Source organism: Leptodactylus fuscus, chromosome 1 (genome assembly GCF_031893055.1).
Source record: "Leptodactylus fuscus isolate aLepFus1 chromosome 1, aLepFus1.hap2, whole genome shotgun sequence".
Classification (NCBI taxonomy): Eukaryota; Metazoa; Chordata; class Amphibia; order Anura; family Leptodactylidae; genus Leptodactylus; species Leptodactylus fuscus.
This window is the reverse complement of record NC_134265.1, coordinates 196782460-196854548: the sequence shown is the minus strand read 5'-3', so window position 1 is coordinate 196854548 and position 72089 is coordinate 196782460. Positions and strand designations below refer to the sequence as shown.

At 42.7% G+C, this 72089-nt stretch overlaps 1 protein-coding gene across 1 annotated transcript; it reads left to right on the top strand.

Annotated features, from left to right (window-relative positions):
- The first annotated feature begins 21628 nt into the window (after nucleotides 1–21628).
- On the top strand, nucleotides 21629–53806 carry GNA11 (G protein subunit alpha 11). The gene is made up of 7 exons (XM_075281641.1): nucleotides 21629–21996; nucleotides 40783–40967; nucleotides 46749–46903; nucleotides 48539–48667; nucleotides 51412–51541; nucleotides 52603–52756; nucleotides 53533–53806. Exons 1-7 carry the CDS (start codon nucleotides 21861–21863, stop codon nucleotides 53721–53723), a joined length of 1080 nt encoding a protein of 359 aa, XP_075137742.1. The 5' UTR covers nucleotides 21629–21860; the 3' UTR covers nucleotides 53724–53806.
- The last annotated feature ends 18283 nt before the right edge of the window (nucleotides 53807–72089 follow it).

Here is a 72089-nt window from a genome sequence, read left to right as displayed (position 1 = left end):
TGGCTCTCCGAGTAATATTATAAGGCTGGCAACACAAGGGCCAGTGCAAAGGCTTCGAGTTTATGTAGTATTATCAGGGAATGTCTTAACAGTATCCTCCCTACATGTATACCATATCTTCAACCCGGTAGAATAGAAGAGTATGAATTCAAGTAATAGCAGATGCCACTCAGTTGCTTTTACTTTGTATCTGCCAATGAATGTAGCTACTAGAAGGATTCTCTTACTTTTAAGAGCACAAGTCCCCCTCCAAGAATTGTATCCGAGTGAAGAATGTCTCAATTGTGCCTGCTTTTTAATTAAACTGTGGCATCTGTTCTGCAAATGCACAAGAATATGGAAGCCAGTATATAGTGGCATGCAAAAGTTTGGACAGCCCTGATCAAAATGAGAACAGTTAAAGAGGACCTTTCATCACTCGGGGCACAGGCAGTTTTATATACCGCTAGAAAGCCAGCAATGTGCTTTCACGATCTGTGCCCCCGGTGAAGAGCTATCAGTGCCGGTACCGTAGCTCTTCACCATCAGAAGGGCGTTCCTGACAGTCAGTCAGGAAAGCCCTTCCTCACAGCAGCGCCCATAGCGCTGTACTGTGAGAGCGGGGAGGAATGCCCCCTACCTCTCCTGATAGTACTCGTCCATAGACTGACTGTGAGGAATGCCCTTCTGACGGTGTAGAGCTACGGTATCGGCACCAATAGCTCTTCACCGGGAGCACAGAATGGGAAAGCCGATAGTGTGCTGAATTCAGCGCACTGTTGGCTTTCTAGCGGTATATAAAACCGCATGTGCCCCAAGTGATGAAAGGTCCTCTTTAAGCAAGTTGAGCATGAAATTATCTTTAAAAGGCATAAAGTTAAAGATTTACACCACAGCTGAGTGTGAAGAAGAGCCTGAACAAGCAGATAGAACAAACAGGAGCAGCAGCAGCAGAATGAACATGAGCTGCTGAGCTCACACCTCTAAACTTTGTAATGAACCAACTGGAGAACAAACCATAGATAGACTAAAATATCCCAATGAAGAAATACAGACAAGAAGGGAAACACATCATGGAGAAGCTGAACTAAACTCTAGAGCCACCACCACAACAAACAGAACATCTGAGCAAGGTAAGGCCATCTGGCTACACACAAAACAACCAGCTCACCAGACAACAGATTAAGGAATAAGGAATACACATAGAACTAGTATCAAGGAATACATACAGATCCTAGAAATCCACAAAAATGGACCACCAAAATACTGAGCAAGATGGAGGGATTGAGGAGATAGATGCTGGAACCAGCTACACAACAGTCTCTGTGCACAGCGGGGGGGGGCAGGAAATAATAGAGATAACTTTTGCCTGTAACCTAAGCCAAGGTGACAGAAGAAAGAGGAAGCATCTGCATCTCAAAGACCACCCTGAGACCCTGTTTGCTGATTACACTTCAAAAGGGCTAATTAAGAAAATGACCAATCTAATCATGTATACAGAACAGACACAAAGCAGAATATATGAAGCAAGCTGGCACTACTTGGATGAGCAATAGCCTGGATAGGGGCGATGAAAAACGTTGTATAGGGGTGGTGCTCTAAGTGAAAAAAAGTTCAAATAGTATTGAAAAAATAGAAAAAACTTGGCACTCACCCTATGCGTTAAAGGGGCTCTATCAGCAAAATCATGGACAATCCTTCTATGCACCGTGAATAAGATGCTTATCGCCCTCCGTTGGAAGGCCCCCCTTCCTGCTTGGACCTTATTGCTCGAGTAAAGGATGTGCGTAGCCTGGAGAATCTGACAGCCTCACTTAATCATACCGTTGAGGCTTTCAAGGCTGTATGGTCACTCTGGGACACTTATTGTGCTTTGAATGGTCCCCTTCCTCTTACTTCCACATTCATAGTTTTGTTGTTTGTACTTTATCCCCATCGCTGAACTGATCTAGTGCTATTTGCTACTTTCTACCATACGTTCCTGTTTTCTATATATATATTTGCCCCTTGTTTTTGTAATGTTTTGTAACATTTAAAACTCTTTCAATAAAAATTACAGTTTAAAAAAAAAAAAAAAGTAGGACATAAAATATGCAACACTGAATGTAAAAAAATAAATAAATAAAAGTAATACTTAATTTTCTATATATGAATAAAAAGCAATACTTAATATTTAACTTTCTATATAAATGGTCACTAAAGAATTGTTTTTACGGAGGTTTATCTTCTATGTTAATTGTTATTATAGCAATGAAAGAGTTAATAATCAGTGTGTTTAAATCTACTGCTGTGTGACTTGCTATAAGTAGAAGTAGCATGCCTTGAGGAATCATACAGAGCTTGATAAAGTGCTGAACAGCATGAAACAGCTGTCGCTCTTCCTCACTGAGCGTGCCTCCTCCCGTGTATGTGTTTTTACCTGGACATCTACAATAAAGTATGGACTTTTTAAAGGGGCTCTATCAGCAAAATCATGCTGATAGAGCCCCACATATGCGTGAATAGCCTTTAAAAAGGCTATTCAGGCACCGTAAATGTTATATTAAACTACCCCCCCCCCCCCCGTTTTAAAATAAAACCCTAAAACAGAATGTGATCTACTTACGCATCGTGCACGGGGGGGGCGGGCATTCAGGGTCTGATGTCTTCTTCATCCACACCTCCTCTTCCTCCGATGTCCTCGGGTCCCGTCCTCCTCCGGCGCTCGCGAACTGACTTTGCTAAAAAAAAAATGGCCTGGGCGCATGCGCAGTAGCATGCTGCTTCTACTACGGCTACTGCGCATGCGCCCAGGCCATTTTTTTAAGCAAATGTCAGTTCGCGAGCGCCGGAGGAGGACGGGACCCGAGGACATCGGAGGAAGAGGAGGCGTGGATGAAGAAGACGTTGGTCCCTGAATGCCCACCCAGCGTGCATTTTCGGTAAGTTTATCACATTCTGTTTTAGGGTTTTATTTTAAAACGGGGGGCGTAGTTTAATATAACATTTACGGTGCCTGAATAGCCTTTTTAAAGGCTATTCACGCATATGTGGGGCTCTATCAGCATGATTTTGCTGATAGAGCCCCTTTAAAAAGTCCATACTTTATTGTAGATGTCCAGGTAAAAACACATACACGGGAGGAGGCACGCTCAGTGAGGAAGAGCGACAGCTGTTTCATGCTGTTCAGCACTTTATCAAGCTCTGTATGATTCCTCAAGGCATGCTACTTCTACTTATAGCAAGTCACACAGCAGTAGATTTAAACACACTGATTATTAACTCTTTCATTGCTATAATAACAATTAACATAGAAGATAAACCTCCGTAAAAACAATTCTTTAGTGACCATTTATATAGAAAGTTAAATATTAAGTATTGCTTTTTATTCATATATAGAAAATTAAGTATTACTTTTATTTATTTATTTTTTTACATTCAGTGTTGCATATTTTATGTCCTACTTTTTTTTTTTTTTTAAACTGTAATTTTTATTGAAAGAGTTTTAAATGTTACAAAACATTACAAAAACAAGGGGCAAATATATATATAGAAAACAGGAACGTATGGTAGAAAGTAGCAAATAGCACTAAATCAGTTCAGCGATGGGGATAAAGTACAAACAACAAAACTATGAATGTGGAAGTAAGAGGAAGGGGACCATTCAAAGCACAATAAGTGTCCCAGAGTGACCATACAGCCTTGAAAGCCTCAACGGTATGATTAAGTGAGGCTGTCAGATTCTCCAGGCTACGCACATCCTTTACTCGAGCAATAAGGTCCAAGCAGGAAGGGGGGCCTTCCAACGGAGGGCGATAAGCATCTTATTCACGGTGCATAGAAGGAGGAACAACTTGGAAGACTGTTTGCTAAGATGTACAGGTGGGAGGTTCAGAAGGTATATGAGGGGATCAAGCGGGACCCCACGGATAAACAAATTGTCCGTAAGGGACTCAACCTCTGACCAAAAGAGGCGAATTCCCGGGCATTGCAGAAAATGTGATACAAGGTGCCCACCCCCGCCCCACATCGCCAGCATTGAGGAGAGATATTGGGATTGAGAGAATGAAGCAAGGAGGGGGTATGATACCAATGCATCAACAATTTGTATTGGGTCTCACGGAACGTAATACAGGTGGAGGACTTGACTGCACGAGACCAGATAATTTGCCATTGGGAGGGAGAGATCTGCCTATTCAATGCCCTAGACCACCTCTTCATATATTTATGAGAGACCAAACTCCACTCCTCAGAAGACGTGCGGATGCAAACGATACTGGAGATGAGACCAGCTGTGGAAGTACCCGCACGACACAGTCTCTCAAAGGATGTCGGTCGTGAGACCTTCAAGGAGCCAAATTGGGTATGGGCAAAATGAACTATCTGTCGATAGTGTAGCCACTCGGAGGCGGGTAGGTGCAGGTCAGTTACAAAATAGTCGAAAGGTCTGATCTCCAAGGACAACGGGTCAACAAGGTCAGCAATACGGAAAAGACCCAGTTTGCTCCAGGGTTTTACCAGAGCCGAAGTGATTAAGTATTACTTTTTATTGGTATATCACTTAATAAATTCAAAACTACTATAATTTATTCAAAAAAAGAGTGTAAAATCCTTGAGTATTAATTTTTTGTTCAAAGAACCATTAAACCAATCGGCATGAAGCTGGCATTAGACTCCTCCTACAGTAGGAGTATATGAAGTAGCGGACCAGAATGAAAACCGCAAAACATTACGTTCATTAGACAGAAAATATCTCATGAATGGTCTCATGCCAGCCAATCAGCTTACTGCCAACCTCTGAAACATGTAAACGAAATATACCAGCCAATCATAGAGGAGCCTACTCGTGACTCCTCCTATTCTTACTATATTGTAGAGCGGACCTGAATGGAAACCGTATATCATACATGTGACCCAAAGTTGGCCAATCAAAAGAGCGCCTACTAGGTCCATTATATCAAATGGGGAAGAAGTTTTTCCTTATCGTTATGGAAGCATAAGAAAAGAAAGAGACGGGGCCACACGGTGGCTCAGTGGTTAGCACTGCAGCCTTGCAGCGCTGAAGTCCTGGTGTTCAAATCCCGCCAAGGGCATAAAACCATCTGCAAGGAGTTTGTATGTTCTCCCCGTGTTTGCATGGATTTCCATCCCATATTCCAAAGACATACTGATAGGGAAAAATGTACATCGTGAGCTCTATGTGGGGCTCACAATCTACATTAAAAAAAAAAAAGAAAAAAAAAAGAAAAAGAAAGAGATGTACTAATGTGACATACAAAAAGGAAGAAATAAAATACATAATCCACTAAGGAAAGATGGTATATATACTAGGACATTAAATTATATAGATTATATGAAAAATTACTTTTACAAGAAGATGCTCATATCGAGCTTATCGTTAAGCCCCAAGGGGCACCTGTTGATATGATAAGTTTAGCTTCTTGTTGTAAGAGGTATTGATTTAAATCGCCTCCTTTAACTGATGGTTCTAATTTTAAGCTTGCAAATGTTAGGCTACTAATGTCGCCTCCGTGTACATCATTGATATGATTGATGAACCTTTGGGATCCTTTTTTGGTCTCAACGGATTTAAAGTGTTCTCTAATCCTTATGAATAGATTTCTTATAGTTTTTCTTATATAAAAAAGCCGCAGGGGCAAAAAATCGCATAGACTACATACTTACTGCGGCAATTAATAAACTGTTTAACTAAGATCTCTTGTCCTCCTAATTTACAATATTTCATCTCAGAATTATAGCTACAGAATGAACAAGATTGGTATCTATAGTTGCCTTTAGTAAGATTTTTGTTCAGCCAATTATCAGTTGCAGAAGAATAAGTACTTGATACTAAACAGTCGCCAATAGTTTTACATTTCTTGAAACTTATTATAGGGTGGTTTTTGCCTATAGTGGTTAATACAGGGACATTTTCTATAAGATGCCAATTTTTTCTAATGGCCGTTTTCATAGCGTTAGCCATGGAGCTATGTCGAAAAGAAAAACAGAATCGAGTGTTATCTGTTCTTTTTTTCCCTACAGCTAATACGTTTTTTCTATCTAGACTTTTTGTTCTGTCAAAAGCTTCATCAACAATTCTTTTAGGATATTTTCTTTCTTCAAAACGTTTTTTTTTTTTTCAAATCATTGGCTTGTTTTTCATATGTACTTTCTTTACTATTAATGCATTTTAAACGCAAAAATTGATTATACGGTAAAGCAGATTTCACATGGGACGGATGGTAACTGTCAAAATGTAAGTGTATTTTTAGCAGTAGGTTTTCTTAAAACTTCAGTGTGTATTTCATTAGGTTCGGTAAAGAAGTACATCCAAAAATTCCAATTTATCTTCACTGATTTTAGAAGTGAATGTCATGTTGAAGTCATTTCTATTTAGATATTCAGCAAAGCTTTCAAACTCAGTAAGGGTACCTGACCAAATTATAAACACGTCATCTATATAACGATAATATGACTGAATAGTCTTAGAAAAATAATTATTTAGATTAAATATATATTTATCCTCATACATCGCTAAAAAGATGTTTGCAAAAGTACATGATACTGCGTTCCCATGGCTGTTCCGGTCTTTTGACTGTACCACTTATTATTGAATGTGAAAGCATTGTTTGTGAGGACTAAGTTCAAGCCCTCTAAAATAAACTCGATTAAGTTTTTATCTTTTTTGGCATGTTCTAAAACGGTTTTGACCACTAGTATTCCTTTATCGTGTGGTATTCTTGAATACAGCGATTCAACATCTATTGAAGCCAATTTATAGTTCTTATCCCATTTAACATCTTTGATGGCTAAGAGGAAATCTTTTGTATCCTTAATATAAGAGGGAATACTGGGAAGTAAGGGTCTAAGAAGCCAATCGAGGTACTGTGAAAGCGGTTCTGTTGCAGAATTAATGCTGGCAATTATAGGGCGACAGGTGGATTTTTTAAAGACTTATGTGTTTTTGGTAAGAAGTACCAATCAGGTTTTTTAGGATGTTCAATAAGTAATTTTTCGGCCAATAGTTTTGATATAATGTTTTTTTTCTACATATTTACGAAGAAATGTTCTAATCTTATTATTATTAATAGAAATAATTGGTGACTTTTCTAGTTTAACATACAGTATGTAATTGAATCACTTAATTGACGGTTAGCTTCTGCTAGATAGTATGTTCGTGACATGACCACTGTACTCCCTCCTTTATCTGCCCTTTTAATTGTAAGGTGCTTATTATTTTTTAACCATTTTAAAGTTTTCATTTCTTGAGGTGTTAAATTAGGATTATCTTTTCTGTATATTAAGGCTTTTGTATCCTGTAGGACTTGTTTATGAAAAATGTAAATACTACTTCCTGCTGGAACAGGGGAATTAAATTAAATCTGGAGGGAACTCCTCCTTTGAAATAAGTATTACAGGCAGTTGAACAAGTATTAAAGTCCACAGTTTCCTGAGGATCGCTCAACTCAGTCAAGTCAAGTATAGCCTGTTTTTCTTGCACTTAGAAGGTGTTAGAACAAAAAAATCCTCATGGACCTATCTCATATTGTTGCTCACCTATCAGGTATGTTTGATCATTACCAGAACTATTTGATGCAGCATTTTTTTGTGGGTAGTATTTCTTTAAATTAAGACTTCTAACACATTTAAATAAATCAATTTCGAATTCAACAGGATTAAAGTCTTCTACAATACCAAAATTAAGCCCCTTTGAAAGGAGTGAAATGCAACTGTCATTTAATTGAATATCAGTCAAGTTTATAACATTATTTTTTGTGTCATCTGTGTAATTCTGAGTAATTCTGAGTATGAGACTTGCTTTCTTTTTGTGCCAGTTCTTAATTCCTCCTCTTCCTCGCCGGACATGTTTTTGAATAAAGGGAGTTTCCTAATTTCTGAATTTCTTTCTAGCCCCCTCAAACAAAAGTGCTTGAATCGTCTGAATTGCTAGATTTGGTATCCGTGGTCCAGTAATCTTTACTGAGATTCTTTGTATAACCTGCAGTATTATTGCGTTTTTTTCTGGACTTCTTTTTAGTATCAAAACTTCTTTTTCTGTTTGTAGCACTATTTTCAGACCAATCGAATGCTCGGCCTTCTTCAAAGATTTTGCACTCTTTCTTTGAATAAATTATAGTAGTTTTGAATTTATTAAGTGATATACCAATAAAAAGTAATACTTAATTTTCTATACATGAATAAAAAGCAATACTTAATATTTAACTTTCTATATAAATGGTCACTAAAGAATTGCTTTTACAGAGGTGTATCTTCTATGTTAATTGTTATTATAGCAATGAAAGAGTTAATAATCAGTGTTTTTAAATCTACTGCTGTGTAACTTGCTATAAGTAGAAGGTAGCACGCCTTGAGGAATCATACAGAGCTTGATAAAGTGCTGAGCAGCACGAAACAGCTGTTGCTCTTCCTCACTGAGCGTGCCTCCTCCCGTGTATGTATTTTTACCTGGACATCTACAATAAAGTTAGGATTTTTTAGCGCATAGGGTGAATGCCAAGTTTTTTCTATATTTTCAGAACAGACACAAACCTGACACAGAGCTATATGTGACTGCTACATACAGTACACGACTGAAGATACCGATAACAGCAAAACAATCAAAATAAAAAATACAGAAGAGTTGGGTGAAGTGTCGCTCACCGTACCGCTATGATACCGGGACAGTAATGATCCAAGGAAAGGAAACCAAGCTCCAGGAATTTAGACATTTTCTCTAAGATCAAAAAACTAGCTCAGACAAACAAAACAGAGACAGACACAGAACCATCCTCCAACCCTGGAGAATCTCCTACAACCGCCCCCAATACAGGAAAGACATTTACCTGCACACAGACACAAACCAACAATCCCACCCCCTCACACCTCTCACTGGAGTCCATTGCAGAGATTGTATCACGGCTGGAGATTGACTTCACTATGCTTAAACAGGACTATGAGAGAAATTCCAATGGCAACAACACACATAGCCATACAGTCACAGAACTCCCCAGCATAAACGGAGACACAATAGAAGAAACCATTCACAAACTTCACCAGGCAAATGCAAATCTGAAAGAAAAGATAACAGCCTGCCACAAGGAGAACACGAAACTGTGGGGAAATATGACACTCTGCCTCCAGGAAATTGCAGATTTGAAGAAAGAGTTAACAGTTCTGAAACTACAGACACAACACCCCAAACAAGAGATAAGATCTAAGAAAGAGGGGGAGGGAAACAACACAACAGACTGTGGTCAAGATACCAATAAACCAGAAGAGTCTGACACAACACAAGAAAGATCAGAACTGTCCAACACCCCAGAAATAGAGCAAGGGCAAACCCAAACAATGAAAATCTCAAACCCAGATATAGTCCTGATCATAGACTCCAATGGCAAATACATTCACAAGCTAATTAGAAAGCTATTCCCATGGCAAAGAGTCAAGAAAATCCACTGCCCAACAATTGAGAAAACAACAGCCATCATCAACAAACCTTTCTTTACCACCCCCAAGCACATCGTCATACACACAGGCACAGAAGGTCTCCCTAACCAACACCAACAGATAGCGGGCCAACTGGTCCAGGACTTCTCCCAAGTTGCGCCACTTCTCTGGAATGCTCTACCCCAGACAATCAGAGTAACTCCCAAGTTCTACAGCTTCATGTGTAAACTAAAGACACATCTTTTCAGACATGCCTATCACGATTCCATCAGATCAACATCAGGCATCACCCTGGAACAACACTCCTCCATAGAAAAGTGTCACCTATATAATAACAAACACCTCAACAAACATGGAGTTAGCCTATTAGCGAAGGAATTCAAAGACTTAGTGCTCAATAGGGACCCTGGGCCTAGACACCAAACAAGACAAAGACTTATGGAAACAACAACCAACAACCGCCAATATACAAGACAAAACCCCCCCAAAGAGGTCACCTAGCAAGAAAAAGCCAAAACCAACCAGAACAGCTCAGAACACTGACATAGAGACAATAAAGAGAATAGAGCATGAGGCCACTACAATGGCCACAACAGTAGTGCACATAAACCAATCTGTCACCTACCTGGCCACACTGCTACCTGGCCACGCTGCTACCAACCAAGAATCCAGCGTGCCCTCTGCAGGACAGCAGTACAAGGTTTACCAACCAAAAATGACACCACTAACTATCAGTAGTTGGAACATACAAGGGCTAAAAGCCTCAGCCTTTGGATCTAAACCAAAAGATCCAGACTTCATAGACAGAATAAAAAATATAGACATCCAAATCCTCCCAGAGACATGGACCCGGGCAGAAGACGAGTCCCTAACGCCAAAGGGCTACAAGGAATTCTCTGTGCCCGCCCAGAAAAATAAGACCACCAAACAAGGCCGCCACTCAGGAAGCATACTAATATGGTTCAAGGAGGAGCTCAAAGAACACGTAAAAGCTACCGAACGTGGAACCAATCACATATGGATAAAAATAAGCAGCTCCATCCTCAGCAGCCAACAAGACATCTATCTTTGCGCAGTATATATCCCCCCACCAGGGTCCCCCTACCACGACCCCGACATCTACGAGGTCCTACAAAGGAAAGCCGCCCAATTCCAACCCAAAGGCAGAGTACTGATATGCAGAGACCTCAACGCAAGAACAGGCACAGAGATAGACTACCTCCTCCCCGATGACAACCCACATACCCACGGAAGTTAGATCTACCACCCAGAACCCACACAGACAAGAAGAAACAGCCAGGACAGAATTGTCAACAAGAGCGGGAGATAACTGCTGAACATGTGCCGGAGCCTAGGTCTATACATAATGAATGGACGTATCAGAGGCGACTCCATAGGACGTTTCACACTAAACTCCCAATTGGGCAACAGTGTGGTGGACTACACCATTACAGACGCAGACCTGTCAGAAATTGAAGACTTCACAATCGCTCCTGACTCTCACCTATCAGATCATAACCAGATCCTACTCTACATGAGAGACACAAACAAAACACCCCCACAGGAGCCCCAACAGACCGGCCTCTACAACCTACCAAGACATTTCAAATGGGCCAACCACCAGGCCATGAAATATACCAACGCAACCAACCGACCCGAAATCAAGACACTGCTCACAAACTTCCATACAAACACCTATCAGCCAGACCAACAGGGAGTCACCAGAGCTGTGAAGGATCTCAAATACATCCTTCAGACCACAGAAGAACTAGCAGGCCTGAAACGAACCAAACCCATAAGACAAACCAATAAACAGTCCCACAAATGGTTCGACAGCGACTGCAGAGCATTACGCCATTCCCTAAGAGCAGCCTCCAACCAAAAACACAGAGACCCCAACAACAAGGAGGCAAGGGAAACCTATGACAATCTGAGCAAGCGATACAAAGGCACCCTCAGAGAGAAGAAACACAGGTACCTCTCCCACAAAATAGAACAACTAGAGGACTCCCTCAAAGACAGCTCATTCTGGGAGACCTGGCACCATATGGGCACAAAGCCCAAGAAAATCTCCCTCCACATCCAAAACGGCAACATCTGGCTCAACTATTTCAGAGGTCTCTACAAAAATATCCCTGAAGAAGACCTAACCCCAGAACAGCAACAGATAATCACCAAACTGAGGGATATGGAGAAAGTCATCAAGGACTTCCAGAACCCTCTGGACTCACCAATCACCATAAAAGACATACAAGTAAGAATCGCCCTGATGAAAAGCAGAAAGGCCAGCGGCCCTGACAGCATCCTTCCAGAGATGATCAAATACAGCCCTCCAGCAATACACACGGCACTGGCAAAACTATTCACCCTCATCCTCAATGCAGGGCACCTCCCCCAAGACTGGAACACAGGCCTCATAACCCCCATCTACAAGAATGGAGACAAATACGACCCCAACAACTACAGAGGGATCTGCGTCAGCAGCACGCTGGGGAAACTACTCAACAGCATAATCAACCACAGAATCCTCACCTTCCTCACACAACACAGGGTCCTCAGCAAGAGCCAAGCAGGGTTCATGCCAAACCACCGCACCACGGACCATATCTACACCCTGCACAGTCTCATCAAGACCCACGTCCACAATACCAAAAAAGGCAAAATATTCGCCTGCTTCGTGGACCTCAAGAAGGCATTCGACTCAGTGTGGCACCCAGGCCTGCTACTAAAACTCCTAGAGAGTGGAATAGGAGGAAGAACGCATGACGTCATCAAGAGCTCCAACACCAGAAACCAATGCAGTTTGAAGGTGAACGGGAAAAGGACAGCATACTTCCAACAGGCCCGAGGGGTCAGACAAGGCTGTAGCCTGAGCCCAACGCTCTTCAACATCTACATCAATGAACAGGCCACAGTCCTGGAGGCATCACCAACCCCAGGCCTCACCCTGAATGACAGTAAGGTGAAGTTCCTGCTATATGTCGACGACCTCCTACTCCTGTCCCCCACCGAGAAAGACCTCCAAGAAAATCTGTCAGTGCTGGAAAAATTCAGCACAACATGGGCCCTACCCATCAACCACAAGAAGAGCAAAAGCCATGGTACTCCAGAAGAAGGGCCACAACAAAGCTCCCACCCCAGAATTCACACTGAACGGCTCCACACTGGAGTAAACCAACAGCTACACCTACCTGGGGTTGGAGCTCAGCCAATCAGGAAGCTTCAAAACAGCAATAAAAACCCTGAAAGTAAAAGCCTGCAGAACATTCTACGCCATCACAAGACAACTGTATCACCTCAAACCACCGGCGAGGGTCTGGCTGAAGATATTTGGCACAGTCATCGCCCCGATCCTTCTCTATGGCAGCGAGGTTTGGGGCACAGCCACCTACCCAGACCAGCCAAAATGGGACTCCAGTCCAACAGAGACCTTCCACTTGGAGTTCTGCAAATACCTGCTCCATGTCCATCGTAGCACCTTCAACATAGCTTGCAGGGCAGAGCTAGGTAGACTCCCCCTATGGCTCACCATAAAGAAGAGAGCACTCACTTACCAGGTGCACATTCAGGGGAGCAACCCCGACTCCTACCACCACCAAGCATGGCTAAGCCACAGAGCCCTGAGCAAACCAGACACCCCTCAACCAAACAACAGCCAACCACCAAACCAAAAACACTAACAGTCGATGACCAAGGCCCAAATAAAGGCAACCACAGAGGCAAACAGAGAGCAGTACATCGAAGCATGGAGAAACTAAATAAATAACTCCAAGAAACTCACCATGTACCATTCCCTACAAAGGGACTACACCATGGTCACCTACTTGGAGAAAATACGCCACCCCAAACACAGACAAGCCCTGAGCCGGTACAGACTGAGTGCCCACAACCTAGAAATCAAAACAGGGCGGCACAGGCAGACGTACAAGTCACGGGAGAAGAGACTGTGCCAGCAATGTGACCAAGGGGCCATAGAAGACGAGACTTCCTGCTATACTGCACCAAATACTCAGCTGTGAGGGCCATCTACTTCCAAAGACTCTCTGCCCATATCCCAGACTTCACATCTGCAGACGAGAAGAGGAAACTCATCCAAACTAACTAACAAACTACAGCCTACTAGGAGAAGAGGAGGCCACTGTGGAGATCACTGCCCAATACGTGTCCAGCTCTCACCAAACAAGAGGAAGATGAGACACATGGACTGTCAAACCACCCATCCTCCATGGACTATTAAACCCCCCACCCACACACCACTAAGCCCCCCCCATCAACTGTCTACCCCATACCCACACGCCCCAAACAAGAACGACGAGACCAAACCAGAAAGACGAGACCCTAAGGACACTCAAACCCCCCAACTCATGGACCCCGTACCCCCCCCCCCCCCCACCACCCTATGCTTTGGCAACACCAAATGTCTTATTCTTTGGGAACGCTAATTTGTATCTTGATTAAAGACATTTGTCAATAATACACTCATATTGCTTAAAATTATAATGTTTGAGTACAATTTTAGAGAGAAAAAGGGAAAGGAGTACCTTGCAAAAGGTTGGGAACCCTTGTAGATTGTAGGTTTCAGACCTTCATTAGCCAGCTAGGGTTACGACTTGTTCACTATCATTGTTAGGAAAGGCTGCCAAGGGTTAAACATCACCCCTGGTCAGCAACACAAATGGCTCCACAACAGCTTTGGAGCTACTGTATACTGGACAGTTCAAGCAAGCTATTCAGATTCCCACTGGCAGAGCAAAGGAATCCTAACTAGATCCCTAAACTGCTCCTGCCTTTCACTGGAACCTAGCCCTGACCTCTTGTCTCAAAGTATATTAGTCAAAGTGTGAGCAGCGGGTGGGCGTCGGCTCACACTATATAAAGGCAAGTCCCCGCCCACAGAGGCGGTAGCATAACTTCGCCGGACATGCTCAGTATGGGCAGAATGGTACTTAGCCTCTGAGCGCCTCCAAAAAGTCTGAGCACACTCAGTAGGCAGAAAGCTTAACTTAGAGTGCATACAGCTCACTGCAAGACAAGGGCAAGGGTTGGATTGTCCCGCAGGTGGCGCTGTGCCCTGGACGGAAAACCTGCGGGACCCAACCTAACAATTATTCAGAGTGGCAGTGAGAAACTCCAGGCACTTTCAGGCAACATCTTTGATACGAGCAAGCAGAAAGGGGGCCGAGGGGGGTTGGGTACTTTTCCAGTGACAAGCTATAAGGGACTTAGCCGCAGTACAAATATATAAAAACAGCAAGGTGTTTACACAGGGGCCTGGGAGGTAAGTTAAGAAGATAAACCAGAGGGTCCAGGGGGACAGCGTGAGGGAATATTGCTTCTATCATGGACTTCACCTCCAGCCAAAAAGGACGGATCAGAGGGCAGTCCCAACAAATATGGAAAAGAGTACCTGGACCCAAAAGGCATCTCCAACAATTAGAGGGAATATTGGGGTTTAACGTTTGAAGGAGGGCTGGGGTGTGGTACCAATGCAGAAGAATTTTATACTGGGTTTCACAGTAAGTTATGCAGGTGGCCGACTTAATAGCACGAGACCAGATGATCTGCCACTGGGCCTAAGAAACCTGCCTGCCCAAATCAGACGACCAACAAGTCATATATTTGTGAGCCAGAGGGGTCCGTCCATCCAGAGAGGATAATAATCGATAGATGTCTGAAATCACACCCTTAGTAGAGGTGCCAGCACAGCACAACCTCTCAAAGTTAGTGGGGACGGAAACCCTCAGAGCCCCAAACATAGTAAACAAAAAGTGTGCAATCTGATGACAGTGAAACCACTTCGATCTAGGCATCCGCAAGGTATTAATAAAGTAGTCAAAGGGCCTGAGCACCAAGGAGAAAGGATCGACCAGATCTGCCACATGGAACAAACCATGACTACCCCAAGGGTGCACCATACGAGCACCCAGCCCCTCTGGGAGGAGAGGATTGAAAAGGAAGGAAATCAAAGAGGAGCCAGGGGACGCAAGCGGAAATAACCTACTACATGTAGTCCAAATAGATCTGGTAAACTCTATGGGACCCAGAAGGGGGATGGCCGGAGCAGGAGGCGAGCGGGACCACAGGAAGGCATTGGGGTGGTCAGGGCTAGCCAAAATTTTTCAATTTTGACCCATCTGGTGAAAGCCCTTGATGCAGCCCAAAAGGGGATGCAACGCAGGTGGGTGGCCCAGTAATAATAAAGTAGATGTGGAACCACAAGTCTCCCCTCAGCCTTACCCTCCAGCATAACAGATCAAGGTATACAGTGGCGTATCTTGTTCCAAATGAAATGGAAAATAGCCTTCTGAAGGGACCAAAGCAGGGAACAGCAACAGGAAGAGTTTCAAAGAAGTACAAAAGTTTGGGAAGTATGGTCATCTTAACGGCCGTGATACGACCTATGAGGGAGATGTGGAGAGGACCCCACTTATCCATAAGCAAGCACAATTCATTAAATAGGCGTGGAAAGTTAGCAGAGTACAAGTAAGTAAGTAAAATAGAATGAGGAGAGCTGAATACCCAGATACTTAAGTGAGCGGTCACGCCACTGAAACCTGTAGTTTTGGCGCAACAGGTGGAGGGCCGGACCAGGGATATTCAGGGGGAGAGCCGCCTCTGTCTTTGAGGAATTAATCTTATAACCCGACAGGGAGCCATACTCCTGTAATGTCAATAAGAGGTTGGGAAGGGTAGTGAGGGGATTTGTGAGGGACCACAAAACATCATCCACAAAAAGGCAGATTTTAAAGTCGCAGTCAAGCATCTTAATCCCAGTAATATCAGGATTGGACCCTGGCAGGTACCATTACGGATGGAAAATAGGGGAGCACTGCATCCTTGCAGCGCTGGAGTCTTGGGTTCGAATCCCGCCAGGAACAACATCTGCAAGGATTTAGTATGTTCTCCCCATGTTTGCGTGGATTTCCTCCCATTCTACAAGGACATACTAATAGGAAAAAAAAAATGTACATTGTGATCCCTATATGGGGCTCACAATCTACATTTAAAAAAAAAGAATTAATTTTACCTGTGGAAATGCTGCATTTTCCCCATAAAGTTATATGAGGGTTGAAAAAAAAAGAAAAATGCAGCAGAAAAGCAAGGAAAATATAAGGGGTATTAGGTTTTTTTTATTTTCTTTAAAGGGGCTCTATCAGCAAAATCATGCTAATAGAGCCCCACATATGCATGAATAGCCTTTAAAAAGGCTATTCAGGCACCGTAAATCTGCATGCGCAGTCGGCTCTGCCCGAGGCCTGATGGCAGAGCCGACTGTGCATGTCTAGAAGATTGAAACCCAGGACGGAAGAAGACAGTGTGGGGAGGGCGTTCCAGAAAAGATGGAGGCATCACTGGAGATTTCTCTCACAGCATTGGGGATGCCCCCAGTGCTATTTGAGCACTTGGAACTGCCCCCAGTCCTGCAAGAGAACTCATTTGCATACCGAAGAAAACCCGGATTTATACCGAACGGCGGCCCGGAGAAGACGTCTGAAGGCAGGAGAATAATAGTTTTTCTTAAGGCTATTCCTATGTGTTAGCAAGAAAGAAAGGGTATCCACTGCTAGGATCCCTTTAAGTGGTTCAGATTAAATATTACCATATATAAAGATAACAGTATTTACAAATATTATGCGATATTATGGCAAATCACCCACTCAGTATGGAAAGCACGAAAACAAATTACTGTCACTTCCACAGCTAATAACAATTAGTTACAGTTGAAAAAGTGTTAGCTCAACAACCACCCTAATGGTCATATCAATAACACTGGTCAACAAATTTTCAAAAGTTGGTTGTTTCTGAAATGAAATGAGTCATTCCCTAATGATTTTTATGTGCTGAATTCAAATATCACAAGGAAAACTGTCAATTGGCTCTAGTTTCTATGATATCGAAGAGTTCTCATTTTACTGTTTTGTGAATTGTATAGAATATGATACATATTTATTACTTCTGCAATAATAGAGGTGCAAGTTTACTGTTTTTAAAATTTTAGAAATATATTCTTAGGAAACTTAGTTCTATCTAAAATCAACTATAATTTATAGTCATATCTAAGAATTTTTTACAAATGAAGTATGTTTATTGAACTTTCGAACGTAGATCCTTATTGAATTGCTATTCGGCTCCTTTACTCACGTCTCTTGTATTCAGACATGGGATTGTCTCTGATAATTGTCCAGCAATAGTCTGCAAGCATTGATGGGTTCCATTTACCCTGATATCTCTTTTCCATAGTCGCAATTTCCTGATAAAATTGTTCACCATGTTCATTGCTCACCGCTCCACAGTTTGGTGTAAAGAAGTCTAAATGAGAGTGTAAGAAATGAATCTTTAAAGACATGTTACATCCCAGGATTTTATATGCCTTCAGGAGATTTTCAACCAACTCTTCATAATTATTTGCTTTGGTGTTTCCCAAGAAATTAGTCACGACTAACTTGAATGCTTCCCATGCAGTCTTTTCTTTGCCACGCAGCAAATGGTAAAACTCGTCATCTTGAAGAAGCATACGAATCTGAGGACCAATAAAGACTCCTGCTTTTATCTTCGCTTCACTCAACCTTGGAAACTTACAGAGGAGATATTTGAATGCCTCTTCATTTCTATCCATTGCCTTTACAAAATTCTTCATAAGACCAAGCTTGATATGTAAAGGAGGTAACAGAATCTTTCCTGCTTGAACAAGTGCTGGATGCATAACATTTTTAGTCCCTGGCTGCAGTGACTTTCTGAGTGGCCAGTCTCTTTTCTTGTAGTGTTCTGATCTTGCACGACTGTCCCACTCACATAGGAAGCAGCAGTACTTGGTGTATCCTCCCTGTAGACCAAGCACTAGCGCTACCACCTTCAAGTCACCACAGATGTTGATCATAGTTTATGCATCTCAAGAGCTCTTTCATGTTGTTATAGGTTTCCTTCATGTGAACAGCATAACCAATTGGAACTGATGGTAGTGCATTGCCATTGTGAAGTAAGACAGCTTTAAACTTAGCTTTGATGAATCGATAAATAGCCTCCACTCATCGGGGTTATAGCTGATTTTGAGAGCATCCATTAAACTACAAACGTTACTGCATACAACAAGATGACCCTCCATGAAGAAGAATTGGACAAGAGACTGTTGACGGTTCCTAAAGAAAGAAATTCGAACATCATCTGCCAACAGATTCCACTGTTGAAGTCTGGAACCTAAGAGCTCGGCCTTACTCTTGGGCAGGTCTAGATCTCTAACAAGATCGTTAAGTTCACTTTGCGATATAAGGTGCGGTTCAGTGGAGAGTGATGCAGGAAAGTCTGGATCTGACGAGGTAGATGGTTCATGACAAACTCCTCCTTCTTCCTCATCAGTGGAATCGAGCGAGAATGTTTCTGGAGCATTTGGAACTGGCAATTCTTCAGAATGAGCTACTGGGCGTATCGCAGATGGAATATTCAGATACTGTAAAGTCCACTTCTTTCTTTTTGAAATTCCTTTCCCAATTGGAGGTACCTTGCAGAAGTAGCAATTGCCACTATGGTCAGATGGCTCTCTCCAGACCATTGGCACTGCAAACGGCATAGACTGTCTCTTCCGGTTCAACCACTGTCTGAGATTTGAAGAACATGTATTACAGCATATGTGTGGAGCCCAACTCTTGTCCTGGTCGCCTATTTTGCAGCCAAAATACAGGTGGTAGGCTTTCTTAACCAAATATAAATAGAAATATAAAATGCACGTCTATATCATGAAAAGTAAAGCCAATTTTAAAATTTTAGCATCAATTTCAATCTCAGCACCCCAAAATTAGTTAAGAACAACTGGTTTGATGCCCGAAACATTTTGGCTGTTGACCAGTGTAATCAGTCTGAGGATCATAGATAATAACCAGCAGAGGATAGCCACATGAAAGTTATAATGCAATAAAAAGCTACTCATTCATCCGTATCCCAGCTGCCAAAGAGAGGTCAGGGAATATTTGTGAAAATACTGATGTGTTATCTTTCTATATTGCAATATTTGTGTATATAATCCAGTAAAGCATCCCTTCTAGCAATAGAGAACTGTTATCTAGATCAGTGTCTGTGTGACGATGACTATTGTTGTCCATACTTGTTTTTTATTTGTTGGCTATTGAATCCTGATGAACTCTGACAGAGAAAAACCATGTTGCGCTATATTAGTTTTCCAGTACTATATACAGTCCTATGAAAAAGTTTAGGCACCCCTATTAATCTTAATCATTTTTAGTTCTAAATATTTTGGTATTTGCAACAGCCATTTCAGTTTGATATATCTAATAACTGATGGACACAGTAATATTTCAGGATTGAAATGAGGTTTATTGTACTAACAGAAAATGTGCAATATGCATTAAACCAAAATTTGACCGGTGCAAAAGTATGGGCACCTCAACAGAAAAGTGACATTAATATTTAGTAGATCCTCCTTTTGCAAAGATAACAGCCTCTAGTCGCTTCCTGTAGCTTTTAATTAGTTCCTGGATCCTGGATAAAGGTATTTTGGACAAACAATTCAAGTTCAGTTAAGTTAGATGGTTGCCGAGCATGGACAGCCCGCTTCAAATCATCCCACAGATGTTCAATGATATTCAGGTCTGGGGACTGGGATGGCCATTCCAGAACATTGTAATTGTTCCTCTGCATGAATGCCTGAGTTGATTTGGAGCAGTGTTTTGGATCATTGTCTTGCTGAAATATCCATCCCCGGCGTAACTTCAACTTCGTCACTGATTCTTGATTAATAGGGGTGCCCAAACTTTTTAATAGGGGTGCCCAAACATTTTAGCTTTTATGTAAAGCGAGATACTCTGTGAAATGTTTGTTTCTATTTCCTGATAATATTAGTACCAGACTGGTAGACTTCCCAGGCTCTGTGATTATTGCTGCAGACAGATAATATTCCTGGCAGATAGACCCCAGAGTATAATAATAGCATCAGATCTGAGGTGGGGGGCTCCTGGGAGCATATAATACTGTGTGGTGGCCACTGTGGATCACATAATACTGTATTTCGGGGCCACTACGGGGCATATAATACTGTGTGGGGGCCACTGTGCAGCATATAATACTGTATGGGGGCCATAATACTTTGTTGGGGCCAATGTGGATCATATAATACTGTGTCAAGGCCACTGCAGAGAATATACTGTGTGGGGCCACTGTGATTTATATAATACTATATGGGTCCACTGTGGAGTATATAATACTGTGTGGTGGCCACTGTGGATCACATAACACTGTATTTCGGGGCCACTATGGGGCATATAATACTGTGTGGGGGGCCACTGTGCAGCATATAATACTGTATGGGGGCCATAATACTTTGTTGGGGCCAATGTGGATCATATAATACTGTGTCAGGGCCACTGCAGAGAAATACTGTGTGGGGCCACTGTGATTTATATAATACTATATGGGTCCACTGCAGAGTATATAATACAGTGTGGAGGCCACTGCAGAGCATATTATACTGTCCCAGTATTGTTTATATTCTGGGCACTGCTCACTCACCGTATTCTTGATAACTGCAGTTGTGGATACTACAGCTGTATCCCTTTCAAGTATCTGAGATATCACTGCAGCATTAACTGTCACTGTCAAGAATCCGCTCTAAGGAGGGGTCCCGGAGAAAAGTTTGCACTGGAGGCCACAAGAGCTTAGTTACACCACTGACCACTCCCTTACCCAGACCACATTTTCTGCAGACAATTTTCAGTTTTCCATACTATCGTTTCAAGAAGACCATTAGCTGTTGGTGATTTTGAACCATTATATATCATGTGGAGGGCATGACCAGATTATTCAGGGGTGGGGTTATATGCACATAGGCATACTATATGTAACCACTGCTCACGTCAGTATCAGATATGGGATTAGCAATGTGCGGTCCAGGTGGCTTTGGACAGGGTTTACTCTTGAATGTATTCTTCTATATCACTACATTGACATGCTATTGGAGACATGAAGACACAAGGAGCTAACGCCTACGAGGCGGCTAGGTGAGGACGTGTTACCACAGAAGCTATGCTAGGCCATGATTTCCATGGAAACCCAATAAATCCAGCGCCTTTCTTACGCTACCCACAATTCCCCGCGCCCACGCCCTAGCAGCTACGGGAAGAGATCAACCAACCCTGACGTGCATCACGTCCCTCCCAGCCGGGGACGTGTGACAGTGGGAGCGCTGATTGGTCGGCTGGGCTGCCTTTCACGGAGTGTTTTCAGACAGAGGGTTAGGTTGTGGCTTCTCCGGGGCCTCAGAAAGCGGAAACCCCGGTCACGGCCAGGCAGGGAGGGGAAGTGCTTGGTGTCCGCCCCCCTCCCTCCTCCTGTATCTGAGGCTGGATGTCTGGCGCCTTGTTGTGAGGAGGCTCGGAGACCGGGGCGGTGAGTAAGTGTCCCCCGGGAGGGAGAGGCCCCCGGTGCGGGCCGTGGTGCCGGGGGAAGGGATGACTCTGGACTCCATGATGGCCTGCTGTCTGAGCGAAGAGGTAAAGGAATCCAAGAGGATCAACGCTGAGATCGAGAAGAAAATCAAGCGGGACAAGAAGGAGTCTCGGCGAGAGCTCAAGCTGCTGCTGCTAGGTACTAGGGAGGAAGGTGTGGGGCCGGGAGAAGGTGGCATATGTGTGCTGGATGACACAGGGAAGACTGACATGTATGTAGAGACTCAGGTTATAGTGGGAGAATTTCTGTCACCGTGCCATAGGAACCATCTGTCATTTACACCAATCCCGTCAATGGAATTCAAGTGCCCCTTGGCATCTTTTAGGAAACAATGAAGCTTCCCATATTGCTGTAGTGCCAGTGGCTGCATCATGCTTTTAGACACCGCCAGCCCTGTGGATTCTGCCCATCTGGTTCTCTAGTCATTGTATTACTGTATTGTCTTGTGCTACTAGGTTAGATTCTCATCTGCGTTGGAGACTCCATTGCAGATTCTGCTGAATATTGTCCGAGAAAAGTCCTGTGAGGAGGGCACTTCCCTCTGCCAGTATCAGTATAAAACTGGTGGAACCCATTATAGCTTATGAGGTGTGTGGGTTTCTGTAGATAACCGCTTTTTAAGCAGACAGGGTCTCCGTCTTTCGGTTACCCATGCGGACTCAAATTACACTAGTGTGAACCTAGCGTAAGGCTTGGTTCACATCTGTGCTTGGATGTCCGCTCGTTCTGAATTCGTCAAATAAGATGCGTAAAATCCGTTGGTTTTGATGGAAGCATCTACTGGTGTCCGTCAAAAAAGCGTACATTTGTCTGTTTATGGCAGATCCTTTTTAACCTCACTTGTCTTCATTCTGACCATGCACAGAGAAGGATGAATATGGAAAACGAACACCGATTACCATTTGTTGGCAATCCATTTGTGACTGCCTTCCATACAACTCAGTGTTTATATTTAATAAAGGAAAAAAAAATTACTGTCCATCATGTAAACTTATGTATTTTTGGACAAAGCAAAAGTGCTGTAAGCCCGACTTTTGTCTCCATCTGAAAGGGTAGCTAAATGGTGGAAATACTCCAAATGGACACCAACAGGTGGCTTTAAAAACCCATTGAAATCAATGTTGTTGTTTGTTTTTTATGTGATCCATTCTATTTAGTTTTTATGATCTTTTGACAGATCTCAAAAACTGATTAGGTGCAAGACTCCAATGCAGATATGAACCCAGCCTTCACTAGTAACCAGAGTGGCCAGTCACTTGGATGTCAGTGTTGCCTGGTTCTTTGTTCCCTAGGGAGACAAACCAAGAGGTGTCTGTCCCCAAGTTATTCCTTTCTGCCCCTTAGGGGCCGTTCACAAAACGAATATGATCAGACTCAGTGTTAGTGTATACCTGGCTCTTATGTGCCACCCCCCCCCCCCCCCCAAAAAAAAAAAAAAAACCCCCAAAACTGGCAACTTTTTTTTTTCCCCCCTTAAGAACTTCCTGAATGCTCTTCTTTCGATTAGATGGCAGAGCACACTGCTCCTAGCTTTGCCAACTGTCCTTGTGTTAGAGGTGGGAGGAGGATGTATACAGTAAAGAGAAGCAGCTAAGTGTTCAGGGAGAGGGTAGATCTCACACACACACACACATGCTTTGCTGTACATGAGACAGAAACTTCAGTGGTCTGCAGGGGGAGAAGATTGAATCGCACAGCCTAGGTATCAGATTAAAGAGAGGAGAGAATTCTTGTCAGGTTGGGGGTGTGGGATTCTCAGTCCTCAACATCAGTGTCTGTCAGCAGAGAAAAAGTACTACTTAAATCAGTGCTGCTTCATGCTGTGCTTACAGATTTGACATCAGGCATGTATTACTGGAAGTCTGAAATTAGAATCAAGAACTCCGAAAATGACTGACCAAATGGTGATTACAGTCTGAAACTTAAGATAGCCAAACCAGAGTTCAGATGACAGCTAACTGCTTTCTTGCCAGACTTCTCCTACATGCATGCATGCTTGGCAGAGACTTGGATGTGTACTGAATAAGACAGGGGAATATGCTGCTGACACATCTGGTAACAGCTTATCTCCATATGAATAAAAGAGGGAATCCAACAGGTGGATATCAGGGGTTAAACGTCCTGGACCACCCTTGTTGAATGGTCAACTGAACCTGCTGAAATCTGCAGGTTTGGCAGACCTACATCTAATGTGTATGGGCTGTTTTAGTGAAATTATTAACTCAAGGTACCGTAACCGCTAACGTATGCAAGAATCATTTATTTCATGTTACAGATGTCCATAGCCTGAAAGGGAGTCTGTCAGCAGGAAAAATCAATATCAACCTGTCACCACCTTGTAGTAAGGCTTTTGCACTTTCCAAAGATGTCTTTTTAATTCTGGCGAACTGCTTCATTTTTATGAAAATTGGCATTTTATTTTTTTGCAAATTATCTGAAAAAGGCTTTAGGGTTCCCCTGCCAGTGCTGGTTATCTACAGCAGAGATTAAAGCCCTCAATCCCTTTTCAGCTAATTTGCATAAGAATAAAATGCTGATTCTCATAAAAATGATGCTGCAATGCATAATAAGAAAGGAGTCTTTAGAAAGTGTAGAAGCCACCATACAAGGGACAAGATGCCATATTTCCTGTAGACAGACTCCTTTTAAAATGTATAAGGTCTGAACATAAAGAGACATGTGGGTTGCAAGAAAGCAGAGCACTTTTGATGACATGTCCAGGGAAAATTGAAGTGAATTTTTCAGATTCAGAACAGTTAATAATGAGCATGTGAAAAATGACTATAAAAGCACAATAAATCTTGAGGACTCCTCGGAGAGACTGAGTCCTGCTTATCCTGTCCACACAGGATGATTGACAGCCTTGTGTGCATAATATAGAGAAGAAATGCCATTCCTGTGTCGGTGTGGTAAGCAGGACTTGCTGAGGGGAAATTTACTTATTCTGCTCTGGTTTTTTGGCGTAAATGTGGTGCATAGTCCTTTCTTGCACCAAAGATGTGCCACAATGTTCCTTTTCTATCCTGCTTTTTCCGAAAGTGGGTGGAGCAGGGCAGAGAACAATGTGGCCCTGGGTGTAGAAGCTTTGACCACTAAAATTTACTAGAGAAAGCTGATTTGAGTTATAAATGTATGCCAGTTTCTGACTGCTATAGGTTTGAATTGGGGTGCATGGGATGCTTTTGAATTATTAAGAGGCCAGAGACCATCTGGGGAATTAAGACCGGAGTAGGAAATGAATAGATTCCCCCCACTGTCTCTCCTGGGAGTCTTGTTTTTATTATTTAAAGGGATCTGGTCAGCTACTTTTACCCTATGGCACTGTGCTGCAGGTCACGTTTTATTGAATACAACAAATTTTCAAAACTCCCCCCAAAAACGCAGTGTTGACGGTTTTTCTGCTAACTGCTCACCTACTCTCTGTGCAGGAAGAGTGGCTTCAGCTCAGCATAGGCAATGACATTTCCAGACTACGGGGACGTCATCCAAAGTAATAATGCCTCTGATTGCCATTAAAAGGGTTGGCCACTTTCAGACCAATATTGACAAACAAATGTACAATAAAATGATATACAATTTTGCAATATACTTTCTGTATCAATTCCTCACAGTTTTCTAGATCTCTGCTTGCTGTCATTCATTCTGTTACTTCTAGTGGATAAACCTCTGATCATGGTCATGTGATATACGGTCCATGGTCATGTGATTTATGGTCCATGGTCATGTGATGAGCACACAGGTGCACAGCTGATTACCAGGCAGATGTCTGATTACTGTGCTGTGACTATAACGAGTGGCACCTGTGTGGTCATCACATGACCATGGACGGTAAATCACATGACCATGGTCAGCGTTTTATCCACTAGAAGTAACAGAATGAATGACAGCAAGCAGAGATCTAGAAAACCGGGAGGAATTGATACAGAAAGTATATAGGAAAATTGCATATATTTTTATTGTACATTTGTTTGTCAATATTGGTCTGAAAGTGGCCAACCTCTTTAACAACCTGCAGAATTTTGTGGCCTGTAATGCTGAAAAGGCAATGACCAACCAGGGCTTTCACTTAAAGGAATTGGACCAACCAGTCAAAGCGTACTCTCCTTTTCCCGGGGCTCTGTTGTCTGTTCAGGCTCACAATGATATTCAAGTCCTGGGAGTCCTCAGCTGCATGTGGTGACCGCTGACTTGCCAGTCCCTCCTTTGGTTTACTGACTATTAGCACACAGGTGAGATGTATAGTCACATGGGCTATGCATTACTGCAGTTAAAACCTTTGTGCAGGTCTTCAGTTAAAAAAACAAACAAACAAAAAAACCCAGCCACAAAGCGAAACCATACGACCAGTGATTATATATAGTTGAAATGAAATGGGGTTTCATTTACCGAGAATTGAAAGCTGCAGCGGCCCAGACATTGGATGTAACTATATCTACACTACCCCTATAGTGGCTGTATATTTGGGAGTGCTTCATAACTGGTGTCCTTGTAGCTACTAGTACTTCTGCATTTCCATGGTAAACCCGGCTATCAAAGGGGAAAATGGTTCTGATGTCTGTATGTATATTTTTTTAAAGTTCCTACCTTTCAGCCAGCAGTTGCTGAAACTTGTATAGTATTGAAATGATGCAATCCACACTGTAATACCTGTGCATGGTACTACCAAGAATGGAATTGCTGTGAGTTTCACTGCTTGGCAAGGTTTAGAGAGTACGTTTGACTTCAGCTTATCCTGAGCAGTAGACTGGTTGTATTGAATTAAACATTCTTTGTGCTAGCTTGGTACTTATATGGGCACTTTGCATCCTCTTTCCGAATATACACTCACCGGCCACTTTATTAGGTACACCATGCTAGTAACGGGTTGGACCCCCTTTTGCCTTCAGAACTGCCTCAATTCTTCGTGGCATAGATTCAACAAGGTGCTGGAAGCATTCCTCAGAGATTTTGGTCCATATTGACATGATGGCATCACACAGTTGCCGCAGATTTGTCGGCTGCACATCCATGATGCGAATCTCCCGTTCCACCACATCCCAAAGATGCTCTATTGGATTGAGATCTGGTGACTGTGGAGGCCATTGGAGTACAGTGAACTCATTGTCATGTTCAAGAAACCAGTCTGAGATGATTCCAGCTTTATGACATGGCGCATTATCCTGCTGAAAGTAGCCATCAGATGTTGGGTACATTGTGGTCATAAAGGGATGGACATGGTCAGCAACAATACTCAGGTAGGCTTTGGCGTTGCAACGATGCTCAATTGGTACCAAGGGGCCCAAAGAGTGCCAAGAAAATATTCCCCACACCATGACACCACCACCACCAGCCTGAACCGTTGATACAAGGCAGGATGGATCCATGCTTTCATGTTGTTGACGCCAAATTCTGACCCTACCATCCGAATGTCGCAGCAGAAATCGAGACTCATCAGACCAGGCAACGTTTTTCCAATCTTCAATTGTCCAATTTCGATGAGCTTGTGCAAATTGTAGCCTCAGTTTCCTGTTCTTAGCTGAAAGGAGTGGCACCCGGTGTGGTCTTCTGCTGCTGTAGCCCATCTGCCTCAAAGTTCGACGTACTGTGCATTCAGAGATGCTCTTCTGGCTACCTTGGTTGTAACGGGTGGCTATTTGAGTCACTGTTGCCTTTCTATCAGCTCAAACCAGTCTGGCCAGTCTCCTCTGACCTCTGGCATCAACAACGCATTTCCGCCCACAGAACTGCCGCTCACTGGATGTTTTTTCTTTTTCGGACCATTCTCTGTAAACCCTAGAGATGGTTGTGCGTGAAAATCCCAGTAGATCAGCAGTTTCTGAAATACTCAGACCAGCCCTTCTGGCACCAACAACCATGCCACGTTCAAAGGCACTCAAATCACCTTTCTTCCCCATACTGATGCTCGGTTTGAACTGCAGGAGATTGTCTTGACCATGTCTACATGCCTAAATGCACTGAGTTGCCGCCATGTGATTGGCTGATTAGAAATTAAGTGTTAATGAGCAGTTGGACAGGTGTACCTAATAAAGTGGCCGGTGAGTGTATATCCACTCTGGTTCATGTGTACAGAAGGCACGCATATAGCCATATATATATTTTTAAAATTTTTGTGGGGTAGGGACAAAAGTTCCAGCATGTTGTACACCTAATGCCTTTTACAGCAGAAATGTGACACAGTGACAGTATACAATCCTACTTCTTTTTGGGGCATGTGTTGTCCATGATTGTTCCAGACCCACAGATTTTAATGGACATCCATGGTTCAAAATAAGCCCCACTAAAATAGGTCTGCTTGAGTTGAGTTGTGCCAAACCTAAGTTTGCCTCCAAACTCCACAGCCCTGCTTTTTGCATCTATTAAAAGTGGATTTGTGAATAAAACATTCGCCATGAGTATTCTTTCTTGTTCTAGGTACAATATAATGCCGCTCACTACACCCAGTAAAAAAAGAGCTGATTACGGTACTGTGCACACTGTGCTTTTACATCCTTTTCCCTAAGCCTACACAATTACACACTTGACATTGATGGTGTTCTGTGTAAACGAATGACTTTTTAGCCACACTGTTGTCATGCATTCTTTACTCATTAGTGTCTGACATGTAGACTTTCTACGAAAATCACATTCACTTTCTCATCCCCTTGCTATGGGATAATGCAGGGTCTCCCACATGGTCAGGTGTGTATGCCCAGGTTTGTATTCACAGCTAGGTACCTGCACTTAACACCACCGATAAGCAAACTGCTGCTGATCCTGTGCGTTTAACCCCTTAGATGCTGTGGTCTATAGCAACTGCAGCATCTGTACGGTTCTGGAGGCATTGGCAACCATGTAAATTAAATTGAAAGGGTCTGATGCCTTTACATGCCCCAGTATAATCCTATTAGGCTGTGCCAAAGGTCAAATGGCCTAAAAAATACACTTGCGGTTTTTCCTTCTCCCATTGATTTTAGTGGGTTTATCAAGGGCACAATCCACCTGAAGGTGGGTCATGTCGCCCCATGTTTTTTTTTTGTTGGAGACTGTCTCCAAATCAGCTGGCAAAAAAACTGTATGAACATACCGTAACGTATCCTTGCTGTCGAACCGTATAGCCAGGGATAAATTACTTACTGTTTTGAATAACTATTTTACTGTTAACCCCTTCCCGACATCCGCCGTAATAGTATGTCGGGTGTTTAAATATTGCTGCCGCTCGGGAGCCGAGAAGTTGTTGGGTGTCTGCAGGTGTATACATGCTGCTAATGCCCGTGATCAGTGCCTGCACTGATCGTGGGCATTAATCCCTCTGGCGCCTGAAAACTGACTAAGGCACCATTTTACTGGCGCCGTACGGGTGCTGCCATTTTCCGGGGGATCGCTGGCCTTGTCTTTAGTATGTTTCTATTGCAGGCTGCGCTATGTAGCCTGCAATAGAAATGCTGTTTTTTTGTTTTTTTTTTAAAGTAAAGAAGACCCCAAGGGGGTATAATAAATGTAAAAAAATTAAAAGTTCAAATTATTCCCCCCCCCCCTTTCCCTAGACCACAAGTATAAGTACCTAAATACAGTGAAACACTTATACATTAGGCATCCCTGTGTCCAAAAACACCTGCTATACAAATCTATAAAAATATTATTCCCATATGGTAAACGCCGTAGCCATTTTTTCCACTGTTTTGCCTCTGGTAAAAATTTGACTGAAAAGGGATCACAGCAATAGACATTCCCCAAAATGGGATAACTAAAAAGCACACCTGGCCCCACAAAAAAAGCCTCTTTTTCATCCCTGTACAGAGAAATATAAAAAAGTTAGGGGTGTCTGAATATGGTGACTTTTAGAAAAAGAAATTTTTTTTTTTTTTTTTTTTTCCAAGCGTCCCAGTAAGTTGTACAGAATAATTTATGGTCGCATCAGGAAGAAAAATTTGTCCCGCAAACATTTAAGACCTCATATGGCTCTGAGAGTGTACTCATCACATGACCATGGACTGTAAATCACATGACCATGGTCAGACTTTTATCCTCTACAAGTAACGCTAGGCTCACACCTGCGTTCAGCACTCCATTCTGTGCTTTTCGTCTTCTACATGCAAGAAGACGGAAAGCACAGACCGGGTCTGGCAGTGAGCGTTTTATGCTCTCCGCCGCGAAACCGGTTTTTTAATCTGGACACCGAGTACTGCATGTCCGACTCTGTGTCCGGATTAAAAAACCCGGTTTCGCGGCGGAGAGCATAAAACGCTCACCGCCGCTCACGGCTGGACATCTTTCTCACCCATTCAAATGAATGGGTGAGAGTCCTGCAGGTTTCCGTATCCTGCTCTGTTTTATGCAGGAAACAGAAACCTTCATAACTGAGTGCCGGGCGCAGATGTGAAAGAGCCCTAACTGAATGACAGCAAGCCAAAATCTAGAAAACCGTGAGGAATTGATACAGAAAATATATTGGAAAATTGTATATCTTTTTATTGTACATTTGTCAATATTGGTCTGAAAGTGGCCAACCCCTTTAACCATCAGACAATTAAAGGGATTCTACCACTAAAACACTTTTTTTTCTAGTTACCACGTCGGAATAGCCTTTAAAAAGGCTATTTGTCTCTTACCTGTGGAAGTGCTCTCCGCCGCGCCGTTCGTTCAAAATACCGGTTTGTACCGGTATGCTAATTAGTTCTCTCGCAGAGATGGGGGCGTCCCCATCGCAGGAGCAGCGATGGGGGCGTCCCCATTGCAGCTCGAAAACCGACCGCAGCGCCGCCTCTCTGGTCTTCGGTGTCCTCCCCTTGCTTCTTCAGCGTACTGTCGGACGCCTGCGCAGTACGCTCTGTTCGACGAAGATTGCCGAACGTACTGCGCATGCGCAAAATTGCGGTCCCAGCCATAGTGCGGGCACCGCACTTTCGCGCATGCGCAGTACGTTCGGCAATCTTCGCCGAACAGAGAGCATACTGCGCAGGCGTCCGACAGACGCTGAAGAGGCAAGGGGAGGATACAGAAGACCAGAGAGGCGGCGCTGCGGTCGGTTTTCGAGCTGCAATGGGGACGCCCCCATCGCTGCTCCTGCGATGGGGACGCCCCCATCGCTGCGAGAGAACTAATTAGCATACCGGTACAAACCGGTATTTTGAACGAACGGCGCGGCGGAGAGCACTTCCACAGGTAAGAGACGAATAGCCTTTTTAAAGGCTGTTCCGACGTGGTAACTAGAAAAAAAATTTTTTAGTGGTAGAATCCCTTTAAGGATTCCTCAATACGGTCCAAAAAGTATAGCTTTATGAAACCTACTACTACTATCTCTCTCCCACACATTTCCATGAGACCCTTTGTAAAGAGATGTAGATGATTGTTAGCTCCTGTGTGCTTCCTAACCTGCTGCAGCACGCCTTATCATTTTAATCAGGAGGTCACAATGGAGGAGTGAGGTGGTTGGTTATCTTCCTGAGGGTAATTCAGCTGGCCTAGATATGCTGACATACTTTTATTACAAAATACTCGCAGATATTTTTTCTGCATGTGGTTATATTTAACCCCATCCTGCTGGAGACACTTTGACTCCCCACATTCCCAATCTCCAGAACTTTATTTTTCTACTTAGAGCTGTATGAGGGCTTAATGTTTGCGGGATAAATTTGTTATTCAAAATGGTACCATTTATCATTCTGTATAATTTACTGGGAAGCTGGAAAAAAAATTCAGAATGGAGTGTAATTGGAGAAATAGTGCATGTGAGTGACTTTCTTACGGGCTTAGTTTTTACGGAGTTCATTGTGCAGCTCAAATGACATGTCACCTGTATTCTATGTTTTGGTACAATTTGGGGGTATCCACTTTATATAGTTTTTATTTAACTCCTTAAAAGGATTCACACGTCGGAATAGCCTTTAGAAAGGCTATTCATCTCTTACCTTTAGATGTGATCTCCGCCGCGCCGTTCCTTAGAAATACCGGTTTTTACCGGTATGCAAATTAGTTTTCTCGCAGTGATGGGGGTGGGCCCCAGCGCTGGAAATGAAATGGGGGCGTCCCCACTGCTGCTCGAGAACACGATCCTGCGACGCCTCTATCTTCTGTTGGATCCTCCCCTTCTTTCTTCGGCGTCACCTCCGACGCCTGCGCAGTTGGCTCTGCCAGTGAGACACTAGTAGAGCCGACTGCGCGGCCATAGTTCCGACCCCGCAATTGTGCGCATGCGCAGTCGTCTCTACTAGTGTCTCACTGGCAGAGCCAACTGCGCAGGTGTCAGAGATGATGCCGAAGAAAGAAGGGGAAGATCCAGCAGAAGATAGAGGTGTCGCAGGATCCTGTTCTCGAGCAGCAGTGGGGACGCCCCCATCGCTGTGAGAGAACTAATTTGCATACCGGTGAAAACCGGTATTTCTAAGGAACGGCGCGGCAGAGATCTCATCTAAAGGTAAGAGACAAATAGCCTTTCTAAAGGCTATTCTGACATCTTATCTACAAAAAAAGGGTTTTAATGGTAGAATCCCTTTTAAAGGCTTTCTATCACTAGAATAATCTTTTAAAACTAAATAGACATAGGAATAGCCTTAAGAAAGGCTTTTCTTCTCTTACCTTTTATTATTCTGATCCGCGCCACTGTTCCTTAGAAATATCTTTTCTTACTGATGCAAATGAGTTTTCTCTGCTTGAAAACTCTCCAGTGATGGCCTTTGTCTTCTTCTCCGCATCTTCTCTTGCGATCCTCTTCTCTTTTTCAAAAAGCGTACGCATGTCCGTCGGCCATTTTCCTGTGGCCCAATGGGAGAGGAGTCCTCCATCAGCATGCTATATGTAAGCGAGACAGTGTGGATCAGAGTATTAGGTAAGAGGCACCCACGTTCAAAAGGAAGCAGCACTTTGTGAAGAATGTGATTTCCTGCGAGTGGCATAAAAGTGGGAAAGCTGGGCATATTGCCAGTGGGAGGTAGTGGAGTCAGGGTCTGCGTGTGGAGTGGGGGAGCAGGAAAGAGGCAGAAGTAACTTGATGGAATGTAAGGGGTGGTTGGTCTATGGTTTGCGAGAGAAAGGCAGAGCAAAATGCAGCAGGAAAGTCTGGGTTGCCCGATATAGAGGTCATGAGGCCTTCATTCTGGAACAGCTTCTGTACAGCGCCAAAGAGTCGGCACGATCCGAATAATTGTCATGTGCTGTAAGGGAGCACATAAGCGGTACTTTCTGCGCCCAGCATTTTTAAATAATCCGACATTTGCCATCCTATTATGGTCGGGAAGAGGTTAATAACTCCACCACAGAGATCCAGCAATCTATGCTTGGATTCTGTTTTTCTGAAACCGGGACAGGACCCCAAGGAATGCTCTAATTGCCGCCCTGTTAAACTCTGATATTAAAATATTTACCGAGATCCTGGCTGACCAATTCAGCTTCTTGTTGCCCCAAATCTTTCAAAAGGACCAGGTGGGTTTTGGTCATTGCCGAAAGGCAGAGAATAACACATTGTGTGAACGCACTCTTAGAGTAACGTGCTGCGTGATATGGCACGTATACGGCGTGTGAGAGTTTGCGTGCCGTAAACGCTCCCATTGATTTCAATGGGAGTTAGGATCGTATACTCCGCGTTATTTAGTGGCCATGATTTTGCGGCCGCAAAATAACGCGGCGTATACGATCCTAACTCCCATTGAAATCAATGGGAGCGTTTACGGCGCGCAAACTCACACGCTGTATACGTGCCATATCATGCGGCACATTACATCGTGTGAATGCACCCTAAGGCTAACACTCCATGTAGCATCCAACAGCAAAAAGCACTACAGGAAAAACCACAGTGGCCATGCATTGCGTTTTTTCCTGCAGCACTTTTCACAGACTTTCTGCTTTCATTATATCTATAGGCAAACTGCCGGTATTTCCATAGGTATAATAGACATGCTGAGATTTCCAAAACTGCAATGGTTTTGGAAACCGCAGCTTATCTGCTGTGCGTATTGTTCCGCAAAGTGGGGACGGGAATCCATCCACTTTGCTGTGACTGTAAAATGTTACTTACTAAATCTCCATAAAGTTATTGAGAGATTCATGTATAGTGCTGCTTAAATCCACTTTCTGTATGAATGGAGGGGCTCTTCCCTAAAATACTTCTGTATACCACTAGGGAGATTCATCCACTTCTACCTCCATGAAAATCCCTCAGTTTCAGTGGTCCCTCCCTAAATATTTAGGTGAAGAAAATGACTTGCATGTAACTTATTTTGATCTAGGGTCTCTCTCTATTCTATGATATGTGCTGGGGGAAGGCGAGGCTTCACCTTTTTTATTCTGTAGGTTACCTGTCCCTGGGGGTAAATACGCTCTCTATGGATCTGGAAAATCCAAATTACAGGTACCTTATTGGCATTTTAGTCAGTGTACCAAATGCATTGAAAGGAATATTACATTGTAGCATTACCATATACTATTTTATTTCACCCAACCCCCTTCCCCCCTTCAAACCATACAGCTACTGGAAAGCAAGAAGTAAAAACCAAAAATGCAACAAAAAGGTGTAAGTAGGTTTACATAAAATGAAGTTCTCCTAGCTCTTGGGTTGTTGGTGCTTTGTGGTATTCTGAGACAATCCTATCATGTAAGGCTGCTGTTCACCCATAGCTGTGTAAGTGGCTTCAGTCTGCATCTGACAGCTTATTATAGTCTTATTGGTTTTATTGCATTTTTGATTGGCTGAGGACCATTTGCCCCCACCCTCCATCTGTAAACAAGAAATCACGCTTTCTAAGGGTCAGTTCACACGTGAACTGCCCGGGCGGGTTTTGACACTGAGAGAGCCGCGGCGAGCCGCGTCTCTCTCTTGTCAAAACCCGCCTGCCGCGACCATCGCGGTCGCGGCTTTCCCCTCCGCTGTCGGCTCAAATGAATGAGCCGACATAGGAGGGAGCTGCCGGGGGCGGAAGCCGCGTGGCTGATCCCGCGCGGCTTCCGCCTGAAGATAGGGCAGGTTGCTTCTTTTCTCCGCTAGCGGCAGCCCGCCGCTAGCGGAAAAAAAAAGCCCGGCGGTCTTCATAGACCACCATTGCAAAGGGCGGATTTTGAAGCGAAATCCGCTGTCAAACTCCGCCCCTTTGCCCACTTGTGAACATCTTAAGGAATTCCAGGTCTGTGACCACGTCTGCATGGTTTCAGTTTTTATACCTGGTCTAGCACCTGTATTGTTTGTCTGCTTAACACGCCCATACACTGCATTTATATGGACTTGACTTAATTTGTTTGTTTGAAGAGTATAGAAAATCATGCAGTTTCTATTTCTAATATACATATATTTAACCCCTTCCTGTCGGTGACTCTTCTATTTCCATTTTTAACTCCCCACCTCCCAAACCCCGTAACTTTTTTTTATTTTTCAGTTCACAGAGACATATGAGGGCTTAGTGTCTGCGGGACTAATTGTTCTTCATGTTAGTATCATTTATTACTCCTGTACAATGTACTGGGAAAAATTCTGAATGGGGTGGAATTGTAGAAAAAGTGAATTTGTGCGACTTTCTTACTCATAAATTATTTATTTTTTTGGGGGGAGGCTGCAATCTATTTGAACTCTGCAGGCAATAGCTCCGGGTTTCCACCCCAAACGGAATATTGAACGCATTGACAAGCGGTGAGTAATGAATGCACATGGACCCCATAGACTATAATGGGGTCTGTGTGTTTTCTGCGCAGTGTCTGTACGAGTCATGCGGAGAGGAAAGTAGATGGTGAAGTACTTTCCTCTCCACATGTTCCGTGCATACACTGCGCAGAAAACACACAGACCCCATTATAGTCTATGGGTCTGTGTGCTTTTATAAGTTCACCGCTTGTCAATGCGTTCGGTATTCCATTTGGGGGGTCCCCATGCAGACTCCCCTAACAGAATACCGAACTGAGATGTGAACCAGGCCTAATGATTAGAGATGAGCGAACAGTGAAATATTCGAGATTCGATATTCGTTTCAAGTAGAGCCTCAATATTTGACTACTCAATCGAATATCGAATCCCATTATAGTCTATGGGAAAAAATGCTCGTTTCAGGGGCAACCACTATTCGACTAAAGGAGAGTCACCAAGTCCACGAGTAGCAGGAGGAGAGTGTTTAGGAGGAGCGCTGTGCAGTTAAAGTGCACGGACCCCATTATAGTCTATGGGGTCTGTGCGCTTTAACTGCACAGCGCTTGCAGTTGCGCTGATAAAAAGTAAGCTCCCTCGTAATCGCAAGCTGCCAGCTCTCCCGACTAGCAAAGACCAGCCTGCGGCAAATCAACGCTGGTTCTGCAGCAGGCTCTTCCTTGCTAGTCAGGAGAGCTGGCAGCTTGCTGTTACGAGAGAACTGACTTTTTTGTCATAGGAATGCATTGACCAGGGTTGATTGGCCAGTGTACATCATTCGGCCAATCAACGCTGGTTCTGCTGGAGGCTTGTCTGTGAGGAGGCAGAGTCTAAGATCAGACCACAATGGAGACTGCTGTATAGCATTCGGCCAATCAATGCTGGTTCTGAATCGAATATTTGCTGCGAATAGCTAGTAGTATTCGATCGAGTACGAATATTTCGAATACCGTAATATTCGATCGAATACCTACTCGATCGAATACTATTCGCTCATCTCTACTAAGAATGCAAACTTCCAGATTTTATTTACCCTCCAAGATGTTTTATTTGGACTGCTTCCTGTATGTCCTGGTATAGCTACATCTGGAACTGCAAGTAATATTAACCCCTTCCCACCATACTTTTGTAAATTTGTTGAAAAATAACTTTGAAGACTTATGCAAATGAGACAGTTGGTGCACTGGGGCTATGGCTTCAGGTCACCACTCTTACCTCTGATCTGTTGCTGCAGCTGTATTGTAATGCTAGTGGATATCATCTATCTTCCCTATTGATAAGATAAGTTGGGTTCCAATGATCAGGTGTTTCCCAGCACACACAGCTCCTGGCACTCTTTATATGTGGGGGTTCTGTTCTACGAACTTGTTGTAGTCTTGGTAACAGTAGTTGCGGGTACAGTCCCATTCAAATTTATAAGACCCTACTGCAGTGCCCATAACTGTTGCTATGAAGAATACAACAGTGATGGGGCAAGAAAAGCTTTTTTTTTTTTTTTTTTTTTTTTTTTTTTTTTAATCCTTCTTGGCTAAAAATACTCCTCAAAAATGAGTTTGTTTGTTTTTATATCTTCTGTAAAAATCTGCCTTTTCATAATTCGATAAATAAAAATAAATGGTGCCTTGTACTCGAGGGAGGCATAATGAAACTGCCCCAATAGCCTTTTATTCCATTGACTATTCAGCATATTTTAACCCTGGATTGGGACCTTCATCAGGTAAAACAATATAAGGAAACTTTACTAAATATAAACTGTTAACAGACAGGACAAATGTAACAGGTGACCACTGTAAAAATGGTGGGAGGGGCTGAATGGGTCAAATGGGAAAACTGTCTATGAATGGAGGGCACACATGAGGTTGGATGCTATGTATATTTATGGAAGTATTAGTGTCAATATACATGTTACTTGGCTTTGCTTTGAAGGCGTTAACAGCTGAATTTGCCCTACTGGTAAGCGTAAACGGTCTCTCCCTGTAGTCAATGCTGAAGATCGGTTTTGGGTAGTTACTAGTAGACTTGCAATGCTCTTTTGTTATCTTGTGCTCTGAACTTACATATATGATGCACCGTTCATGGCCACATTGCTTTGGTTTTGACAGCGGAGGCCTTTGTGTTAGACCTCTGCCCTGCTCTATTCTTCTCTGTTATTAAACATATGCTATTGATTTCCAGCCAACATTAAGATGTGCCAGCAGTGTTTCACGCTGGTCACGTCCATTTTTCCAAATTAGGTGTCGTTTTCTGTGTTGGCATTTCTAATGCATTTTTACTGAAAGAAATCTTCTTTATATGTAGTGGGGCAAAGGTGTCAGGAAATGCACAGTATAAAAGCCAAGGTTTCTGTGTGGGTTTGTGGCAGCGGGTGTCTGTCTGTTCTGGTCCGTTGGCAAATGGGCCACTGAAATTGCGAGCAATGAATGGAGCCTGACAGACTGCATTGACTGTAATGGGGTCTGTTTGGGGTCCGTTCCTTCTAACTGAAAGTGCAGAACACAAGTCATACATAGAGCACTTTTGTCCAAACAGATGCTCTTCTGCAGATATACAGTCCTATGAAAAAGTTTGGGCACCCCTATTAATCTTAATCATTTTTTGTTCTAAATATTTTGGTGTTTGCAACAGCCATTTCAGTTTGATATATCTAATAACTGATGGACACAGTAATATTTCAGGATTGAAATGAGGTTTATTGTACTAACAGAAAATGTGCAATATGCATTAAACCAAAATTTGACCGGTGCAAAAGTATGGGCACCCTTATCATTTTATTAATTTGAATTCCCCTAACTACTTTTTACTGACTTACTGAAGCACAAAATTGGTTTTGTAACCTCAGTGAGCTTTGAACTTCATGGCCAGATGTATCCAATCATAAGAAAAGGTATTTAAGGTGGCCAATTGCAAGTTGATCTCCTATTTGAATCTCCTCTGAAGAGTGGCATCATGGGCTACTCAAAACAACTCTCAAATGATCTGAAAACAAAGATTGTTCAACATAGTTGTTCAGGGGAAGGATACAAAAAGTTGTCTCAGAGATTTAACCTGTCAGTTTCCACTGTGAGGAACATAGTAAGGAAATGGAAGACCACAGGGACAGTTCTTGTTAAGCCCAGAAGTGGCAGACCAAGAAAAATATCAGAAAGGCAGAGAAGAAGAATGGTGAGAACAGTCAAGGACAATCCACAGACCACCTCCAAAGAGCTGCAGCATCATCTTGCTGCAGATGGTGTCACTGTGCATCGGTCAACTATACAGCGCACTTTGCACAAATAGAAGCTGTATGGGAGAGTGATGAGAAAGAAGCTGTTTCTGCACGTACGCCACAAATAGAGTTGCCTGAGGTATGAAAAAGCACATTTGGACAAGGCAGCTTCATTTTGGAAACAAAAATTGAGTTGTTTGGTTATAAAAAAAAAAAAGGCGTTATGCATGGCGTCCAAAAAGAAACAGCATTCCAAGAAAAACACATGCTACCCACTGTAAAATTTGGTGGAGGTTCCATCATGCTTTGGGGCTGTGTGGCCAATGCCGGCATCGGGAATCTTGTTAAAGTTGAGAGTCGCATGGATTCCACTCAGTATCAGCAGATTCTTGAGAATAATGTTCAAGAATCAGTGACGAAGTTGAAGTTACGCCGGGGATGGATATTTCAGCAAGACAATGATCCAAAACACCGCTCCAAATCCTCAGGCATTCATGCAGAGGAACAATTACAATGTTCTGGAATGGCCATCCCAGTCCCCAGACCTGAATATCATTGAACATCTGTGGGATGATTTGAAGCGGGCTGTCCATGCTCGGCGACCATCTAACTTAACTGAACTTGAATTGTTTGTCCAAAATACCTTTATCCAGGATCCAGGAACTGATTAAAATCTACAGGAAGCGACTAGAGGCTGTTATCTTTGCAAAAGGAGGATGTACTAAATATTAATGTCACTTTTCTGTTGAGGTGCCCATACTTTTGCACCGGTCAAATTTTGGTTTAATGCATATTGCACATTTTCTGTTAGTACAATAAACCTCATTTCAATCCTGAAATATTACTGTGTCCATCCGTTATTAGATATATCAAACTGAAATGGCTGTTATAAACACCAAAATATTTAGAACTAAAAAATGATTAAGATTAATAGGGGTGCCCAAACTTTTTCATAGGACTGTATCTGTATCCTAAGGGGATGTTCCCACAATGACATTGTATTGGTTCTATTATTTAGCATTCATTAATTTCAAGGTCCAGAGTTTTGAGTTTTTGAAACACACAAGGTAGCTGAGGGAAATATCCCGTCCCATCAAGTTTTTAGGTTTAGTTTAAGCTGGACTCTGGTTTAACAAGAACGCCTCACACTCCAACTGCATCTTGCGTAATGGCATCCATTAGGACAGTGGGTCATGAACATGTCAACTAATTTTGAGCTGTTGTAGTGGTGTCTGTATGGCTGACAGAGCCGCATCAGTATGTTATTGGGGATCTAAACATGCATGCAGGTTTTGTTGCTTATCCTCTGCGGTTTTGTTGTTTAGTACTCTGCAGAAAAATACAAGCAGTTGATATGCTGCAGATTTTAAAGAGGGCGTTTCACTATCTTGACCAACCCCCAGTTCTTTGCATTCTTTATCAGGTGTCCCTCCACTGATTCTGATGCATTGTCATGGCCCCTCCATTCCTGAGGAATCAGTGCAGTTAGTTTTGGTGCCTGAAATGATACTTGGGCGCTCTACATTCAAATGGTTGTCTTGGCAGACAAAGGGCATGATTGACATAGTGCTAAAGCTTATCTATCATGCTTCGCTTGATCTGCGTGGCAAAGCTTTACTATGATGCCCAGATCAAGGACTAATGTTCTTGTATTAGCTTCTCAATTTCCATGGAAACCGACCAAACCAGCCAGTGCTGGGCCCATCTTAAAGCAGGCCTTTCAGCTTATTCCATCACTGTCACAACAGTACTTATGGTTTAAGAGCTTCCAGTTCTTTGACCAGTCTGTGTTGTTAAAATTGGTGTATGCTATATTAATGAAAGCTCATAGATTGTAAGCTCTTGCAAGTGGGGCTCATTCGTTTTGTGTGAATTATTACTCTGTGATATCTCATTTGGTTTGTATGCAACCCCTATGATTTGTAAAGTGCCGCAGAATATGTTGATACTATATAAACAAATTCAGCGCTAAACTGCTTTTGATCATGTTCTATAACGTGTATATCTAGCAATGGTTATACTATATTCATTATAGAAAACACAACTATGAGATGGAGTAAGAAAAGACATGGTCTGATCTGTCTAATTTCATTAAGATAAAGTTGTACTAGTCATTAACTAATTAATGCTTGTGTTCTAGGTACTGGAGAAAGTGGGAAAAGCACTTTTATTAAGCAGATGAGAATAATCCATGGCTCTGGCTACTCTGAAGAAGATAAAAAGGGCTTTACCAAGCTTGTGTATCAGAATATCTTTACTGCCATGCAGTCTATGATTCGTGCCATGGACACATTAAAAATCCTCTATAAGTGTGAGCAGAACAAGGTAAGACCTTTAGTATTGATCATAAAGTTGCCAATGCTCTAGATAGCACTGATTCTAAGTATTCTTCCAGCTTGAGACCGATGAGTGCTTCTACATCTATGAAATTTGTGGGTACTGGGAGAATGCAAAAGCAGGAACAAATTTTAATTTATTCAGTCTACCTGTCTACATTGTAATAGTATGATAGGTAAAGTTGCTAATAAACATACCATGCCATACTATTCGCTGTATGGCAGGTGCCACATCCATGCCGTAATACCCGCAGTCTAAGCTAACTTCCATTCATGAGTGTTAGCTCTGTAGAAGCTGTGGTCATGATTGGCTGTGCCATCTAAGAGGTTTTTAGAGTTATTAACTTTATGGCAATCACTGTGCTAGTGTCCCCAGCGAGGTGGGGATAGTGAGCCGTGCTGATCTCCCTTACGTAGCCTGATGGGTTTCTGGTTAAAGTCATCATCTTTGGTCCCTATCATGCGGCCAGGAATTTAGCCTACGCTCAATATGTACAGGCTAAATTAGAACTGTTAAATAAATAAATAATAATTAATAAGAATAAGAATAAAAATTATATAAAAAGAAATTCATATTTGGTATCACAATCAGGATGCCCCATAGCATAAAAATAAAGCATTAATTAACTTGTATGGTTAACCATAAAACCATGTAACAAAAAAAAAAACTAATCTTTCCAAAAAATGGACTAAAAAGTGATCAAAAAGATGCATGTATTCCAAAATAATGCCAATAAAAAGTACATCTTATCCCACTAAAAACAAGCCTTCAGCCAGCTCCAGAAAGAGAAATGTTTATTGTGAAAAATTACTAAAACATAAAGGAACATACATTGGGTCATCACAATTACAATGATTCCTATAGATGAACATGTTTACTTGTTAACTTGTACGTTAGTTTACAGCAAAACATTTGAAATGTTTAAAAATAAATGCCAGAATTGATGTTTATTTATATACCCAACCCTGCAAGAAGGAGTCAATAAAGCTTAGTGAAGTTATAAGCGCTCCAAAATTGTATAATTAAAAAAAATGCATCTCATCCAGCCAAAGGTGAAAACATGTGGCTAAAGTATAGCTTGCACAATCTGACAGTAATCTCTTCCCCCCCCCCCCCCCCCGACATGACATCCAAAGCCAAAAAAATTGCAATCTAGAAGAGCCATATAACACTTCTTCACTTCTGTGTGCCCAAACAGCAGTTTATACTGTTGTACCTAGGATAACCCACTTAATGCCATATGTGGGTATAAATGTATAATATGTGGTGGCTGTTGGCACACAGATCTAGACTTTTTGTTTCAAAAGTATTCGTTTTATAACAGTATAAAGTACAACATACAGGTTATGAAATGATAGTGGTAAAAGGCAGTTGTTAACTTAAAATGTACACAGTATAAAACAGAAGTATGACAAGAAGTACCTGAACAGTAGGGGGGAGGGGAGGGGTATAACTCTTGCATCAGAAATATATTAAAGTTGGAGATAGTATGAGAGGCCTGGGGCATTGGACTTGTCGATCCAAGAGGACCAGACCTTGTCAAAGTGTGGGAGGGTCTCAGATATTGTGGCATTTTCTCAAAGAGCATGACTTTTTAAATTTTTTTTTTTTTTTCCTTAAATGTAGATTGTGAGCCCCATATAGGGATCACAATGTACATTTTATTTTTATCTTTCCTATCAGTATGTCTTTGTAGAATGGGAGGAAATCCACACAATCACAGGGAGATCATAGAAACTCCTTGCAGATGTTGTTCCTGGTGGGATTTGAACCTAGAACTCCAGTGCTGCAAGGCTGTAATGCTAACCACTGAGCCACTGTGTTGCCCCTCACAGAGCATGAATTTGTCTACACGGTCAATGACCTCCGACAGAGAAACGTTTAGTTTCTTCCTGTTGGAGATATGGATTTTTTCTGACAGCAGTATAAATTGAAACAATTTGTATTGTGCATATAGGAAAGCAGGCAGCTTATGTCCGAGCAGTATACAGTGTTATTCACAGTCCTAGGAGAATCTGAGCTAGCTTATGCATGGACGTCCAAGAGTGACGGGCTATAGGGCAGGTCCCCCAGATGTGAAGAGTATCACCCATAGCGGAAAAGACTCGAAAACAGCAGAGACTGTAAAGTTAAAACCATGTAATCTAGTGGGGACCAAATACTGTACATTGTATGAAAGATCTTGAGGGAAGTTTCTAGAAGGATAACCTGCCAGATGCTCTTACTAATCAAGGTGCGGCAATCAAACCATTGGGTTGAAGTAAGTGAGGTCTCCAAGTCCCGCTCTCTGGACTACCTAAAGTCCAAGTTGAAATGTGGGGGAGGGGGGCCTTGGGAGCACGTAATACTGTGTGGGTGCCAAGCATGTGATACTGTTGTTTACATGCGGGGTGCTGCTCTGCTCACTCACCATATTCTTGATAACCGCGGTTGCGGGTACTAAAGCTGTAAAAACTCTTTACAAATATGAGATATCGCTGCAGTACCCATAACCGCCACTATCAAGAATTTGCTCTAGGAGAGGTGTAGGGGGCCTGGCACAAAAGTAGAAAAAGCCACTGGATTAAACATGTAATAAGTGTGGTGAGAGAATGGATTTAAATTTTTATTTTTTTTTTTCTCTAAAGCAATACCAACCCTGCAAGCTGCTACACAACCCAAACCACCTATGCAAATGGAGAGCCCAGATCGCATCCCCTAAATGAATGCACATACCAGACTCCCTGAATGAAGGCAGACCCTACACCCCCTAAGCTAAAAGGCGGCCTGGAGACAACCCCTAAGGCCCCGCTCACACGGGGATTCTGCGGTGCATATTCCGTTGCGGCTTTCTGCTCCGGATTAAACCCAAATGAATTGGCCTAGTTTGGAGGGTACTGTCGCAAGGTGGACGCTGCGGCTGAATCAGCCGCAGAATCTGCCTAAAGAAAGGGCAGCTCGCTTCTTTTTTCCGTGAGCGCTTATTGGTCTACATAGACTGCTATTGTAAGGGGGCGGATTATGATGTGGATTCAGCGCCAAAATCCGCCCCCTCTTGCCCTGTGTGAACGGGACCTAAGAAATGCTGACCCTAGACCAGATCCCCTAAATAAACCCAACCTCCTAAGGTAAAATAAAGCACAGACTAGACCCCCTCCTTGTATACAGATCCCCTAAATATGTCAATGTATTTTTTTTAATAGAGGGAGAAGCCATCTGCCCAAGGGCCTTCCCATTCTTGTGGGCAGCAGTTGCTGAATCTAATTCCTTCTTAGTAATAGTGGCGATTAAGGAGGTAACTTGGGCAGATGTTACAGTAGGGAGGGAGAGTGATTAGAGAAAGGAGGGGATCGCTAAAGGGTCAGTGGAGGCTGGAGCTGAGTATAGAGTCTAATAGAGCTGGTGGAAACGTGACTAGATAGTATTTGTGTTAGACGCAAGTCTGCCACCAGAGTCCCGCATCTGATATAGAATTCAGTCTCTGCCAAGCTCTCAGTTTAGAGGCTAATAGTCTATCAGGTTTACTTGCAAGTTTCTAAAAAATATTTTGAATCCAGTGAAGGGCTTTTTCTGTTCTGTGCATGAAGGTGGAGTCTAATTGGAGATTGACATCCCTGATACTTGTATCCAAATAGCGGGAGGAGTGGAGTTGGTTAGCTGTTTCCAGACCCAACAGTTTGTGTTCTAAATCTAACTGCACTTTAGTGGTTTCAATTTGGTGGGGGACAGAATTCCTGACCAGGGCGGCTACTCCCCTGCTCTCGGACTGATTAGGAGCATGACCGATAAGGGTGTAGCAGCAGTGGAAAAATTTAGGGAGCAAGGTTGGGGTGAAGTGGGATTCTTGAATGCAGAGAATGTTGCAGGTTCTCATATTGAAGAAAGAGTTCACAACGTTGTTTCCCACACCTTATGGAAAACAATCTTACACATAGAGCTTGGTAGTATGTGGAGTAATTTGTGGAAGACTAACCAGGTCAAAAAAATTACATGGGGCAAAGGCACAAAATGGTAATAGGGCACGATAAAACATGAACAGAACGGAGTTCACACTGAGGAGGATTGGTGTGCGACATACTCTATAACGCACAAGGCGTAAGGGGAACATGGGAACATTAAGAAGAATGTAAAGTACCATGGACTAAAAGAAAGCGGAATTAAGGCTTCCAAGAACTACCTGATAAAACTAGAATGAAAGAACAAAAACCCCAGCATAGAAACTTATAGAAAACTCTGTTAGGGCTCGTTCACATCTGCGCCCGGTCTCCGTTCATGCAGGTTTCCATTTCCTGCACAAAACAGAGCAGGTGACGGAAAGCTGCAGGACTCTTTCATACCCTTTCATTTGAATGGGTTTGAAAGGAGTACGGCCTTGAGCGCTGGTGAGCGTTTTATGCTCTCCGCCGCGAAACCAGTTTTTTTTTTTTTAAACTGGACACAGTCGGACATGAAACGCTCACCGGCGCTCACAGCTGGACCCGGTCTGACAGCTTTTTGTCTTCTGCATGCAGAAGACGGAAAGCTCAGAACGGAGTCCGAGCGCTGGTGTGAACCTAGCGTTACAATCTGCACCCCTGCAGGAATTTATCCAGGCATTTGTTTTGCAAATATATTAAATATTTTTAATTTATTATGCTAAATATATATGAGACTGTGACAGTGAGGATGCAACTTTAGCTAGATTACTTGGGAGAGTGTAATGTAGGCTCTTCAGTCAGCAATATTGGGTTCGGTGCTTTACTGACCCATTAGACAGTCTGTTCAGGAGTTATGTGTGGTGATATATATTGCAGAGTGTGAACTGACTGTGTTAGGCCTGGTTCACATCAGCGGTCGGGTTTCCGTTTGGACACAAATGCTCTTTCTCCAGTGCTACCCCATTCTGAATTTTATTTTATTTTTTGCAGCTTCCCAGTACATTGTACAGAACATTAAATGGTACCTTTACAAAGTACAATTTGTCCCACAAACATTAAGCCATCATATGGCTCTATCAATGGAAAAATAAGAAATTTATGGGGTTTGGAAGGTGGGAGTCAAAAACTAAAATTGTCAAAAAGCATGAAGGGGTTAACAGTAACAGCTACCTGTCAATGTAGCCTTGCAGCTGTTGATAAACTACAATTCCCATGTTATTTATGTTGTTAAATATTTTACCACATTTTTTTGCTTCAAATATTTTTTCTTTCACCCTATTTTCCTACTCTAAAACCTAGGTGCGTCTTCTGGCCCAGTGCATCCAATAGTCTGAAAAATACGGTATACACTGCTAGAACGCTGACAACGCACTGTCAGCTTTCCAAAGGTGCACATGGGTGCAGGAGATATTTGTGCCCTTAGTAGAGACAGGGAAAGAGAGAAAATAACCAACCAGGATAATCAAAGTCATCAAATATATAAAATGATGATGATTATGAGGATTTATTTTATTTATATTCTTATTTATTATTTTATCACCTTTCCTGGGCTCTGGTGTGTGTCTCTCTCACGCGCACTCTCACTCTCCGATGCTGAAAAGGCCTGCCTAGAAAAGCCGGGTGTCCACCTGGAGATTCTGTTCCCCATTCCGCTTGCGGTTTTCTCTCTGCAATTTTTGCTCTGTCCAGACAGAAACCCAACGGACCCCACTGTTCTACCCTCAGACACCCCTTTTTATCAGTTACATAAAGCTATGCTCCTATTATCCTGTGAACAGAGTACTTGTATGAATATACAGTTCATTGTCCTGAGTCCTTGCTTATTGACCTCTCCTACACACATTTTTTTTTTTTCTTTTTCCTCTCTCCCCAGGCCAACGCGCTACTTGTTCGAGACGTGGATGTGGAACGGGTCTGCACTTTTGAACAGCCATATATCACTGCAATCAAAAACCTGTGGAACGACCCAGGTATCCAGGAATGCTATGACCGACGACGGGAATACCAGCTGTCAGACTCAGCCAAATAGTATGTTCTCGTAGGATTTTTCCTTGTAATAATGTTTGATCTGAGTTTCCTTACTGTAATATCTGTTACATGAGGTGGGTTCACATCTGCATTGGAGAGTCCACCGCAGATTCCACCTTAAATCAGCAAAGAGGAAAGTCCTGCACAAAGGACTTTTTCTCTTCGCTAGTTTCAGAATAAAACCTTGCAGAACTCGGCAGACCCCATTATAGTCTATGGCGTCTGCTGGTAATAGTGTTCTGGTGTTTTGTTTTTTTTCAAAGCGTATGGACTCCTAATGTGAGCCCAGAGAGACCAACGCTTGTGTGATCCTAATGTAAATAAAGTTTATGTATTGCAAACTATAAAATTCATATGGTGAGTAAACATGTATGTTTAAACTCTCATAAGTATATGCAGTCTAGCTGAGAACACCCCTTCTGACAGTAGTGTCCTTAGTGCTATACTGTCAGAGGGGGTTCCTTACTTCCCAGCCATGACACGGAGCAGTAAGGAATGTCCACCCCCCTCCTAGTACTAGTCTATGGGTGAGTACTGTCAGGAAGCGGGGGCGTTCCTCACCGCTCAGTGTCATGGCTGGGCGGTAAGGAACGCCCCCTGTGACAGTACAGAGCTATGAACAGTCTGTCAGGAGGGGTGTTCTCAGCTAGACTGTCAGGAACACCCTTCTGATACTGAAGAGGTATCAATAACTGCACCGATATCTCTTCCCCAGGGGCACATAACGAGAAAGCCGACAGTGCGCTGAATTCATCGCACTGTCGGCTTTCTAGTGGTATATAAAACCGCATATGCCTGAGGAAATGAAAGATCCTCTTTAAAAAGAACATGAAGGGATGACTTGCTTGGACTTTGTATTTTTCTCTGTGTTTTTAAGCATTTTCAGTGACAGTCTCCCAATCACTTTGCTGAATATATAGGATATACAGACTTTTTGTATGACTAGTCAGGTTGACAGTGTATTTGCCTGTTTGATGCATCCTCCATACACATTACAGTAGCTAACTCTCCGATATTTAGTGGGTACCTCCTGACTTCTCCCAATGACAGATTTTGGAAGAGAATCATGATCAGGCTTTTGGTTCTGGGTAGGTAAGCCAATAGCTCTCACTCTCCTGAGCATGTTTATAGGCGAGATGGCTGTCAGCTGAAACCTATCCTATGTGTATGGTTAGATTTACATAAATAGTCAATTGCTTAAATGGTCTCTGTAATACTTTTCTTTCCTGCAAAACTGCAGGAAATATAATAATTTGCCATGCAGTCTCCTTGTTAACGGGCTACAATCGGGAATTTGGCAGCAGAATCGTATGTGATCTGCTGATTGCCAGGACTTTCTCAAAAGAGAGCCCCTTCTAACTGAATCTCCATTTATCTCAGCAATTGTAGTTTTGCAAGCATACCAACAATTTAGTTCAATCTGTTTAACCCCTAATCTGGTGATCTAGGTAAAGCCATCGTCATTGCAATAGACAAAACCTGAAGGGAGTCTGCTGCCACCACCATTCTTTGTTTACATGCTTTTGTAGGGGCACAAGTTGCCAAGCACCTGCTGATTTGTTTGTTTTTGCTTTGTTTTTGTTTTTTTTGTTTTTTTTTCATTTGCTAAAATCTAAAATTTGTTTGTTCTTCCAGTTACTTGACAGACGTGGATCGCATTTCCAAGCCAGGCTACCTGCCCACCCAGCAAGATGTTCTGAGAGTTAGAGTGCCAACAACTGGTATCATTGAATACCCTTTTGACTTGGAAAACATTATTTTTAGGTGAAAGCAATGTTGCCTATTTGTCGTTCTGGTTTTGTTTTGTATTTTAAAAGGCGATTTCCCGAAAATCGGAATGCACTTTTGATTTGTACAGGATGTCAGAAAGCAGAAACATTATAATTATACCGTCTTGTAAGCCTGCCTGGCCTGCACATGGTTTTCCGGCCAGCGATGTGAAATTCGTTGATATTAGCTGATCATAACAGCTAGTTGGAGAACGTGCCTATAAGGGATCAGTGGCCTATCTAAGATGAATTATTGAACATATTTGTTATACAGCCTTGCGTAAAGTAAATTTTCTACTCTGATCTCAGAATGGCCCTTTGTGTGTAAAGTTGAAACTTGAGTTTAATTCACAGTTAAAATGATTTGTATTAGCTTTTCTAGCTGGAACATGGTCCTCAATAGCACACTGTCTTCATTGTTGGGGTCCATCAAGGGCCCCAAACAAAGGAGAGGCGGACCACTAAAACAGGGGCTGCACACAGAGCCAGGTGAACCCTGTTAACTATAATGGGATCTGACAGGTTTCCATAGTTTTCAAACCAAAACTGGTGGAGAAAATAAAAAAGTCCTCCATGCAGGACTTTTCCTCGGCCAATTTTCAGAGGACTCTGGCACAGATGTGAACGCAGCCTGAGGGGGCATTCACACAATGTAACGCAGCACTGATTCTTGCACGGTAACTCGCGTAAGAATCAGCGCTGCACAACAGAATCCCATTGACTTCAATAGGTTCCGTTTAACGCACATAACACATTGAAATCAATGGGAGTTTTTTTTTTTTTTTTTTATGTGTTATGCGCGTTAAATGGAACCCATTAAAGTCCATGGGATTCTGTTTTGCAGCGCTGATTCTTACGCGAGTTATGGTGCAAGAATCAGTGCCGCGTTACATTGTGTGAATGCCCTCTGATAGTATGAACCCATCTCCCACAACAATGTCTAACCCAATAGACATTACCAAGTATTTTTTAATTTTGACTTGTTGCTCTAGGTTTTCAGTTATTAGTAACGTTACAGCTATAAAAACACATCTGGTCTGCAGTGGGTAACCTTTTTCATGAATGAAGAAAACCTAACATACTAATAAAATCGAACTGTTATTTAAGCAAAAATTTAGCTTTTTAAAAGAAAGTCTTAAGCAATAAGGTTTTATTTTTATTTCCATTATTATTCCAGTGACTATAAAATACCCTTTTAATTTGGTATGTGTTCAGTGAATGTTTCCTGGTCTAGTTTTCTACAGTTTTGACCTTGGCAGTATCTATTGGCTTTTTGTCCGCTTTCAGTCTTCTGTTAGTATTTGCTGTAGTTCTCATAAATGACCGAAACTGGAGCTGTGCCTGTTAGAAGTTTCTGAGCTTGCTGAGTGTAGTGTTTTTGTACAAGCTGACTAAAGCCTACCTCTCCCATGTCACCTCCTCCCAAGCTGGTCCAGGAAGTTCAGATCTACTGCTGTTTGCAGACATGTTGTACTGAAGCTGTAGTGTAGAATTGACCTACAGATAACAGGTTTTCAGCAAATAAATGTCATTCTTTGTCTAAAATTAAAGAGGACCTTTCATGGTTTGGGGCACAGGCAGTTCTATATACTGCTGGAAAGCTGACAGTGCGCTGAATTCAGCGCACTATCGGCTTTCTCGATCTGTGCCCCGGGTAAAGCGCTAACGGTCCTGGTACCGTAGCGCTTTACAGTCAGAAGGGTGTTTCTGACAGTCAGGGACGCCCTTCTGCCCAGCAGTGCCTATCACGCTGTACAGTGTGTGTGTGTGGGGGGGGGACCGCCTCCCCCCTCTGCTCACAGTACTCGTCCGAGTGTTATCAGGAGAGGGAGGGGGGAGTTCCTCCGTGCTCCACAGTACAGTGCGATAGGCGCTGCTGTGGAGAAGGGCGTCCCTGGCTAAGTGTCAGAAATGCCCTTCTGACTGTAAAGCGCTACGGTACTGGGACCGATAGCGCTTTACCCGGGGCACAGATCGAGAAAGCCGATAGTGCGCTGAATTCAGCGCACTGTCAGCTTTCCAGCAGTATATGGAACTGCCTGTGCCCAATCTGATGAAAGGTCCTCTTCAAGCTTTCTGTATCAAATGTGCAGTTCTTCAATAGAAACCTTTTATAGTTTACTTCCATTAGGTGAGCATGTGATAGTCACAAAGATGCATGTCTAGTTTCAGGTAAAGTTATTGATTTCAGAAATCTTTCAGTCCTTACTACATGCAAAAAAAGGTTCCTGTACTGTCCTGTATCGGCTATATGATGTGCATGGAAAATCCACACTTAAAACCAGGAATGTGTGAATGTCGTGGGGCATTCCAGCCTGAAGCATTTATCTCCTATCACTCACCTGAAGGTCTTGAGATCAAGGCTAGAAGTCTGCTTGAATGGAATGGTGATCCCTTGTGTTCCCTGCCGCTCTGTTCAGTTTGACACTGGCAGAAATGGCCAAGCTCTGTACTTTTGCCATCTGCTCCACAGTTTCCTAAACTATGACATGCTTTGCACTGTACTACCATCCCACTAATTCTCCTCCTAGCCATAGTCCTGCAGGTTGGAGAAACTGGATCCTCTATTCTGGCCATGTTGAACCTCCACTTTTATTTTTGCAAGCTACCTGATAACCATGATATCTAGAAGTTAATGTAGCACTAATGATATTATTCTCAGTTTAACGCATCTAGTATAAATGGAAGTGCTTTCTTTAGACTGGTTTTTACTCATTATTTTTCTCCTTTTAATTAAAGAATGGTGGATGTAGGAGGGCAGAGATCAGAGAGAAGGAAATGGATACATTGCTTTGAGAATGTCACATCCATCATGTTCCTTGTAGCTCTGAGTGAATATGACCAAGTTCTTGTGGAGTCTGATAATGAGGTATGTATTGCTATACATTTCCCCTCTCTAAAAATTTGAACAAAAATGTATATAAATGGAAAATTCTGTTCCTATTTTATAAATATATACAGCTCCCATTAAATTGAAAGGGAGACTGTCACCAGATTTGGGGACACTATGGCAAAGGGTGTTGTTCTGCGCCGATATTTCATGGCTTCAGGTCTCTAAAGTTCATAAGAATATGGGAGGCTCCTTTTAGGCTGCTTGCAGACAATAGAGCACAGGCTGCACATGGGTGATGTCGCCTGTGCACGGGCCGTGCTTCTGACGCTCCTTCCATTAAATGAATAGGAACCATGGAAGCACAGGCCGCAAAATAGGACAAGTCCTATATGATGTGGCCCAGATTGTTGGCCTGCACACGGGACTGTGAAAATTATGGTCGTAAGTACGGGCCCATAGAGAGGAATGGCTCAGTGTGCTAACTGTGAAATACACGGATAGCACACTGACCCACAGCACTTCTCTGTGGGGCCTTAGGCTGCATTATGACAAGCGATCACACAATAATGCTGTTAAACCAAGGTATTTATGCCATATCCTGAGGCTATAGCCATAAATGTTGAGCGGGAGTACCCACTTGAAATCAAAGACGTAGGCTGGGTTCACACTGTTGCTGCTGTCCGTCCTGGGGTTTCCATTGTAACCCTGGGAAAACCGAACAGGGGACGACTTACCGGTGGTCAGCTTTGAAACGCATTAATTTCTGACCACCGACAAGCCATCTCAGGTCCAGTTTCCCTGGGGTTTATGATGGAAACCCCAGGGCGGACAGCGGCTGTAGTGGGAACCCAGCCTTATGCAGTGAGTTCCTGAAAGATCTAGCTGCCTGTAATGGCTGCTTTATCATTTAGTTCTATGGCTGTGTAAAAAGAAGGGAGTGAGTTGTTTTTTTGTTTTTTTTTTTGTCGTCTCCATATTATGAAATTATGGGATTTAGGTCTTATTTGCATTAGAAAAAAGAAAATGAAAGGGTGGGTACACTTTGTCCTTTGGCTTCCTGACAGTTCATGTTAATTGATCTTTATTACTTTGAATAGAATCGGATGGAGGAGAGTAAGGCTCTTTTTAGAACCATAATTACATATCCATGGTTCCAGAATTCCTCGGTCATCCTTTTTCTAAACAAGAAGGACCTTCTTGAAGATAAGATCATGTACTCACACCTTGTAGATTATTTTCCTGAGTTTGATGGTAAGTACAGTGCAGCATTCACAGTCTCTCTCGCTCTCGCTCTCTCTCTCTCTCGCTCGCTCTCTCTCGTCCGCTTACGGCAAGAGACACCCATTGAAGTCAATGAGATGCTTTTTTTCCGTGCGGATTCTGACATGGGTTTCACATCACAATCCGTGTGCATGAGCCCTAAAAGTGTGCATATTCTCAGGTTACTTCATGGTCTGCAAGTGTTTCACAGCTCACAGACTGTACCTAGAAAACTGTTACATAAAGGACAAAGACAATCTCCAACCTACACCTTCCTTTGCTAGTGTGGCTGCTATAAAATTCCATCTGTCAGTGCTGTAAATTCCAGCTCAGGCAAAAGATTTACACCCCCACCCCCCCCCCCCCCCCAAAAGAAAAAAAGGAATCCTACAGTTAGAAATTAAAAATTATATATTACTGTCCAGTTTTGGTAATACTTTCCCCTTTAAACGGATCGTGCCACTACATGTGTCAGCTTGCTGGAGGTCAAGTGAATGAAGCACTGTGGATTGGCATTCCGCTCATGATTAGGCCCGAATGAATTGGCCTAATCGGGAGGGAGTTTTGCGCCGTGGAATCCGCACGAAGAAGGGGTATGACTCTTCTTTTTCCACTACTAACTGAAGTCAATTGGAGCCGTTTTTGGCTGTGGATTTTGAGGTGGTTTGTGTAATCTATTGCCTGCAGCTGTGATTAGTAGGATATGTGGTTGATTATTCACCTTTGTAATCCTGTCTCATATTTATACGGTTTCTTTTATTCTGTAGGCCCGCAGCGAGATGCAACGACTGCTCGTGAGTTCATTCTGAAAATGTTTGTGGATCTCAATCCTGATAGTGATAAAATAATCTACTCACACTTCACCTGTGCCACAGACACAGAGAACATCCGCTTTGTTTTTGCTGCTGTTAAAGACACCATCCTACAGCTAAACCTGAAAGAGTACAACCTGGTGTGACCTGATTTCTGCTTTCCCATCTTTCCCTATACGGCATGGTAGCCCCTTATTACTACCAGAATCTGACATTCTGTTTTCTTACTCCTATTATTATTATTTTATTTTTTTTGCCAAATTTGTGAAAATGCAGCATAATGCTGTAAGTCTGCCTTTGATAGAAGTCGTAAAATTAAAGTGATTTTTAATATATATATGCACACATATATGTATTTTAAATTGTTTCTACCGAAATGTCTTTTACAATGAGTGAGAGGAGTGAGGCTGTGGGATAGCTCCTTCTCATGTCAAGAAGTACCCATTTGTGTCTTCACAGCCTCGCTTCTCTTGCCTCTAGGTTTTTGTTCCTGCAGTCATTCCTCACTTAAAAAATTCTCTTCTGTCAATGCTGTTAAATTTTATTGCAGATTTTAAATTATATTATAAATGACAGGGCTAACATGTATTCTTTTTCAGGATGGTGAAATTGGTCGCGTGTCTGTATATTGTATCTTATATAACACTAACATTATATTATAAAAAAAACACATATATATATATATATATATATATATATATATATATAGTGGGTTTTTTTTTTTTTTTTAAAGCATTCCTTCATTTTGCAGAGCTGTCATTGCAGGGCATAAAGTTGTAGTCTGCTGTGCTCAGTTCCGGGGTGTAAAAAAGTCATAAAGTATTCTATATTTATAGGTTTCCAAAAACTGGTGCAAATGGAGGTGCCCATAGCAATAATTTCCAATCTCCTTGAGGCTTCTTGCCCATGATCATATTATGTTTCCATAAAACACCTATAGATGTGCAAAAAGTGTGGGGGTTTTTTTGTTTTTGTTTTTTTTTTTAAATGGGGGGGGGTATTTTTTTTTTTTTTTTTTTTTTTTTTTTTTTAAATAATCCTTCTGCATCTTAGATTGCATATTGTGTCAAATTTTATATCCCTCAGAAGAAGATTGTGCCATATTTGTTTTGGCTGCTGTATTATTGAAACATCCTTCGTTTCAAGTAATACTTCTTATGTGATGTGCATGAAGCCTTAAGAAAATGAGAGCTGTATTGGTTGCTATAGACAAAGCACCACTTGATGCCTATATATCAATTTTTAGAAATCTTCCATTAAGCCAAATTTAAAGGGATTCTACCACTAAAGCAACATTTTTTTTTCTAATTACCACGTTGGAATAGCCTTAAAGGCAATTCGCCTCTTACCTTTAGACGTGGTCTCTGCGGCTGCCCGAGAGCTCACTCCAGCGCCGCCTCCATCTTCAGCTGCAACCCCGCCTCTTCTGTCTTCTTCTGTCGGTCCAACTTCCGACGCCTGCACAGTACGCTCCTGTATTGAACTACGAGAGCAAGAACGGCCACTCTTGCTCTTGTAGTTCAATACAGGAGCGTACTGCACAGGTGTCAGAAGTTGGACCAAGATGGCAGACAGAAGAGGCTGTGTTGCAGCTGAAGATTGAGGCTGCGCTGGAGTGAGCTCTCGAGCAGCAGTGGGGACACTCACATCGCTGTTTGAGCACTGGGGCCCGCTCTCATTGCTGCGGAGAACTCATTTGCATACCGGTTAAAACCAGTATTTTTAAGGAGTGGTGCCGCAGAGACCACGTCTAAAGGTAAGAGGCGAATAGCCTTTCTTAAGGCTATTTCGACGTGGTAATTAGAAAAAATGTTGCTTTAATGGTAGAATCCCTTTAACTGCTAATAATGCAGCATCCTAACGAATTTTACAGTGTTACTCATGTTACAGTAGATTCTCTCATTTCACTATAATAATCTGCTGTCAGGTAGACTTTTGTAAAACAAAGCCTATATTTTTCTGGTAGCCAAATCTTGCTGATTATTGCTCCCAGAAAATGTTAGCGGCCCCACGAAATAACAGTTCTAAAGTTTTTTTTTTTGATTTTTTTTTTTTCCCCCCCTTTTAAATCTGTTTGCTGTTCCTCTGTTCTTAAAAATGCATGTATAAATTGACCACTGGGTGTTAACTGGCTGTCTTGTGAATGGATTGCTGACCCAGATTTTGTTCCAGGAGTCTGGCAATCCACTCCAAAACCATGACATCCATGTGCCACTAGGAAAATGCTGCCTCAGTTAACGTTGAGGGCATTGGTGCCAGGTCTCTGTTGTATAATACAGTGAAGACCTGGTGGCTATGGCAGTTGTTCAGCAACAGATGTCGGGGAAGGGTTAATAAAAGCTAATCAAAGCAAAATTGCAACAAATTGGTGCCAACTAAAAGTACAACTCATTGTGGAAAAATTAAAAAAAAGCCCTCATATGACTTATTTTTTTCGACAGGGAAAAAGCTTATGAATTACCCTATGTCCTTAAAGGATTAAACTAGTGCCGATCTACAAGAAAAAAAGCCCCAGAGTGCCCTTTGACAGGCTACCGTTTTAAAACTTGCACCGCAGGTCAATCTGCCCTGCAGTTTTTTGTGCAGTATTGAGATTTATTTCAATTCTATCCATTTTGCTGCTACTGTACATTATAGCAAATCGGCCATTGCCAAGTCTGTGACCTCTAATCCACTGCAAGTATGTTTTATGTGGACTTAGCCCGAGTGTCTCACTTGGTGTATGTTAAACAAAGATGGTGCTTAACCTAATTTACATATTAAGAAGCAGAAATGGGAAGTCACTTCAAATCTTCAGGAATGTTCCAGTTCCCGATGGTGTGGATGTTGCTGATATATTAACAATGCCTTTGTATTCTAGGCCTGCAGGATATTCATCTACTGATCCTCTGGAATTTGTATGAGGTTAGGAAGGAGAATGTGTTGTTAGCCCCTGGCCATGTAAAGCGGGGTTTACTAGATACAAAAACTTGTGTAGGAGATAACATGTCCATTACTAAAAATCGAAGCGTTCCATGACATGTAAAAGCACAACACCATAAATGACTTTTAATACAGTACTTTTTGTTGTTGATGTGTACGGTATTCCTATGTATAGATGTGGTAGAGCTGAACTAGTCATTGAACTCTCAAGGTAACTTGCTGAAGAATGCTGAGATGTCTTGTGTTGCTTCATTGACACGTTCAGCTCTGTTACATCTGTGTTCAGACATTTATGTATAGTTATTTGTGAACATATCTTGCTCATATTCCAAGCCCTCATATTCCTTATGATTTGTTTGTGTAATATCCAGTTTGCTTATGGCAGCATGTTATCCTGACTGCTGGTGTACACAGGCTGTAACAGACTGCAGATGTAGAATGGATGCAAACATGTTGCAGGCTAAATACATAATGTACTACACACTTGCCATATACAGTAACACTAGGGGGCAGTGTGTATAAAACACACTACAGTGTCAAATTGCAACACTACATATATACACTACATATAGTAAGATAATACCCTAGAAGTGTTCACCTTTTATGTGTTAACAGCTGTCCATTTTCAACTTTGCAAAGACTCTATTTGCACTAATAAAATTTGCTTCTAACTGGGATTTTACAATGTCTACTAGTGTTGAGTGATCTTAGAGAAGCTGCCACTTACCATATCTGAGAACCCTATAGCTCATATAAAGGACTGTAGAAACAAAGTTCTATTTAAGAGTCTGCTAGCTCACCTTCCTCCTTACATGGAATTAAGGAGACCTGAGTATATACCCCAATGGACGCAAGACTTAATTATCTTATTACGTAGGTCAGTTCTAGATGGAAATGCCTTTCTCCAAAAAGTTTGACTTGCTGCTGAGTTTGGTCAAAAGACTGTTCTGCAAGTTTCTCAACTATGTTGTTGCTTTCTGCAAGGTTTAATGTGCCTTATGAAAATAATTGGAAGGAGATGTCAGTTTGTATTTAACACTTTAGGGTGGTCTTACATGAAGCATGTTTTACTTCCCAGTATGGTCGATTCCAATTTTGACATGGAAACATATATTTATGGTACTTGAGAAGCCCCTCCCCCATCCTTAACTACTCTGTTGACTTTAAAAGGACTGTCCAAATTATATTAAAATGAGCCCGAGCATCTCCCCCCCCCCCCCCCCCATATCTCCCTGGTGTACGATTTGTTGTATTTTCCTACTGTTTTGCCATATCTTCCTTTCCATTTGTGCATATGTGGTTTTAAAAATGTTCATAAATAATTTTAATTCTATGGTAACATAACAAGAAGCAGTTCAGTGACCAATATTCTCTTCTACTTCCTGCACCATGCTCTGGTCCCGGTGCATGCTTTAGTGTAGCATTGAAGTGCCCATATACATCATGTTAGCACTAGTGTCAGACACTTGCCAGGGCGACATAGTGGGGGACATCACTTCTGCTGCCATGAAGCCAAGTCGGTAGGGCAGAAGACTTGTATTACTACTTTCTGTTATGACTAACACTTTTACCAGTGCAATTTTTAATATTGCTTAGGGAACCCCTTTTAAGTATTGCTCAGTATCTTTAGAAGGTTTAGTGTCAGTGCTCCATTCCGTATTCATTTTATGTTCCAGTCAACCATTGACGTTTAGAATCTGAGGTGAACATCTGTAGTAAAACGGTAATACCCCGGCTTCCCTTTACAGCTGTCGGGTCATACTAGGAATTGTAGTTTTCAAGCAGATTGGAGACTAAACATCTAAGGCATCTGCTCTTTGAGCTATAGAAGAGTGTTGTGCCACTCCCTCCTTGGAGCACTTCCAGGATACATTTAGACACGTTAGGGCAACTTTTATAGGGTATTGAAGTCTTCATATGTTTGTGACTTAAGGCGTGTTATGGTGAGAATCTGTGGTCTATTTACTATACTTATACTATATATCATTGCCCTTTTTATGCCTGTTACGTTCTTTTACTTTTATTTGTTCTTCATTGTTCTTTATTTGAACCATTCCTTCCAAAATACGGTGTTCCTTTTTGTTCCCTCGTGGCCAATGATATCTTGTGATCAATTGTTGCTCTTAATTCTTACTTGTGCAAGGTTCACCCATACTCCATTCTTCTTGTCCATTGGGAAGTATGGGAAAAACAAATCCATTTTATGGCAAACAGAGCCTGAAGGACCCCATCGACTATAATTGGGTGCGCTTGGGTGTCCGTCCTTTTAATTGAAATCGCTGAACAAAATAGTCTGGCTTGCAGGACTCTTTTGTTGATTTCGGTTGGCTCTGCACTGGAGACTCCAACGTAGATGTGAACATAGCCTTACTGTTAAGTGTTAGAGAACATGGTTACATCGAAATGCCTCCAATGTCATCACTATGTTTGCAGGGTGTTTTTTGTTTTGTTTTTTTAAGTATGTAAAGTATGTTTTCAGAACTTGCCTCTCTGCCCGTTTGCACTGTTTGGGCTTTGACATCACATTTTGTCTTATAAGTTTTCTCTGTTTCACAGCTGTTTTATATGATGTACATTTATATATATATTTTTTGTTTTTTTTGTTTTTTAATATGCACTTGTAATTATTGTGAAATGCCAGCCCTCCCACATTGCGGTTTCTTGTTGCACTGTGTAAAGACATAATGAAATAATAAATACAATTCCCTTGTCTTCAGACCTGTGTGTGCATGAGTGGTATCTGTCATAGGCAAAGCTTTGTTTTTCTTGTTGTCTTGGCTTTTATCTATATATCTACATCAATTTCACTCATTCATGACAACTTTCTGCTTTTTTATTTTTCACCTAAAAGTGCCAAAATCATGGCAAATATGGGCTTTACAACCCAATGTACATTCATTTCAGTTACCATCCTATCTTTTAAAGTGTTGCTTGTATGCCATGTTAAAGTGTAACTATCATTTTTTTTTTTTTGCATTTATTTTTTAACTATTGTGTAGGGAGTGGTTTGGATACTAAAAGTGCTCCTGGTGTCCTATGAAAGGAGAGAGTCCTGGTTTTCAGCTTTTATACAATGATTGCATTTCTAGCTATAACAGAAGCTGAGACATCACTGGTAAAACACAACCAGGAATATGAGCTTGATATACTGCAGTATATTCTACATATAAAAATGACATTCCGAACTTGTTTTTGTGGGACTCCCAGCTTTCATACAACCATTTTTGTAGGTGGTGTAAATCTGGAAATACAACTATTTGAAGTGACCACCCAGGTTAGGTAACTTCTAGATCCATACTTTTTGGCAATACATAGGACAGATTCCCATAACAACTCTAAACTGGCATATTTCTAGCAGGGCTGTGGAATGGGGACCAACTTTGGCTGCAATCTGAGTAACCAACTCCTGACTTTAAAATTATTTGTATTATATATTGATATTGTATTATAAATGCATAGTTTGCTTATTTTGCTTCATAGGAATTCAATCACTAGATTATTAAGGAATTAGAAGATCTTTTCTGCTTCTGGGCTTCTGGCTGAAGTTGAAGTAGGATTCTGAGTCCGTCTGTGGGGGGGGAAAAAAATAGTCTTGAGTCAGTCGTTTGGCCTACTGAATTTACATGCCTGTTTTACTAGGAAGAACAATAGAACGTGTTTTCTGCTAAAAGGAAGTAATAGTTTAATAAAGTATATTATAAAAATGTTAATCAAACACCCACACACAATGGTTAAAATTGACATGAAATTAGTTACATATTAAGGACTGTGATGTAATACATTTTATGATATGTATGAATGAATAAGGGCTTCTTTCTATCACCTAAACATTCCTCAATATAGAAATCTCAGCCTTCATATTTAATTTTAGCTGCATATTCATTCGGCTCGCAACCCAACTGCTCAGTTTTACCAGTTTCATCTTAGGCCTGGTTCCCATCTGCATACGGTAATCCGTTCGGGAAGTCAGTATGGGGACCCCCCCTTCCCCCCCCAAACGGATTACCAAACGCATTGGCAAATGGTGCGCAGTGAAAGCACACGGACCTCATAGACTATAATGGGTTCCGTGAGCTTTCCGCGCAGTGTCCACTTGAGTCATGCGGACAGAAAAGTACTTCATGATCTACTTTCCGACCGCACGGAAAGCACACTTACGCCATTATAGTCTATGGGGGTCCATGTGCTTTCATTGCTCACCGCTTGCCAATGCATTTGGTAGTCCATTCGAGAGGTTCCATGCGGACTTCCCGAACGGAATACCAAATATGAATACCAGATGTGAACCGGGCCTCATGTCTATACTGAGATGGCTCATAATGGTTACTGATTAAACTGTTCATGGTTGTTTATTTGAAGGTAAAATTTTCCTTTCAGTATTGAGACCTGTGTTTTAGGGTTGATAAAGGTTTTAAAAGGTAGAGGATGACTATTGAAAAAAAATAGACAAACACTATGAAGAAGTCTTTTATGGGAAACCTTTCTGGAAAGCTGTGCTGCATTTAACACCAGACTTATTTCCCACATCAAACTAGGATGAAATCTGGTTATTTTGTGGAGTAGACATATTTGATACGGGTCGCTTGCTGAATCTACAACAGATTTGAAGTAGTTGCCTCTGTTAAACACTGCCAGAACTTCCTTACTAAGGCAAAGTTGTCAATAATAACCTATAACAATAAAACGGACAAAAAACCCTTCTGGACGTGAACTCTTCACAAATTTCTTACTTATTAAATTTTGCAGCTTGTTTAAACTAACTCATACGGAGTTTTATTTTTGTTAATAATGTATTTTTTTTTCTTTTCCCCCTCACTTTCTCTTTCCTGAATGCTATGGCTAATGTCCCTTGTGCTCTATTGCTCAGCTACACACTGGAATTTGATTTTCATTCTGTACTCCTTAATAAATTGTTTGAAATCGGAAAACACATTTGTTCCTATAGTGTTGTGAGACTTTTATTGTAAGCTGGTCTTTTACTGTTTAGCTCTTTGTATCTCTTATACACATAACTTAGTTTTCATCAGTGTGCTATTCATTTTCTGAATGTTTTGCAGTTTGGTCTCTTACAAATAATGGTATCTATAAAATACAGGTGATGATTTTTATTATTGTTTATATAGCACTATTAATCCCAGGGTGCTTTACATTTGGGGGTTTACATACAGTACACAAAATATACAGGCAGATATAAAACTAACAGTGACAGACTGGCACAGCAGGGCAGAGGGCCCTGCCCGCGAGGGTTGACAATCTGAGGGAAAGTGGGCAGAGACAGAAGGAGAGGGGGAGACTGTACAGATGGTGGTGTGGTGATAGTGTAATTGGAGGTTGTAGGCCTTCCTGAATAGGTGAGTCTTGAGGGCTTTCTTGAAGCCTGTGATTATGGGACAGTCTTATGTGTCTTGGTAAGGAGTTCCAGAGTATGGGGGATGCACGGGAGAAATCTTGGAGACGGTTGTGTGAGGAGCGGATGAGAGAAGAGCGGAGTAGGAGGTCATTTGAGGATCTGAGGTTACGTGTGGGCAGGTAGCCGTGGATTAATTTAGAGATATATGGAGGGGACAGGTTGTGGATGGCTTTGTATGTTAGCGTTAGTAGCTTGAACTCAATTCGCTGGAGCCAGTGGAGGGACTGGCAGAGGGGAGCAGCTGATGATTGGTGGGGGGAGGTGAATTAAGCAAGCAGCGCAGTTTAAGGTGGACTGGAGGGGGGGGGGTGAGGGTGTTAGCTGGGAGTCCATGGCAAAGGGTGTTGCGGTAATCTAGGCGGGAGATTATGAGGGCCTGGACGAGCGTCTTAGACATTTCAGGGATGAGGAAGGAGCAGATTCGGTGGATGTTCTTGAGTTGGAGGCGGCAGGAGATGTTGAGGGTTTGAATGTGTGACTTGAAGGCTAGGTCGGGGTCCAGTGTTAGTCCAAGGCATCGGGCCTGTGGGACAGGGGTAAGTGATTCACAGATGTCATGCATGTACCCTCAATGCACATCTCTAATTATAAAGCAACTGTACATAAATTTTGACTTTACCTTTTAGTAATTGAAAAGTAATGAGTAATTCTAACAGACCTCTATGGATGGTGGAGGAAGAGACTCACACAAACATACAGCAGAGCTTAGAAACTGTAGTAACCCATTGACTTCAATGGGTTCCGTCTTACGCGCACTACACATTGAAATCAAGGGGAGGCTTTTTAACCCATTGATTTGAATGTGTTAATCGCGTTAAACAGAACCCAATGGGATTCTGTTTGAAAGTGCTCACTCTGACATGTGTTTACTCCGTGGGAACAAGGCCTAAGATGGCTTTAACACTTCTATTAGAGATGAGCGAGTACTATTCGAAACTCCCGTTTCGAATGGCACGCACAAATAGCAATGAATGGACCCATAGCTTCCATTCATTCCTATGGGTGCGTGCTACTCGAAATAGTACTCGCTCATCTCTAACTTCTATATCTTGGTAAGACAATGCTCCACCACTTTACAGAATGAAGCAATAACTCAATTACTAGCTGGCAGCAGTAGCTGCCACCTCCCCAACCATAGACTTCAGAGTGTTGGGCAAAATATACCTGTTACAGATGAAAAATAAACTACATGTGAAGGTTTCAGCTCTAATGCACTTAGAAAAACTGATTTTTAGCTCTAACATCAGACTATCACAACCAAAATGCTTTATTCACATCATTAAATGTCACTGCCTCTCTGAATATGTCCTGCATGGTTCTGTAAATTTCTGAGGGAAAGAAAAACTATTATAGAGCGGATTCTCCTCTACTTTCTGTAGGCACTGCATGGCAATTAGTCCCCACCAAACCAGATCAGAGATAACCAGAAAGCATTAAGTTTTATGAATGCACTTTACTCCTGACTTAGTTTATTTAGTGTTGCATCCTCTGGCTTGTTATATCTAAACACACCTTTTACGTCGATCCCAAACTCTAGATCAGCTGTAGAAAATTAAGTAAAAAACACACATTAAGTATCCCTGTGTCCAAATTGCCTGATCTACATACTTAGAAAAAAAAAAATAATAATTGCCATACGGTGAATTGTTTTTGTTTACCTCAAAGAAAAAATTTAATAAAGAGATACCAAAACTTCATAAAGTCCCCAATATAGTTTAAATTTTATCAAGACTGGCATTTCATAAGAGTCTGAGTCTAGTGTTTGATCTCCCTTGTGGTGGAATAAGATTTAATTCATTAAAAGGTTTGTATATGCCTCTTTATAAATTAGGCACTTGTCCTGCCCACCTTCTTCCAAGCTGGTGTAGATATTACAAATAACAAAAATAGGCAACAACAAAAAAAAAAAGTTAAGGTTCTTTTATTTCTTTATACAAGCAGCATTTCCGCTTAAGCCACTTGAGCTTTCCTCAAGCAGTTTGATGGCATGTAAACAGAGTATATCAAGCATTCATCATATAATTCCTGCAGATTAACCCTTTTGCTCCTAGGGCTTTCAAATATTTTGAGATGGACAAATAAAACCTAATTGCAACATTAAGCAAAAAAAAAAGTATGCTACCCTTCCACTATACTTCTATATTTTTTCTGAAGGTGGACTGCTGCAACATTGTCAGAATATTACCTGGTACTGTAAAGGAACAGACTCCTTCATGCAATTTTGGTTTAAAATGTATGTTTTTTTTTTTTTTTTGTTTAATAAAATAAAATGCAAATTTATATAAATCTTTAAAAGTGGGAACCAAACAAAAAGCTGAGCTGTATGCAACACACCTCCTAAAAATAAGAAATCAACATGAACAAAGCTAATTCATTTATCACGAAGGCCTACACCTGCATGCACATATCTTCATAAAGTTTTTAAATTAAAAAAAAAAAGTAAAATGAGAGCACCTCTAAACCCTATGTTTCTTATAAGTATATAACCTGAAGATTACGTGTCTCAAAAGCCATGTCCACCTTCATGTAACTTTTGTGACAAACACAAATAACTAGAAAAAAAAAAGAAAAGGCATTAAAACATATTTGGACCTAAACCTGTCTTAAATTGTACATTCACACACAAAACACATACAAAATAATACATGAAAGTGTGCACAAGTTATGTATCCTACAAAAAACTCATACTCTCAAAAGCACAGTTACAGAAGACCAGCCGTATGCTGCTGTTATTCACTAATATGTTAAAAATCTATACTGCACATAGCAAACTGTGATACCAAAATCTAACTTATTTTGAGATTGCACAGGATACTGTATAATAAAACATGTTATATTTCATATATACAACCACATTTATGCAATTTTGCAGCAGACTTGGATTACAAGCAAAAATTAGCTACTTAAGTGCATTCTCATGCAATCCCATTTTGTAAACAAAAAACTGTGCATATATTTTTCTAGGAATAGATGTGTTACAGAAATGCCAAATATCGTAGAAATGTGGTAACCAATTTTCTGCATGCAAATTAAATAGGGCCTTGCATAATATAATTTTCTATCCCTCTATTACAATTGGAACTCTGAGTAATTAAAATCTCTATACCTAACTAATGTGATAAGTACAGCCACTTTCAAATTTGTGTAACATGGCCACTTTATTGCTCATATATTAGGGATACAACCTCTTAAGTTCCTGTGGTTCATCATTATTGGTGGTAGAGAGTCATAATTCTAGATCCGATGACCTACTGGAAGTCCAAGTGTTTTGTTTGTACTTCGAGCCCAAGGCAGCACAGATGGATCTTTTTCCTCGCCTTTAATTCCTTCTAGGCCCAGCCCACCTAGGTAACACTGATGCAATTAATTAGTATAAATTATGTTATAAGAACCCCCCCCTCTCCAATATCTCCTTGTGTTTTTAATGGACAAGTTTTTATTTGTTTTGTATTTATTTAAGTTGGAAGGTTATAATGTGCTGTCTTGGACTCAAAGAAAATAAACCTTCAAGTAAACCCAATTTTGACTTTCTTATTCATACTGTGCAGCTCAGGTAAGCCCTAGCTATGTGGGGTGGGGGAAATCACCATTTGGAAACTGTATTACGTACTGAGGATCCAAACTTTGGAAAAGCAGAGTGGATGTACAGGCAATAATGCTCGATGAAGGTAGAGGAAGAGCTCCAGGTCGCAGCATTCAAATATGCAGAATAGATACTTGTGCGGTTTTAGGCCATCAAGTTGCTGTGGAACGCGTAAAATGGGCCCTTGGTGTAATTGTAACATCTAAGCTGTGGAAACTTATCTGTTCTTGTCTCAGGAGGATAGAAAACTGGTAAGAAGGATTCTGTATTATTTTTATTTTAAATTTGATTTTTATTGGGAAAATAAAACAGAGTAAAATTTTACAATGTATAAAGCAGAAACAAACATAGGGAAAACAAAAGTCCGAGCAGTAGAATGATGGCTACAGGGTCGGAACTCCGGAGTACAACCTAAGTGCAGAGGCATCACAAACATAGTCAAATAAACAAGGACCAGAAGGTCAAATACACAGACGATACTTAAAAAGGACCTTTCATCAAATCGGGCACATGCAGTTTTATATACTGCTGGAAAGCTGACAGTGCGCTGAATTCAGCGCATTGTCGGCTTTCCCAATCCGTGCCCGGTGTAAAGCACTATCGGTCCCGGGACATGCTTAAAATAGTGGACCAAGTCGCCCACTGAATGCCCTAAGAATGGGGAGTCAAGCACCGCAGGGAAATCCAGGTTCCCGATATCGGCGTCAGCGGGCCGTCGTTCCAAAACAACTTTCTCATTTCCCCATACGAGCGACACACTCCAAGCGTTTGTCGCTCCACGAAGGTAAGTGGGTGGACTATCATCCGTCCAGAATCTTCTATAAAGTCAGGGAAGGGAGGTAAGAGGGAGGAAACACAAGGATCCCTCCAAGGCAACCAAAAGTTTAGAACGGGCGCCACGGTGCCAATCAAGAATGCGCGTGGCAACCGCAGCTAGGAAATACTTTGCACAATCCGGAACTGCCAGACCCCCACCCCACTTCGACCTAGACAACGTCGCACGGGCAGGGCCGCACCTCTAATGAGGCGAGGTGAGGAGACGGCCTCAGGCGGCATTTTAGAGGGGGCAGCAGCTGGGCCAATTAGATTTTTTATTTTTTTCTAAACTAGTGCAGGAGAGGGCTGCTCTGAAAACAAACCGAGCACCTGGGCAGCCCTCTCCTGGGCTGGTTTAGACCTCTGCAGTTCTACTGACCGGTCTCTGCACTCACAGACGGATCCACTGTATTCTCCTCCTTCTGAGGCTCCGGTACCAGATAGATGCAAACATCACCCTGAGTATCACAGCACCAGAACTGGCCACATGCTGCATCCAGACACTTGCTTTCCTTGGATGGGACTGCGCTGTTGAGCTGCTGCCTCTTGCAACCAGGGCACGCACTTGGTAAAGAAGCCAGTCCCATACAAAGAAAGCAAGTGTCCAGATCATGCTGCAGCATGTGGCCAGTTCTGCTGCTGTGATACTCAGGACTAGCTCAGCAGCAGATAAATCAATGGCAGATGCAGGGGCTGCTGATTGCTGCTTGTACAATCCCTCCCCAGCACACAGTAGCTTCCTGTGCCACCCCTCCCCCTCATCCTAGCATCTGAGTGTGAGAGGAGAGGTTGCTGCTTTCTTCACTGCCAGACAGAGCTGCAGATGAGTTCCCCCCACGTCCTGGGCACCCAGCGATACACCCAAAGGTAAGTATATTATTCTGTGTTTGCTTCCATACATGTCTACCATTATACGTACTATTTTATAATGTGATGTTTAGGCCTGATTCCCATCTGCGTTCAGGTTTCCGATTGGAGAGTCTGCCTGGAGACCCCCCAAACGGAAACCTATACGCATTAAAAAGCGGTAACCTTCAGGAAACCCACTGGCCCCATAGACTATAAGGGGGTCCGTGCGGTTTCAGCACAAAAAATGTGGAGAGAAAAGTGTTGCTTGCAGGACTTTTCTCTCCACATTTTTCATATAGAGAGGGGAACAGAATGGCCCAAATGTTAAAGGGGTTAGCCAGGAATTACAGTTTTCTGCAAGATGGTCAGGGAAGGTGCAAAATAAAAAAAAGCTAAATCCTATATTCACCTGTCCCCGATGTCTCCTGCGGCAGTCCGGTCCAGCGGCGGGTGCTTTGTCTGGCAGAAGTCCTTGCCACACGTGACTGCTGAGGCTGATCAGCAGCCAATGGAAAGGACACGTGACATCACAGGTGACTTATGTGAGACATCCCAGTTCCTTTCTTTAGGCTGCTGTGGCCCCTAATTGGCCACATTGGTTAGGTATGGCGAGGACTGCTGCTGGAACAAACCCTGTGGCGCCATCAGACAGGGGTGGAAGGACAGGTGAGTGTAGGTTTTATTTTTCACCTTCCCCGGCCTCCTTGCTGAAACCTGTAGTTCCTGAACAAGGCTGGGCCCCATGGGAAAAATCTTGGCATTTTGGCATTTCATGTCACAGCTGGAAGAAGTGGTCATGGCGGTCCAAAGGGAAGAGACGGGAATTGTGGGAAGACGTCTCCTGTATTATTGCACAGAATATTACTGCATTGTATTCGCTGTAATGTTACCACTAGCACCCTCCCCCACTCCCCCGCTATTCAGTCTGGTGGGGGGGGCATCTTTTGATTGTAAACCTCAGGCAGCAGAAATGGGCAATGCATGATGGCTTTGATCCCCATATGAATTTGTTGAAGGCCTGTCCCACTATGAAAAAAAAAATAGGCGGGGGAGAATGTTCATTTTCAATAGGTTGATACGTCCCAACCACGAAAGACCCTTGGCATCCCAGCGCTCCAGATCAGCACGAAGGATGCGCAAATTTGTTAGAAAACTCAATGAGTAGGTGTCACCCAGATATTTGATGGAGCCTTGAGACCAAGAAAACGGAAAAGAGGAGCGTGGGGTGCCAAGGACCGACACCGGCAGGGAGACACCAAGAGCAGTGCTTTTGGACAGATTGAGTTTGTAATTGCTATAAAAACTGTAAGTGCTGATTTCTCGGAGGAGAGAGGGGAGTGGGGTGAGTGGCTGAGTGATGAAGAGGAGAACGTCGTCAGCAAACGCAGAAACCTTCAGGTGTAAATTTCTAGCTCGCAAGCCCTTGATGTCAGGGTTACGTCTGATAGCGACCAAAAGGTGTTCCATAACTAGTACAATAACAGAGAGAGGGGACAGCCTTCTCCGCGTCCAAAGAGAGCAGCAACATAGGGGTCTGCGATTGTTGAGCGTGGTGGATCACGGAGAAGGCCTTTAAGGTATTGTCATGGGCCTCCATGCAGGGGATGAAGCCCACCTGATTCGGGTGAACAAGGCTCCCCATGTGCGGGCTCAGACGATTGGCTATCAATTTAGTATATAACTTGGCATCCGTATTAAGAAGCGAAATCGGTCTGTAACTGGAGCAGAGCATGTTGTCCTTAACCTCCTTAGGGAGGACCGTGATATACACTTGAAGGAACGAAGAGGAGAACGCTACACCAGGATATATAGAATTAAACGCTTTCAACAGTGGGGGAATCAGTTCCGATTTCAGGGCATTAAAAAAACGAGCTGTGTAGCCGTCCGGGCTGGGACTTTTTCCTCCCGTGAGAGGAGATACCCTCCTCCAATTCCTGAGACGAAAAAGGCGCCTCAAGCAAAGACACATCCCCAGAAGAGAGGGAGGGGAGGGCCGTAGCTGCAACATACTGCGAGAGCGAAAGATTAGCGGCGGGAGCAGGATGGACGGATCCTGGTGAGGGCAGATGATAAAGTGAGGCATAATACTCCTGAAAAGCGGAGGCAATATCAGCAGTAATGTGAGTGGGAGCCCCTGAGGATTTTTTGATGGCTAGTACATGGGAGGCCGCCTGGCGCTCCTTCACCGCCCTCACCAGGAGACGCCCCACCTTATTCCCCCATTCATAGAAGGAACACTGGCCCAGTTGCCTCAATTGCTGCTGCTTGTGTTCAAGCAAGGACTTGAGTTTCTGTCGGGTGGCCGTCAGGGAGGCCAGAGTCGCCTGTTGGAGAGTCTGCTTATGTTGGGCCTCCAGGGCTGCCAAGTCACTCAGAAGGGAGCAGAACCTCAGTTCCGCCTCTCTCTTCAAGCGTGCACCGTGTTTCATCAGGATGCCACGGAGTACACACTTTAGAGTTTCCCATTGAAGAAAGTGAGAGATAGAGAGTTTTAAATCCTCCAAGCACTGCACATCAAGGAGGAGCAATTCATTAAGTCTCCATGTATTGGCACGAGAACAAGAAGAAGAGGGGGGGACGGAAGGCACAGGAGATCAGAGAGTGGTCAGAAAGGAAAGCAGGGTCAATTCCAGCAGAGGTCACAACGGAAAGGAGGTCATGTGAAAGGAAAATATAGCCAATTTTACTATACGAGTTATGAGGTGCAGAAAAAAAGGAGTAATCCCTAGCAAGAGGATGAAGGATCCGCCAAGCATCACACGACAACATGGAGTTCAGGAGTCTCCTCACTTTGTTCAGTGCTCCATAGGAAACCTGAGACATGCCTGCAGAAGTGTCAAGCAAGGGGTTAAGAGGAAGATTGAAGTCACCACAAACAAGCAGCTGACCCTTGGCAAAAGACTGCAGGTCGGTTAGGGTAGACAGAAGAAAGGGGACCTGGTCAGAATTGGGGGCATATATATTGGCTATGGTATAGACCGACCCATAGATTTCACAGATGAAAAACAGGTACCTAGCATCCCCATCAGACTTGGAATCTAAGATCTTTACAGGTAAATTTTTGTGGAAAAATGTGGCAACTCCGCGGACCTTACCCAATGGGCTGCTGCAGTGAAACCACTGCGCAAACTACCGATTCCGGATCACAGGGACACGAGCGAATATAAAGTGCGTCTCCTGCAAACACAAAATCTGCACTTTCCGCTTATGTGCGTCATATAAAATCTGGCATCGTTTTTCAGGAACATTAAGCCCCTTGACATTAAATGAAGAGATGGAAATATCCGCCATGGTGGAGGGGAGGGGGAGAAGTACACGAGAGAAAGGCAAAGATGAAAGGTGGAAACAAACAGGCAATCACACTACAAGACACAACAGACAAAATAAGCAAGAGCGGGCGGGAAAATTAGATAACACCCACAGGGGGAACTAACAGAAGATGGAGCACGAGTCTCGGGGAAGCCCCGCAGAACTGGACCAGGCTATGAGGGAACGAGGACGTGAGCCACAAGTCAGGGCACAATTCCTAAGTGTACAAGAAAGCAATAAAAGGAACATAAACAAGAGCTACTCCGGCTTTGGCAATAAATTGGAGTAAAACTAATAGAAAACCGAATAGCATAGGCACAGACCTACAACAGAAAAATATAGAATAACAATGGGCATACATATGAAAAGATGAGTAGTAAGGCAAACATATGCAGCATGAAACAAATTCAAAGTGTGTGTGGGGGGGAACCCGCATATGAGGGACGTTCAAGTGGGGGTTCACGATCCGGAGGCGATCCTCGACGGCGTTGTGACTTCTGAGACCGGTGAGGCCCAGGGTCGGTTATGTCCATAGCGTTCCATCTTAGGTGGGGCGGGTCGGAACAGTTGGAATCAGCCAGCAGGGAAGACCATTCGGGCAGTTACAAGGGCGTTCTTGTAGCATGGAGAGCAGGAGTTTCAAAGCTGCGCGCTGCCTGAGGGTATATCTGGACAGGTCTGGAAAAATAGACAGGGAAGCGCCCTCGAAGTCCACTGACTTACTGTTTCGGACCCTGCGCATATGTTCATCCTTATCAGCATAGAAGTATATTCTGCAAATCACATCTCTGGGTTTAGACAGATCAGAACTACGTGGGCGCAGGGCATGGTGAGCACGGTCCATTTCAATATGTGAATCAGGCGGGTGGCCCAGCAAAGAGTTGAAGATGCCAGTAACGGTGGGGACAAGGTCCACCGTTTGCACAGATTCAGGTATGGTAGGTAGGCCGCATATCCGTACATTCGTACATTAGTACATCCATACATTATTGCGGCAGTTATGGTTTTCAATATCGTCCAAGTGGGAGACAAGGTGGTAGACTTGAGCGGAGTGCACAGTGGATTGCTGCTGTAGAGAGTCAATAGAGGCAGTAACCGAAGACTGGAATTTCTCCAAAACCTGCACCCGCTGTTGAAGATCAGAAATATCAGATTTCACCACTCTAAAGTCCTGATGCCATGCCTTTTTCAAGTCATTTGCAAGACCATCCATATCCCTTCTGCTCAGGGCAAGAAGAGCTTGTAGTTCTGGAAATTTCTGCAGTGTAAGGGCCGCTTCTTCAGGGGGTGGAGAACGTAATGTAAATACAGGTGCCTCCGCACGGAGAGCCATAGTACTGGTACCAGTTCCAGGGAACCTCTTACATGTTTCAGGAGGAGGCAAATCATCCTCAAAGGAAAGATCTGAAGCCTGTGAGTGGCGCCTTTGGGCCTCGCCAGAAGAGGTGAACAGGGGCCCCTTGTATGGGGGACACTCACCCCAGTCCTGAACCATGCTCCCGGTCCCAGCAGGCCAGTCCTCTTGGCGAAGCAGTGGAGGGGTCTGCTGGAGTGACCTGGGGGTGTCTGTGAGGTCCGGTGGAGAAGGAGAAGCTATGGAGATCAGTGTTGCCTCTGATGCCG

What these genes read in the sequence shown, in the direction of transcription:
- GNA11 (XM_075281641.1), top strand. Translation starts at nt 21,861, where the DNA reads ATGACTCTGGACTCCATGATGGCCTGCTGTCTGAGCGAAGAGGTAAAG. An exon ending in CTGTCAGACTCAGCCAAATA is followed by an intron (nt 46,904 to 48,538) that starts GTATGTTCTCGT and finishes TTGTTCTTCCAG; the next exon opens with TTACTTGACAGACGTGGATC. An exon ending in TTATTTTCCTGAGTTTGATG is followed by an intron (nt 52,757 to 53,532) that starts GTAAGTACAGTG and finishes TTTATTCTGTAG; the next exon opens with GCCCGCAGCGAGATGCAACG.